Below are 72,089 nucleotides of genomic sequence, written 5' to 3' on the forward strand. Positions count from 1 at the left end.
GATAGTCATTGAGACTCCTTGAGTAACTTTTTAAAATGGTTCTAATTAAATATATACACATACATGTATGTATGTATGCCATGTATTTCCTTGTTGTGTTTATGCGTGCATGCATGTTCAAGTGCATGTATCACAGTACACATATGGAGATCAGAGGGACAGGTTGCCAGAGTTAGTTCATCCGTGATGAGGTTCCTGTGGAGTGGATTGAACTCAGGTCATCAGGTTTACTGGCAGGTGCCTTTATGGGTTCAGCCTTGGGAAACTTTAAAAATATATATTTACTTTTGATTTTTATTTATATATATGCATGCATATTTGCCTGCATGTATGTGCAGGTGTGTGTGTGTGTGTGTGTGTGTGTGTGTGTGTGTGTGTGTCCAGCTGGAGGAGGGGTGCAGAAAAGGGTGTTGGCTTCCCCTGGAGTAATAGGTGCAAAGCTGTAAGCACTATTATTATTTTGTTTGGTTTGGTTTTGTTTGATTTTGTTTTTTTGTTTTTCAAGACAGGGTTTCTCTGTGTAGGCCTGGCTGTCCTGGGGTCACTTTGTAGACCAGGCTGGCCTCAAACTCACAGAGATCTGCCTGCCTCTGCCTGGCTGCAGGAAGCACTTTAACCTACCGAGTCATCTCTCCTGTCCTGTGGCTCTTGGTACAATAGGTAAAATGAGAATCGTTCTTTTTAAAAGGCAGGTTTTGTTCTCTGCCCTTGTTAATAAGCCAGGGCCCATTTCTAATTTGTGTTGTAACCAGTTCTGGTGAGAATGTCAAAAAGCCAGAGGAGTAGTACTGTCAGCCTGGCCCTATGAGTTGTCCTATAAATGGCCTAGGGACAAGTTAGAACACTGAAAGTCTTTATCCAAAATTAGGGGCTATTCCCAGGGCTGTGGCTGACTTCTCCAGCTAACCTTGTAACATGTGGATAGCCACAGCAGTTACAGCAACTACAGCAATGCTGGCAGCTAAAAATACAGAACGGCCTCCGATACTAGTCTCAGAATAAAACACAAGCCCATCTCCTAGAGAAGCAAAAAAGGAAAAGAAATTGCGGAGGGGAAAAGAAAAACAAATGAAAGAAAAGGTGGGCAAGAAAGGCGGGAGCATATGAAAAGAAGCTAACAAAGGCAGGCACGGGGAGAGGAACCGCAAGTGGTCAGCCGTCTGGCGGAAGAGGCCACTGGTCATCTGGGTCACGTTGCTGGCGGAGCCATTTGAGCAGAGCGCCTAGGCGCGCGGCCGGCGCAGGGACTACTTGGCTGTGACGCATGCTACCCTCCGCTCCCCCTCCTAGCCCTCCCCCCCTCCTTTCGTGGCGCCAGAGACACAGGCTTGTATAACTTGTAAGATGGCGGCATCGGCACATTTGCGCACTTCCCGGGATAGCAAGGCAGCTAGAGGATGACTCTAATAAGGAGAGTGGAGAAACTGTCCATTTAATGACTGTGACCTGGTGAGTGTCGGGCCTAGCGCTACCTAGAGGGGTGGCCAAGGCAGCAGTCACCACACGGACCGCATGTTCTGCTGAGCGGGAGGAGTAGCCGGTTCGCATTCTCTATTTCTCCACTAATTCATAATACGTAATACGTGATAAGTGGTCAGTCCCCGCATCACCGGACCTCCACAGATGGACTTGCCAGGCCGAGGACGCTATTCCTGGGACAGATCCTGTTTTGGAGTTTCCTTTCGTTTTCCTTTGTCTAATTGGGGTTTTGTGGATAGTGTCTCCAAAATGGAGTGTTTACTTCAGCTCCCCAGGGGCCTCCAAGAAACAGCCTAACCTCTTGGACCTCAGCCGTTTCTCATCAAAACTTAGTAGTTTGATTTAAAAAACAAAACAAAACTAACTAACTAACGTGTTTGTAACGTATTTATTATGGTATATTAAGCTTTCCCCCCCCCCCTATGCCTTTCTTATGTTCCTCAAATGAAGACCTGAGTATATTACTGAGTATGTGGTCTGGAAGCACCTGTTACAATAGGGCTTAAAGGATGATCTGTGTTCTGTTGTTGGATACTTATTTGTGCAAAAGAAATTTCAGTATCTCACTTAGGCATTGCTGAATAAAGTAGGAATCGTTACTGCCATTTGGAAACATTAAAGTAGCAACATTTAGGAAAATACGAATACAAACATTACTTGACCCAGCATTTGGAATATCATGTTCCAATATCTGGAACTCGGTAGTGTGACCGTTAAGACTTCATCCATCCGAAAGAAAAGCATCAGTATATAAATAAGGATACCTAAAAGAGGATGCTGATGCAGCTTGCTTTCTGTGGCAAGTAACAAGAAATAACCTGTGAGCCGGGCGTGGTGGCGCACGCCTTTAATCCCAGCACTTGGGAGGCAGAGGCAGGCGGATCGCTGTGAGTTCGAGGTCAGCCTGGTCTACAAAGTGAGTCCAGGATGGCCAAGGCTACATAGAGAAACCCTGTCTCGAAAAACCAAAAAAAAAAAAAAAAAGAAAAGAAAAAAAAAAAAAAAGAAATAACCTGTGTGTCCACCAGTAGGCGAGTGCTAGAAAAAGTTTGTATGTTTTGACTCTTTGGTATAAAAGATACTATGATAGCTTGTTATGTTGAAAATAAGTGTCAGGCACAGTGGCACACACCTGTAATCCCAGCACTCAGGAGGCAGAGGCAGGCGGATCTCTGTGACTTCTAGGCTAGCCTGGTCTACAAAGTTAGTCCAGGACAGCCAGGGCTACGCAGAGAAACCCTGTCTTGGGGGGGGAAAAAAAAAAAGAAAGAAAGAAAAGAAGTTACAGAATACTATGATCTCATTTTTTTTTTTTTCTGTATATGTACAGGGGTGACAAGAATGCTAAAACTAACTTTAAAAATTATTTTGGCTGCTTTATGTGTTATGAGCTACTTAAGACAAATAGAAACATAGATAATAATATCAAACATTAACATAGTTTAAGTTTTGCCATATCTGCCCACAATTGCATAGCACTCTTTTGCCATGCTAGAGTAACTATTTTTAGTTTAGTGATTATGTTTATTTTTGCCTTTCCCCTTAATATTGGCTGTGGAACCCAAGACCCTGCGGTCCTGAACTATATCTAACCTCTTACTTTTAAGGTTGATTTTCAATTGTGTGTGTTTTCTGTGTAGGTGCGTGCGCGTGAGTACAGTTGTGGAAGCCAGAAGAAGCCGTAGGATCGTGTGGAGCTGCAGTTCCAGGTGTTTGTAAGGCCAGGGACCTTTGTTTTGAAGCAAAGTCTTAGGGAGCTGAAGTGTCCATGGCTGCCGTTACCAGCTGCCAAGTGCTGGGCTCACAGGCTTGCGTCACCATGCCCAGCTTGTGTCTCTTATTTTAAGATAGTCCTGTGTTAACCCAGGCTGGTCTTGAGTATGTAATCTTTCTGCCTCAGCCTCTCAAATAGATGGGATTACAAGCCCAGCTTTTCCATGTTGTGTGTGTGTGTGTGTGTGTGTGTGTGTGTGTGAGAGAGAGAGAGAGAGAGAGAGAGAGAGAGAGAGAGAGAGGGAGAGAGAGAGAGAGACATAGGAAGTTCTAACTTTCTGACCTCCTTGGGTACCAGGCACATGGTGCACAAACATACATGTAAGAAAAACATTCATAGACATGAAATCAAATAAAAAATTTTAAAAATTTAAACAACAAAAATAGAAACTTTTTTTTTTGTTTGTTTGTTTTTCTAGACAGGGTTACTGGGTTACAGGTGTGAGCCACCGTGCCCCACTAGAAACACATTTTTTACTTGCATAGGGTATTACAGAACAAGAATAATGAGTCCATGTCAGTGATTAATATTTATTAATTATGGATATGGCGCAATGGTTTCCACTACGTAGACAAAGGAGGCTTTGAACAGAGCATTACTAAGTTAAAAACATCCACAAGTCCTTTTAAATGGCTCTGCATTCAGGCAAAGGGAGGCACATTATTTCAGTCACGGGAATGCTATAATCCTCAGGCCTCAATTGAAACTGTGCTTTTGAAGAATTAATACAGTAATATCTTAAGAGAAGAGATACAAGCAGGGCATGGTGGTCAACGGATCTTTCTGCAGAGCAGCAGTGGTTCAGCACTTTGACTCAGTAACCGACAGTCAATCAGCCAGTCATGGCTTCAAAGAGATCCATGTGTGGTCCAACAAGAGAGCATCAGGACCCCAGGGATGAATCTGACCCTCTCTGACAGCACAGCTTACCATGATCTGTGGAGATTTGAAGGCCAGAAATCAGGCAGATTAGGCTCCAGCATTAGGCTGTACATGGGAGTCCCCCAGAATGATCTTTGTGAGGTTCAGGAGAAAAAAACCTTGCTGCTTCACTCTCTGGCAACATGGAGGGGTCTGAGACCTATCAACTTCTTCCTGGCGTTTTTGAGGCAGGGTCTTGCTGTGTGCATCAGGCTGGCCTGGAATTTCCAAACTTTCTGCCTCAGACCTGGTTCATAGAACTTACAGCTATTAACTGACTTTCAGCAGTTGAACTGGCACTGAAAAAGCAGACAAATATTTCAGTTTAATAATTCCAGCGTTCATTACATATTTAAGTCTCATGTGAATACATGCTGGTCTATTTAAACCGTGTCTTTTGCCTGTCTTGTGCTGTTCTAGTTCCCTTTCTATTGTTTTCAAATGACACGCTGGCCAAAAACAACATGCACTTCCAGATCTTAAAAATTAACTTTTCTGGTCTATAAATGGGGTATATTTTTCCATTTAGGCCTTCAGATTCTTTCATCACTGGGTGTAATGGTATATGCCTGTAATCTCAGATAATTCAGAGGCACTTGTGAGAATTGCCACAAGTTTGAGGCCAACTTGGTTCACATAGTAAGTTCCAGGCCAGCTAAGGATGTAAAGTAAGACCATGTCTCCAAAAATAAATCAACAAAATAAAAATCTTTCATTAGTATTTTATAATTTCTTTCTTTTCTCTTTTCTTTTTTCCTCCCCTTCCTCCTCCTCCTTTATTTTATTTGATTTTTTGAGACAGGTTTTTTAGACCAGGCTGGCTTTGAACTCAGAGATCCACCTGCCTCTACTTCCCGAGTGCCAGGATTAAAGGCGTGCGCCACCACTGCTTGACTTACAATTTTCGATATACATGTCTTTGGTTGATTTTATTTTCACTACTGTCAATGCAGTTGATTCCATGAAATCCTTCATAGATTATTTCTTGTCAGTGTGTAGATTTATTACCTATTATTGAAGATTGATTTTGTGTCCTGCAATTTTACTGTGTTTATTAGCTCTGACAGTTTCTGGTGGAGTCTTTAGAGTTTTCTGAAACATTATAAGATGATGTTATCTACAAACAAGGAAAATGTAACTTTTTCTTTCCAACTTAGCTAAGTTTATGTTTTGTTTCTTGTGTATTGGCTCTGGGCAGTACTTTCTTTGTTTTTGTTTTTGTTTTTTTTTTTTTTGAGACACGGTCTCTCTGTGTAGCCTTGGCTGTCCTAGACTTGCTTTGTAGACCAGGCTGGCCTCGAACTCACAGCGATCCACCTGCCTCTGCCTCCCGAGTGCTGGGAAGGCAGTACTTTCTATACTATGTTGAATGGAAGTGTTAAAACTGTTCTCCTTTATAGCACCCAGCTCTGTTTTCTTTTTCTTAAACACCCCCCTCCCCAGGATTAGGAATGGAACTCAGGTATCACTCTACCGCTGAGCCACATCCTCAGCCCTCAAACCTTTTTTCTTTTGAGGCTGGGCATCCTTGTAGAGATGTGCCACTGCACCCGAGTTTCCTTGGGATAGTCTACCTAGACAATTGATCAGTCTTCTGCTTTTCCCCCCCCCTTTTTTATTTTCAAACCTTATTGCATGGACTAGAAGCACCACTGCTCTGGACTGGTGGTAAACGACGTCTCTGTTTTATAATCTTAAGAGAAATGTTTCAGACTTTAAGCTCTGTAATTTTTATGTGCATACACTTTGTTGTGGTAGTGTTTCCTTCTATTCCTATTTAGCTGGGCGCATATATATATGTGTGTGTGTGTGTGTGTGTGTGTGTGTGTTGTAATTTTTATTTTATGTGCATTGGTGTTTTACCTTCATGTTTGTCTGTGTGAGAGTGTCAGATCCCCTGGAACTGGAGTTACAGATAGTTGTGAGCCACCATGTGGGTGCTAGGAATTGAACCCAGGACTTCTGGAAGAACAGCCAGTGCCCCTAACCACTGAGCCATCTCTCCAGCCCCTAGCTGAGAGTTTAAAAAAAAAAAATTATTACTTCTATGTGTGTTTGGATGAGCTTATGTGCACCACACGCATGTAGGTGCCTGTGGAGACCAGAGGGTATCAGACCATCTGTAACTGTAGTTAATGATACTTAGGAGATAGAAGCAGGAGGATCAGGAGTTCAAGACTAGACTCAGCTGCATGATGCGTTCGGGGCCAGCATGGATGGTATAAGATTCTGTCTCAAGTAAAAATCAATGAACTATTGTGCTAGCAACAAACTACTATAAATTGAATTTTTAAGAAATTTATAAATTGAAACAGGGTATCTCTGTGTAGCCCTGGCTGTCCTGGAACTCACTCTATAGACCAGGCTGGTCTCAAACTCAGAAGGCATGCACCACCATCCCTGTCTTTTGCTTAGATTTTCATTAAACTGATTTATGACACAGGGAGAAAGACTGGAAACTGTATATGCCTAGATACAGCTTCGCTTGCCCTTAGCCTTCATTCAGTATTCTAAAGAAAACTGCACAAGCAGTTGTCTGTCTAGATCAGTGGTTCTTAACCTTCCTAATATTGTGAACCTTGAACGCAGTTCATCATGTTGCAGTGACCCCCCCAACCATAAAATTATTTTCACTACTACTTCATAACTGTAACTTCACTACTGTTAAGGATCGCGATGTAAATGTTTTTGGAGGCAGAGGGGTGCCAAAGGGGTCGTGAGTACCACTGGTGTATAGGCTCAACAGAAAGTCCTAGCCCACTCTATGTTTCTCTTAAGTTGAGTGAATTCCCATAAAAAGCCATTTTCTAGACCCCCCCCCCTTAAACTATATATATCCCCCACTTTCCTGGTCCCCTATGGAAAATGAAGGTATAGGTAAGCTTCTGAATTCTGTTATGTTCATGGATAGTTATGTTGACTTTGCCAGCCCTTTTTCTGACTTCATCTGTCCCTTCCTTCTAGTGAACTTTCATACAGGGCAGGTTGAGTGATGAGGCAGCCTAATTTTCTCTGCTCAGCTAGCCTATGGTTCTTATTCTTTAGTTTGTTGCTTTCTGAGGAGTTAGGATTTCCTGTTGCTTTGCCACCAACATCTCTATTGTGATTGGGAGCACCCTTGGCCCCTCCCCCCATTGTGTTCTAAATCAGTTTTCTTGAGGATGCCCTTCTGGGCTCCTTCTTCCTTCATCCTGGGCTAAGTGTCTGGCCCACAGCTCTGAGGCTGACGTTAGGGCAAGTGGCTCACTTTTCTTAGAGTGATAGCCCAGGTTTATAGAGTGTTTGACAGGGAGTCATAGCCTCTGGTTCCCTAAATAACTGTTACCCTCAGGTGGTTTTGGTGCTGTCTCAGAGGTCTTTTCCACGTAACTGTTGTCATTCCTTTAGTTTTCCTTAACTTTTAGTGCTGTGTGTATGACTTTCTTTAGCCTGGTGACTGCCAGGGAGTGTGCTGCGTCTGCTAGTTTTATTATGTCTTAGTCTTAGAAATGATGTCCATGGTGGTTCCGTACTCATACTCCTGCGCCCTGCCCCCTCCCCTATTTTTGGACTCAGTATTTACTTCTACCTGAGAGTGTGTGTGTGTGTGTGTGGTTTGTTTGGTTTTGTTTTTGCAACTCTCCCCAAATTGTTCTGTTCTTGTTCTTGCGCCCAAAGTGTTGTTCAAGGGTAATTTCTCAGAACTCTCATTCTGTGTACTCTCAACCGGTAAATGGAGAAAATTCCCCAAGAGTGAGCAAAACTCCTCAATTTTTGTGCTTTTTAAAATTCTTGTGCTTGTACTGACTAGCCACTTCACTTGATGTCTTAGTGAGGAGGGGCTCAGATCCCCTGGAACTGGAATTACACACAGTTGTGACGGCTGTGTGGGTGCTGCGAATGAACCCAGGCCCTCTGCAAAAACAGCCAGTGCTCTTAACCACCAAGCCATCTCTTCAGCCCCTAATTATCAGCTTATTATTCACAATCTCTCCGCTTTCTTTCCCTTTGTGATAGGGTCTCATGTAGTCCAGAATGACCAGAACTCCAGATCTTCCTGCCGCACCTCCCAAATGCTTCCTGCCCTAAAAGACGGCAGTGCTGACTTTGTCTAGTTTTAGCCATTTCCATGAGGAGCCTGGGTACTTCCACTTGAAAAATGGATTTAGAAGGTAGAGTGTGAGTGTTGAGTGTCCTTTAACTGTGACATCGCTGCTTCTGGACTGTCTAAGCCCTGAGCTAGAAAATACATGTGCATAGTCATTCTGATGCCTGATGAATTTTCTTCTGTGTTATTTCTTTTCTTTTCTTTCTTTCTTTCTTCTTCTTTTTTTTTTTTTTTATTGTTTGAGACAAGAGTTTCTGTGTGGCCCTGGCTGCCCTGGGCTCACTATGTAGATCAGGCTGGCCTTGAACTCACATCAATCCACCTGCCTCTGCCTCCCAAGTGCTGGGATTAAAGGCATGTGCCACCACGCCCGACTAAAAGCCTTTACTTGATGGTTTTTTGTTTGTTTGTTTGGTTGGTTGGTTGGTTTTGGCTTTTCGAGACAGGGTTTCTCTGTGTAGCCTTGGCTGTCCTAGACTCATTCTGTAGACCAGGTTGGCCTTGAACTTACAAGGAATCCATCTACCTGCCTCTGCCTCCCGAGTGCTGGGATTAAAGGTGTGCACTACCACACCTGGCAATTATTATTTTGTTTGTTTGCTGTTGTTGTTCTTTTTTTGAGACAGGGTTTCTCTGTGTAGCCTTGGTTGTCTTGGACTCACTTTGTAAACCAGGCTGGCCTTGGAACTCACAGCAGTTCACCTGCCTCTGCCTCCTGAGTGCTAGGATTAAAGGTGTGCACCACCGTGTCCGACAGTATTTGTTTTTTTTTTTAACTTGCTTCTGACAATAGGAAAACTTGTCCTGAAATGTCTAATCCCTTCTGTGTTTGACTCCGTGTGTAAAGGGGTTTCCTGGCTGCAGATGTGTGGAGAAGTCCAGATTTACAAGTTAGCATTAGGAATGACTGCTTCTTCCAAGCTGTTTCTAAACAATGTAGAAGTTTTCCCTTTATCTTTCCTCATAGATGTCCTACACATTTTCTTTTGTACCTTTAATTCTAAGATTCTTTTGAATGAACATTTGTATAATGAATGAAATATTTGTCTATTTGTTTTAAATCTGGTCAATTGTTTCACCATCTTTTGTTAAAAGATCACCCTTCCCCGTTTGTATGATGACTGCATGTCTGTGAAAATCAATTCTCAAGCCGTGCTTGGTGATACTAGGCTGCAATTATAGCAGGAGGGAGAGGCATGAGGATCAGAAGGTCACAGCTCACCCACCTATAGAGTTCAAGGCCAGCTTGAGGTACATGATACCCTGGGTCAAGAGAGTGGCAGGGGGGAAGGAAGGAGGAAAGACAGAGAGAGAGAAGACAGACTTTTGTAGGGTGACTTCTTGGATGCTTTTTTTTTTTTAAGCTTGTGTGGTTCTCTACAGTGTGTGTGCATGACTGTGAGCTCACATGAGAATGGAGGCTTTTAGGATTCTGTCTCATCGCCCATCTTGTTTTGATGGAGGACCTCAAAGCAGCCGGCTCCTCCTATAGTATACCTAGTCCAGTTTGTGGAAAAGCAGACAGCTCATGCCTCCTAGTTCAGATCCCAGGGCCACGTCAGGGTAAAGACACTTGCTAGTCTGACAACTTGAGTTTGGTCCCTGGAACCAACAACAACAAAAAGCTGCATTCAGTGGCACACATCTGTAATTCCAGTGCTCCTGCCGTGAGATGGGAAGCAGTGATGGAAGAGACAGCCAGAAGCTTGCCGGCCAGCTAGCGGAAGAAAGCAGCACAGTGGCAGGCAGAACTGACTCCTGAATGTTGTAGTCTGACTCCCTCCTGCACTCCATGGCATCACACTTCAACACTCGAAGGGGGCACCCTTAGCTGTCTCCCTTTCAGCCTGAGAGGGTGATCTAAACCCCAAAACATCAGGAGCCTTTCAATCACTCCATTTCCTCTCCCTTAACCTTGCCATCTGTATGGTTTGAATGGGGCCGCTTCGTCAGTGGCACCCTGACCTGCGTCTCTTTATCAACTGGACTGGAACTTTCACCCTGATACACTTAATGCTCCCCAACATAAATGTTGCTCCAAATAGCCAAAGCTTCCCAGTTCTTTGGACTGCTTGCATGTGGGATAAAAGACACATAACTAATTCTAACCTTTTCCTTATAATCCTAGGGTTAATGGCAGATGTTGACACAGGAATAGGAGGCCTAATTATAGTCTTTGTGTGCTATCATTCCTTATCCCAAGACACAAGAGATCCTTGATGGATTTCTCAGTTTGTAACAAGAATCTAGGATGGGGCCTGGAGAGTTGGCTCAGATCTTAAGAGTCCTTGCTGTTTTTCCAGAGAATCTTGGTTCCCAGCATCTGCAACTGCCCACAACTCCAGTTCAAAAGTTCTAGAGGATCTGACACACTCTTTGGGCCTCTGCAGGCACCAGGCACTCAGGTGGTACGTGTGCATGCACGCAGGCAAAACACTCGTGTACATAAAATACATATTTAAGCCTTTAAGCACTTAGGAGACAGAGACAGATCTCTAAATGCGAGGCCAGTCTGTCTGTCTGTCTGTCTATATACATACATACACACATGTATATATTTATACATATATATGTATGTGTTCATGCACATATATTTATACATATGTTTATATGTATGATGTATTTCAAATATTTTAAAGGGGCTAGTACCAGGTACATTCCTTGGCAGGAGTCACTCTCCAAAAGAGAAGAGGCTTAATCTCTCAGCAAGAGAAAGGGGACTTCGCTTCTTTGGGGAAAAGCCTAGTGTTTTTTTATGTCACTCTGGCTGGGTCAGGTTGCAGCAACAAAGCTGGCCATATTTCAAAAACTGGAAGTAGTTGTCAGATTCTGGGACAAATCGTTTCAGAACTCATCCCGAATCAACCAGTTCATGCCAGCTGTCACCATCTTTTTTTTTTTTTTTTTTTTGGTTTTTTGAGACAGGGTTTCTCTGTGTAGCCTTGGCCATCCTGGACTCACGTTGTAGACCAGGCTGGCCTTGAACTCACAGAGATGCACCTGCCTCTGCTTCCTGAGTACTGTACCATTTCACATGACTACTGTACCATTTTGATTTTTGCTTCCTTTTTTTTTTTTTTTTTTTTTTTTTTTGGTTTTTCAAGACAGAGTCTCTCTGTGTAGCCCTGGCTGTCCCAGACTACTCGCTTTGTAGACCAGGCTGGCCTCAAACTCACAGCGATCTGCCTGCCTCTGACTCCCAAGTGCTGGGATTAAAGGCGTGTGCCACCACCACCTGGCTTGATTTTTACTTCCATAGGTCCTTTTCTGTTACATCTGCTATCCAGAGTTTTTTGAACCACCATCCAACACACAAGCACTGCCCCGCTGATGTGTAAATTCAGATACCAGCCTCTGATTCAAAGACTGTCACCTGATAGTGATGTCTCAATTCAGCAGGAAGTGGCCAGCATGATATCATTGCCACCTAACCCACTACCACCACCTTTCCTATAGAATTGTCCCTCTGTTCCTTTTACAGAAACAAAGAGGTTGAAAATCTTATGCCCCTCTCAGAATCCGGCCTTCCAGGTAACAAAGCCCTAAACAGAGAGAGCTGCTGGCAAGGACATCCATACTCAGCTTCCTTGGCACTCAGAGCCTAGAAGCTGCTGAGCAATGGCACGCCTCATAAACTATACTCACTAGGCTTGTTGTCTTGCAGAATTTTCCAGATGCTCCTTTATGCCATGGTGTGTTTGAGACTTTTTAAGCACCTGCTCCAGCCCAAACTAAGACTTTTGCAATCTCTTTTAACCCAAGTTGGTAATGTCAATCAACGTGGAGCTTGCTCGTGGCACACTTCTCCCTCACTACAGGACCTTAAAAGAACAGCCCTTGCTTCCTGTGGGTGGCTAAAGTGTCACCTCAGACTGTGCATACTGTGCCATTGGCTCCCACAGTGATGGGGTAGCTGAGCAGATTTGTTAAAATAAAGTATTACATTATTTTATATAACAACATAATAAATATATTGTTCTACTTCCCTATTCTTGAAGTCTGGACATTTTTAAAATTAGCAAACAAAGCAGTGGGTTTCCTTACAGCATTTGCATCCATATACCATTATGTTTATTTTGTTCTTCCTCCTCCTCCTTCTCTTCTTCTTCTTCTTCTTCTTCTTCTTCTTCTTCTTCTTCTTCTTCTTCTTCTTCTTCTTCTTCTTCTTCCTCCTCCTCCTCTTCCTTTTGACAGCATCTCTCTACATAGCCCTGGCTGTCCTGGAACTCTCTATGTAACGGTTAGGGGTAGGGGTAGGGTTCTTCAAGACAGGGTTTCTCTGTGTAACAGTGTAACAGCTCTGGCTGTTCTGGAGCAAAGACTTTTTTAAAACCCCATTTTGTTGTGGACTGTCCCATCATGACAATTGTTATTATTAATCATTAAAACAATATTATCTAAGTGTTCTAGATGTGCATGGAGTCATAAGACAGCCTTGTAGATTCAGTTCTCTCCTCCTGCTTTTATATGAGCTCAAGGATGGCATATGCCTTTACCTGCAGAACCATCTCTTCAGTCCTTCCATATTATTTTGATCATAACATCATAGGTCTTAGAATACACTGTTTTCATCTATTAAAAATTACAGAGAAAGGCCATGTGTAAAGAAATAGCATCAGTAGTCATTGTACTGATGGAAGAGCTCTGCCTTTCCATTATGGTGCTCATTACAGCAGTCTATGCATGTGATAACATGCAATGCTGATGTGGCTTGGGTATCGTGGTTTATTTATGGGAAATGTGATGCCCTGGGGAAATCTGGGTGGTGTGTGCAAGCTGGCTATATTGTCATTGTCTCATACTAATACTTTTCTAGCACAACATGTAAAATTGGAAATGATCAAGGTAGTATGGGGCTGGAGAGTTGGCTCAGCAGTTAAGAGCACTGGCTGCTTTTCCAGAGGTCCTGAGTTCAATTTCCAGCAACCACATGGTGGCTTGCTCACAAATGCCTGTAACTCCTGTTCCAAGGGGTCTGACACTCTCGTACAGACATATGCAGTCAAAACACCAGTGTACATGAACTAAAAATAAATAAATAATTTTTGAGAAAGAAACCAATCTCAATATAAGAGAATAACAGTTTGCAAATAATTCGGAGAAAAAAATGAAAACCTAACTGAACAACAACTAAAGGAGGATTAGTAGGGGTTGGGGATTTAGCTCAGCAGTAGAATGCTAGCTAGCAAGGCTAGCAAGATCCTCAGGTGGAGGTGGGGGTGGGAGGGTGGGGGAAGGGGGAAGGGGGAAAGGGGATGACAACAAAATAACAAGAAAACTAGTAAAGGAAACTGACTCCAAAATGGAACCAGAGCCTGAGCAGAACTTTTCATAAATGAAACAAATGCTGAACTGAATGGAAAAATTGTTCCAACAATTTATGTGAAAACAACAACTCTAGCTTCTCATAAATAAAATGCTAAAAACAAATTTGTCAGGCAGAAAGATGAAGATACAAAATAAGAAAATGAGAGTGGGTTGGTACACAGAAGTTAGTACACATTCAGATTTACAAGAGAATAAAATCATAGAGGTATGTATTAAAGTTTTCACATGAATATTTCAAAACAAAACTGTTTAATGAGTACAGTGATTTATGAAGGTGTACATAACAAAAAGATCCAAGTTGTTACTTTAAGAATTCAGTATCAGAAGAGGGATAATAATATGTAAAAGGGTTCCTGTCAAAAGTAAGCTTTTAGCATCTTAAAATAGAGTATTACAACCCCATTTTAAGGATGCTTCATGGAACCTACAAACAAAAACTAAAGCAGATAATAAAAAAACGAAAAGGAGAGACTAGCTTAATCCCAGCACTTGGGAGGCAGAGTCAGGGGATCTCTGTGAGCTACAAAGTGAGCCCAGGACAGCCAGGGCTACACAGAGGAAACCCTGTCTTCAAAATCAGAGAAATAACCAGGCATAATCGTGCCTTCCTATAATCCCATCACTAGGGAGGTAGACACAGGACTATCATGATAAACTCCTGGCTAGTCTGGAAGAGAGAATGAACTCAAGGACAGCCAGAGCTACATAGTGAGACCCTATCTCAAAGAAAAACAAAAAGGCAGGGGTGGGGGCGGGGCAGCTGGGTCCAGTAGGCACTCCTGCAATCCCAACACTCTGGAGGCAGAGGAGGGCGGCGGGTGGATCTCAGTGAGTTCCTGGTCTACAAAGCGAGTCCAGGACAGCCAAGGCTACACAGAGAAACCCTGTCTAGAAAAAGCCAAAAAAGAAGGGAGGAGGAAAGACTGAAGGAACAAAGCAAGAGGGGAGGGGAAGGAAAGAGAAGAGGAAAAGAGAGGAGAGTGGAGTATAATTCTTCCAAAATCATTCTATGCAGAGCATATGGATATGGAGACAAACATCTATTTACCACAAATAAGGCCCCAACAGCCCAGCAATAAATACATTAATTAATGAATTGATCAATGCTTCCCTTTGGGTCCAGCTTAGTGAACCATTGAGTTTACTAAGCTAATTTACAAGAGCATAGATGAGGAGTTATTTACAGGAGTGTGGCTGACTCCAAAACTTCTGCATCCCATCCCAGTATAGATGACAACTTCCTGAAAGCTGCATGGATAAAGTTCCCCATTCAGTCAACATTTTATATACTCTAGCACCTGGAGAGGAGTGAATATGGCTCCCCGTGACCATTCTGGCTGCAGCCTGGCCTGTAGGCACGCCAGGTGGATCCTGGCCCACTGCTGCTCAACACTTTCACCAGCAGCATCATGCTGGTGGCTGTCTGCACTCACACATTGGGGGCATCACCTCCAAACGTCCTTGACTTGATGATGATGCCTCAAAGAGGGCAGCTACTATTCTGATAGCTGCCAGAGCCTCAAGGACTCTGGAAAATAATGGCTGCCCCCCCCCCTTCCCCTTCTGCAGACTCATCAAGCTAGCCATCTGTTTCAGGCCCTCTTTCTCTGCCCTCTGTGGACCCCAAATGACTCTTTTACTGACAGTGACTGGAGGAGTCCTAGCCTGGTTGCTGCTGAGTTCCAGATCATCTCCCTGATAATCTTCACTTTGAAGGACAAAGAGACCTTCATCTTTCTTTCTTTTTTTCTTTTAAAATTTATTTGTTTATTGTATATGAGGGCTTTATCTGCAGAAGAGGGCATCAGATCACATTATAGATGGTTGTGAGCCACCATGTGGTTGTTGGGAACCAAACTCAGCAGCGCTCTTAACCACTGAGCCATCTCTCCAGCCCCCAAGACCTTCAGCTTTCATACCAACCTTGGTCACTTTTTTTTTCTAATTTCATTAAGAGATTATTAATGCTGTTAATGCACTGGGCAACACGGTAGGGGCTCTTCAGAAAGATAAGGCCCAGGTGGCAGAGTGAGAGTCTCTTGTTAACATTTTAGAGAAAGGGTGAGGTTCTACAGCGCTTGCTGTCTCATGCTGCCTGGCAGTGGGGAGGAAGGGAACCTGTTAGCCTGGGGCCAATAAGCTGAGTCAGCTCTGAGGGTGGGGAGAGGAAGAATCTAGAAAAACAAGTTATTGGAAGAACTTTGCAAAATAGCATGGCCTGGTTAACATTCCTGCCTTTCGTTTCTCTCAGATAGGCATTAGAAAACCATGAGGGTTGGTTTTTCTTTTCCTTTTGTTTTTGGGGGTTTTGTTTGTTTTTGTTTTTCAAGACAGGGTTTCTCTGTGTAACAGCCTTGGCTGTCCAAGACTCATCTTGTGGACCAGGCTGGCCTGGAACTCACTGAGATCCGCCTGCCTCTGTCTCCATACCCGGCTGAAGGTTCATTTACAAAGGTGCACTAAGCTTTAAGTCTAGCTACAAAGGAACAGAAAACACTAGTCCCCACGAATGTCTTCTAGTCTACCTGTTAGGATTCAGCTTCAGTCTGCCTACCTGTGATGTCATTGCCTACTTGCCATGGTGGTGGTGTCCTAGCCAAGATTATAAAAGGCCAAACCCTCCTCGTGGCTCTCTCTCTTACCTCTTTCTTCCTCTCTTCTTCTTCCTCTGTTTGTCTGTCTGTCTGTCTCTGTCTCTGGGGTACCCCTCCCCCCTTTCCTTCTCTCCCCATGCTCACTTAATAAACCTCATGTAATATAATATCGGTTGCTGGCATCTTATCATCTTATTTCTTATTTTAAACATAAAACTACCTATTTCTTACCCCAGCACCTCTCTTGAGCCCCATCCCTCACCCCACCTAGAAGTGTAGAGTTACATTATTCATAGCTAAACTCACCTGCATGCTCATGCAGCTGAGTAGCTTCCAAATAAACAGGATGTCAAATGTAGAGATTAACCCATGCATAGTTTTTTTGTTCAGAAAAGCAAAACAAAAAAACAAAAAAACAAAAACAAAAACAAAAACAAAAAAACGTGAAAATGTGACACAGGGAAAGATAATACCTAGTTGAAATAAAAATCTGGATTGTGCCCTCCAGATCATTAAAAAAAAAAAAGCATTGGAGGATGACAGAGAAAAAGGGGTTTAGAGTCTCCACTCTTGCTGGCTTCCAGGCATTGGAGGATGATCGGGGGAACCCAGATTGTTGCAGGACCATCTGAGTGTGGATCAACTGCAAGATAAGAGGAGATAAAATTTCAACAGAAGTTGAATTCACAAGATCCAGAGCTGAATAGCGTCACTACTAAGACTATAATAGATTCAACCTATTTCATTATGAAGATCCAGAGATATCATTCAGAAGCAGCCAAAGGATGGTAACTGAGACGATGGCTTTAGGTGGGCACCATGATCATCCTGTTTGGATGTGATCTTTCCTGCTGCTATCCCCTATGAAGATGATCTCCAGGGCAATGCCAAGCCCAAATACTTCTATATGTCTGCCTACTGTGGGAGGGAAACTCTGAGAGAAATCCTGCTGCCAAATAGATCCAGAGGAGGAAGCTGGTCTCTCAGATACATAAAACATGATTTGGTAGTGTTTGAATGATCAAAACTGGTCAAGTACAGGCCAGAGAGAAGGCTCTGTTTAAGAGAGCTTGTGTTCTTCCAGAGGGTTCACATTCAATTCCCAGCACCCATGTCAGGTGGCTCACAACTCCAGCTCCAGAGGACCCAACACCTTCCTCTGCTCTCTATGACTACACACACATGTACCATGTACACACACACACACACACACACACACACACACCCACACACACACAAATAAATGAATGAAGGCTGGAGAGATGGCTCCCAGCTAAGAGCACTGCTCTTCCAGAGGACCCAGGTTCAATTCCCAGCACCCACATGGCAGCTCATAACTATTGTAACTCCAATATCTGACACTGTCACACTGATAGGGATGCAGATAAAACACCAATGCACATAAAAATAATAATAAATTATTAAAAATAAATTAATGAATAAATAAATTTAAAGTACTGAAATAAAATGTAAAAATATGATTTTATATTCTATGTGTTTTATGACATTTAAGACTTGTTTTTGTTTGCTCACTTAATAGCATATTATTATTATATATAAAATCTATATTGCATTTTGTAAGAGAATATGAACTTGAGTTTTACTAAGGAAACAAAAGTATGTTTTTTAGAAAGTTTTGAGTTATTGAAAGGAAAAGAATGGTTTCCTAAATGTGTATCATTTGTGAGAATTTCTAGTTAGTATTCTGAACAATTGCCATTTTGCAAAACTCATGTTGACTTGCTATAACTTGTGGGAAAGTATTCCAACATGATTAAAGCAATTATCAGTAATAAGGCCTTTGTCTCTAGTGAAAGGCTAAGGTAAACTTTTCTTTTAGCTCTGTTTAGAGGGTGAGGATGTGGGAAGATGATCTTTTTAACACATCTGTGTATTTTGTGTCTCTATGGACTAAGTAGGAAGATAACTCACCCCAAACGATGCATGTGATGAAGCCATCTGGTAAAGTGTTAGGAGAGTCCTTACTGTAAACCATCCATTCTGCAAGGAAGCTCCTTAAGCTCCTTAAGCTCAGGAAGTAAACAACTCAATTATCCCCTCTCACTGGTAACTGGGGACAGGTAAAGCTGCAGAACTCCTGCTGACTTCCACCCCTTTAGAGGAGTCTGAAAATACAGACATACTTCATTTTCTTTTGATTTGATTTGTTATACTTTCCAAATACTTAACTGTTTAGTTGTCAGCATCATGCATCATGCAAGCCTTACCCATTGGCACTATTTTACCAGCATTGTGTTCACTTCTTTTCTTTGTATCATGTTCTTACATTTTCGTGGTATTTCAAACTTCCCCCTATCTGCTCAGTTATTTTTGAAACTACATTGTGATAGTTTTTCAGTACTATCAACGTAATAAATGAAATGTGTGGCTGATGGTAGTGTTAGTCAGCTCTCCACGTATCTGTCCATTTTTCAGGTCTACCCACTCCCTGATATACAGCAATATTAAATTAAGGTAATTTGTAACCCTCCAGTAGCCTCTAAGTTCAAGTGAAAGCATGAGATATGTATCTTTAAATTAAAAACAAGAAGTGACTAGGGTTAGTGAGGAAGGCATGACAAATCTGAGATAGGATTTCTCTGAGTTCCAGGGCAGCCAAGGCTACAAATAAAAACCCTGTATGGGGCACAGGGCTGGGGTGCTGAGGGGCTGGGGGTGGGGTCATGGATGGAGGGATGACTCAACTGGCAGATTGCTTGCCAGACAAGTTGAGAACTTGAGTTTAATCCCCAGAGCATAACACACACACACACACACACACACACACACACACACACACACACAGACACAGACACACACACACACACACACACACACACAGACACACACATGAAAATAGATAGATTAATGAACAGATGATAGATAGATAGACAGATTAAGTAGATAAAGTTTGGGGCCAGGAGTGGTAGCTTATACCTGCACTTAAAAATCGGACGCAGGCAGATTTCCATGAGTGTAAGGCCAGCTTGGACTACAATGGAAATTCCAGGCCAGCCTGGGCTGCAGAATTGAAACTCTGTCTCAAAGAAATAGCAAGAACAAAAAGGATTTTTGAACATATTTGCGCTTTGCAATGAGCACATTAATGATAACAAAGTGAAATGGTCACTTGTATTGCTGATATAATATGCAAAAACATGTATTGGTTGGAATACAAAATCAAACTAACCACAACACACCCTTCATATAAGATTAGGTGCCCTAGAAAAATCCAATATGAGCAGAGGTTAGAAAAAACAAAACAAAATAAAACAAAAGCAGCAACAACAAAAACAAACAAAACCTATCATCTCCAATGTCATGATTGATTTTTTTTTTTTTTTTCTGACTCTTTATTTTGATTCAGGATGTCACTAGACTGCCCAGGCTGGCCTTGAACTCTCTTTGCAGCCAGGCAGATCTTGAATTTACAATCCTCCTGCATCAGCATCCTAAGAAGCTGAGATTACAGGCCTGTGCCACCCACCGTCACTTTTCTTTTCCTATGTTGAGACAATGTCACAGTCATTTCAACTTTCCTCATCCTCTATGCTGCCCAGCCATCCAACCTGAGCCTGAAGCAAGGCCCTCTGACAACAGAAAGACTAGTTTAGGTGATCCTTGCCAATTTTTGGTAATGAAGGATGTCTTTATTATGATACACACACACACACACACACACACACACACACACACACACACACACACTTACTTCATCTGGATGCAACGTTTGGTGATCTGGAACTGAATTCTCAGTAAGCATGAGATTTGCTTATATTGAGTTTTAAGTGTTCTTTATAAGTTCTAGATTTAAGTCAGTGACCCAATGAATGTCTTCTCAAATATGCTCTTCCAGACTCTAACTTGTATTTTTTGTATGCAAAAGTTTCATGAAGTGCTTTGCATTGTGACATACATATAACATTAAATTACCATTTTAAGTCATTCAAATTGTTGTACTGCTATTACCACTAGTCTTGTCAAGAACTCTGTTAATATCTCAAGTTGCAACTCGCCATTAAACAGTCTTTGCCAAATGTCTCTACCCTAGACTCAGGTAACTACTGCTCTCTTTTCTGTCTCTGTTGATTTGACTATTCTAGGCCCAGAGCATGTGCTTGTACACTATCCATTCCTTTGTGTCTAGCATATTGCATTTAGAATCCTATTTGCAGTACTCATTTGTGCACCATGCGTCAAAATTTCCATGTCATGAGCCAGGCTGTGACAAGACCTTCCATTGCTTGTTTAAAAGTCTTCTTCAACCTAAGCTATCCAGAGCCTAGGCATTCCCCACCCCACCCCACCCCCATGTTGGATCACAGAGTTCCCTTCTTCTCTAGTAAAGATAAGACCTAAGCGGTGCCTTTTCTCACTTCCATCAATGTCTCCTTCTTCTCCTTTTCCTCACTTTTCAGTTCTTCCCATGGGTTCCAAGTGGACCCCGGAGGGGCTGGCTCTTCAGCACCCACCTAACTTGTACTTTCCTTCGAGCTCCACAACTAGACGAAATGGCAAACCAGCATCTCTAGTTCATCCTTTCTTTTATCAAATTTACCAGCCAAATCAGAGGCTAACATGGAGGATGCTAGCTGTGCCTGCCCTGCTTGTATTTTCTCCTTTACACAAACAAGCGCCTGCTTGCTGGGCTGCGCTCCCTGCCTCAGGAGCATTTGTAGTATATCGCAGCTGCCAGGCAACCTCCACAGATGGTATTCTCCATGCTTCTGTGCTACTCTCAAAGCCTACAATGTAAACCTTTCACGCTTCTCAGGGCATCTCCATACTCATGTGTTAAATTCCACTCCTCAGGCAGGTGGTACTAGAGAGGTGAAGACTGCCTTCCTGGCATTCCTCTCACAGACACTCTGACTCCCAGTGACTTAGCCTTAATTACACATCTGACCACTCCTAGCAGGATCCATGCAACCAGTGCTGTAGCAAAAAGGCACACTAGCATGCACCATATGGGTGGGGGTGGGGGTGGTTTGGGAGGCGAGGAAGTGGCTGCATGGAATTTCCAGGAGTGGAACTCATACTCATCTACTTAACCCAGAAAGAGCAACCACGGCAGACAAAAGCCACGATTGCACCAAAGTCCAACTTGATAACCAGTTATGAGCTTTTTGGTTTTGTTTTGTTTGTTTCTCTGTGTAGGCTTGGCTATCCCGGACTCCCCTTGTAGACTTACAGAAATTGCCTGCCTCTGCTTCCTGAGTACTGGGATTACAGCGGTGAGCTACCATTCCTGGCCAGTTAAGAGCTTTAACTGGGGTTACTAAGAGGTTATGACCCTTAATTGGGGTTACTAACAGGTTATGGGCTTTAATTGTGGTTACTAACAGGAGTACAGTTACAGGTCAGTTACAGGTACTTACTTAAAGGTGATGAATCACTCAGGAAAAGGTGGACTGAACTAGAGGAAAAATGGATTGAACTAGAAATGATCATAATGAGTGAGTTAACCCTGAAGCAGAAAGAGTCAAATGGTATATACTCACTTATACCTGCACACTAGCCCAAGGGGCATGCCCATGAAAGTCTTCACTTACCAAGAAACTGGGACAAAGGGAAGGACATCCTATTGGGACTCTAGATGAGAGAAGCATGGGAGAATGGGGAAATAGGAGAATCCAGAGGGTCCTAGAAACTTACAAGAAGAACATTATGACGGGTGGATCTGGGCCCAGTGGTCCTGCTCAAACTATGACACCAGCCAAAGACAGTACGGGAAGTAAACTTCGAACCCCTACCCAGATCTACCCAATGGACAGGACATTCTCCACCGTTGAGTGGAGAGTGGGGTCTGACTTTCACACGAATTCTGGTGCTCCATATTTGACCACGTCCCCTGGATGGGGAGGCCTGGTGGCACACAGAAGAAGGATAGCAGGCTACCAAGAAGATACTTGATACCCTATGAGCATATACAGGAGGAGGAAGTACCCCTCAGTCACAGTCATAGGGGAGGGGAGTAAGGGGAAAATGGGAGGGAGGGAGGAATGGGTGGATAGAAGGGATGGGATAACCACTGAGATGTAATATGAATAAATTAATAAAATATTTTTTAAAAAAGGAAAAGGTGCATCTCTGGAGCTCTCTGGAAAAACTTGGAGGTAACTCAACTAGCCTCTAGACAGTGGGGCGAGGCAGTTTCCTCCTGCCAGCGTGGTTTACTGCTTTCACATAAAGCTGGGGAGAGTCTTGCAAGTTTCTATTTGCAAGAGATGCCTGAAATCTCCCTCCTTGGGAGAAGTGTTTCAGTTCACAGGAACCTGCTACACAACATTGAAGCAGATGAGAGTGTCGTAGGAATGCTGCGTATGTGATTAGAAATAATCTGCGTGCCCTTCAGCCAGACCGTTCAGAGACAGACACAGAACAACACCCTTTTAAGATCTTATAACTTTTTAAGCTGGGCTCTCAAGCTTGCTGCTCTGCTCAGGTGGCCAGCCACATTTCTGAGATTTGCGGTGCCTGGGCTTGCCTTGTTATCATCCGGCATATTCTCTCTCTCTCTCTCTCTCTCTCTCTCTCTCTCTCTCTCTCTCTCTCTCTCTCTCTCTTTCATTCTGTGAATTTCTGGACTCAAACACAGTCTAGTTAGTTTTTGCTGATATTATATGGCAGGGCAAGGCAGTGCTGAGATTCCTCCATATTAGATTCTTGCTGACACCATTTCAAGTTTAGCTAGAATTTGTTCTTCTTGATGGAGAATCCTGTGGAAATTGCCCAACTCCATTCTATGAACCCAGGCAGCCGTCCTAGCTAACTTAGCTTAGCTTCAGTTAAATTGCTTGTTCGTGCAGCCCTCCCTCTGCAGCTGCCGCAAGTAAGACACCAGGATGGGTTTTGCTTTTAAAAGCTTCTTGCTCTAAATGCTCAGGGCTACACTTATGTCTTGAATACTTGAGTGCAGTCCCAGCTGCTGGAATAAACACTTTCAATTGGCTATAAACTGGGTCTGAGTGGTTACCTCATGTGAGGGGTGGGGGGTGGAGGGAGTGGGGTGGGGTGTGGTGTGCTTCCCAGTAACAGTCAACCTGTATTCCCCCAGGAGCATGTGTCTTAGGAAAGGGCGTTAACTCAGAAGAAATAGTATATATAAGTTAAGCCATTAACATATACGTGGAGATGCCTTTCTATAATCTAAATTACTACATGTCCTCACATTATAGCATGTAAGTATCCCTAGCCATCCCTCCTGTCACCTATCATTTGTGTTGGCTTCGCTTCATTATTTCATGTCTACTCAAAAAAAGTCCTAAAGAAACAACCTCAAGGAGGCTTTTTTCATACTTTATGGCACTATGTACTGGATGCAATCCTACCTATTTAAAAACAAGGACAAAACCCCCAACAAGGGGTATATCTGTGTAGCCTTAGGAATTCAAGGCTAGCCTCAGCTACATAATGAGTTTGAGGCCAGCCCTGGCTACAAGACACCCACTCAGGAAAAAAACACAAAACGGCTGGGTTGTGGTGGTGCACACCTTTAATACTAGCACTTGGGGAGGCAGATGCAGACAGACCAAGGGCAGCCTGGTCAATAGAGCGAGTTCCAGGATAGCCAGGACTACCCAGAGAAACTTGTCCCAAACAGCCAAAGGGGCAGGGGGAGGAAAAAGACAGAAGAAAAAAAAAATAAAAGAAAGAACAGTTCAACCGGGCTTAGTTGGTGGTCTTTAATGCACTAGGGAGGCAAAGGCAGGCAGCTCTCTCTCCCTCATTGGTCCTGTCCACCTTCAGTCAGCAACTGTGTCAGATCCAACATCCTTGGGGAAAGAGAGCAAGGAACAGCTCCTCTTTAAGGAGCAAGTCTAGTTTTCCTTATTGGCCCAACTTACCCTGACCCTTCTTCGCCTAGTTCCCCCTATTAAAAAAGAAGAAGAAGGAGGAGGAGGAGGAGGAGGAGGAGGAGGAGGAGGAGGAGGCAGGCTTGCACACCCAGCACTGGAGAAGTTGGGGATAAGCAGCCAGCCAGCCAAACCAACTAACCAGTGAGCCCTAGTACAATGAGAGACCCTTAGCTCACAAGACACGGTGGAAGATGATGAGCCTGGAGTCAGGGCCTGGCTGAGGCATCAGTTGTCGGTTCAGTGGGTGAAGTTTAGAGTTGTAGGGCTTGCGTCACGAGATGGAAGGCATGCGAGCCTCAGCTTTGGCCAGATCTGATTTAAATAGAGGGTTCTTTGGTTGGTTTGGTTCTCCAAATTGAATCCAGTGACAGCATCCAAACCAACTTTGAATCCCAGTACGTAACTTCTTGAAAGTTTAACTCTCTTTTATGAGTGCACAGTCTATCATGTGCTGGGACTGACATGCCCTGTGCCTGTAGTGATTTAACCTTCCCTAGTGATTGATCTGCCCTGGTGGCTTCCTGATAGAACGGCAAGGAATCTGGAGGAGCAGACATCCTGCACCCTACACGCGGTGTTTCCTCAGTAACTGCAGTTTGAATTTCTTCTCCTCTGCCTTTGGAAATGAGGCCATAACAGCAGCAGTATTTTTTCCCTCCGCTATTATTTCTTTTCAGTTCATGGGGCACCAGAAGTTCTCTGTGTGTCTCCCATCCTCCACTTGTGACTTTTAGCCTGCAAGCTGCAGATGTTCCTTGATCTTCCTGGTTCCTAAGAGGAAAAGCAGGAGAAGAAAGGACCAGGTGTCCACAAGCAGGAGCCTCCCTGTGACCCTTCCCCTTGAATGACAGGACTTTTTTAAACACTAGTATTTCCTTCACCCATCCTTTTAAGGCAAAATCTTGAGCAGTTCCTATATCTGAGCAGCTGAAAAGAGTACTTCCTGTCTTGTGATATTCATCTCACAACTTCTTAGGGTTTCCATGGTCTCAACCAGTGGGTAATGGCTTCCATTTGTGGATCACATGATGTCCAATGCTAGGCAGGCACTATCTTCTCCAGGGGGCACCCAGGGGATCACACTTAGTTCAGATCAAGCCATTCCTAAAGCACAAAGAGAAGGATCCTTGTTGTATAAGGTCCCTAGACTTCCTGAGCCCTCTGCAGGGCACAGGGACACTGGACAGACTTCTTGAACACCCTGTGGAGTACAGAACTCTGGACTGGCTTTTTCCATTCTGTAATTTCAGGCTTGCTGGTCAGGGGTGAGGGTGAGATACTTCTGCCTCTTAGTTGGAAGCAGTAAGCCTTCTGTCATTTTGCTCTAGGAGCCACAGGGGGACAGGTCAGGACTTGAGGAGACACAGGGGCTGGGGAAGGCAATGCTACTGTGGCCAGCGAGGATCTTTATCTCTAGCGAATGGGACATTCCTATTTTGCCAGGTTGAAAATTCCAGGCTCATCTACGGCCTCACCAAGTTAATGGGGGCTCAGAATGGGAGTCCCTCTCTTTCAGTCTGCAAGTCCTCAGGCCAGCCCAGTATCTGCGCCTGACAGCTCCTTGCCTGGGGCGTGCCCTTTCCCCTCTGCCTCTCTGGAAGAAGCCATTACAGGACATATGGAACCCTGAGAACGGACTCAGTTTAACTCCATGATCAGCTTTGCCGCACAATGTCCAGCAGTACGTGTGGTCACCCCCATGGGGACAGGATCACTGGGAGGGCATCAGACCTTTTCAGACCCATCCACTTTAGCTGGGGGCTAGGTGAGATTTCACCAGGACAGCACAACAGGCAGCAGTGGACAGTAACACAGACACATCAGCGAACCTCAGACCCTTCCCACATGATCTTAGCCAGGTGAGAGGGCCAGGTAGTAAGCCAAAATGAAGGTGAGCATGTCTTGCTATGCTTCTCGGGTCAGGGCAGTACACACCCATGGTACGCCAACTTGAGCTGTCTCCCTTGAGCTCTATTGGTTTGTTTGGTTGTTTAGCTGGTTGGTTTTTTCAAGACAGGGTCTCTGTGTATGGCCTTGCCTTTGGTGGAACTCACTTTGTACACCAGGCTGGCCTCGAGGACACATCGATCCGCCTGTCTCTTTCTCCCTGAGTACTGGATCATAGGCGTGCACCACTGTGCCCAGATTGGAGCCTTGTCTTGATGTTGCTGTAGAGTTTGTGGCTGTGGAAGACACTCTTTATGGCTCTGTTTGTTTGTTTGTTTGATTTTGACACAGGGTTTCTCTGTGTGGCCTTGGCTATCCTTGAACTCACTTTGTAAACCCGGCTGGGGTGTATGTGTGTGTGCGTGTGTAACAGCATTTGCTGGGAGTAGCAGGATTGAAAGCAGCATCGAAGAGGCACATAAACCACAGACAAGGCCACTCCATGGTTAAAGGGATAATTTTATTGTAGAAAAGAGCCAAAGGTATCTGGAGGAATCTGCCATGGCCACCGCTCAGGGATGGGGAGGAACAGAGAGAAAAGGCAGGGGTGAGGCAGCCTCACAATTGCCAGAGAAGACAGCAAAGGGGAGACTCCTGCCTGTTAGAAGGCTTATACTGCAGCACAAGGAAGGCAGGTCAGCTGCAACTAGTGTGGAGCTTTGCGGTGTGGGAGGCTTGTTCGAGCTCATCCAGAGCTGGGCGCTCTTTCTGGAGGCTGGGGGACTGTAGGAGCAGATAAGAGGGTGATGTCTTTTCCTGGCTCACAGAAGGCCAGTTTGCAGGGTTTCTGGGGACTGCCAAGTTTCTGCCTGTTTACTGACTGGGTCAGAGTCCAGCTTGAGTTGAGCCCAGGCTGCTGCTATCTTGGGGAGTTGGGGCCTGACCTAATCCACTGTAGATGCCGAAAGCACAAGTCAGTGACAACCTGTTTGTCATTTTGTTGTAAGCCAGTGGAGTCTGATGGGGGCCAACGAAATAACTTCGTTCCCTGCAAAACTCTGGTAAAAATCAGTCAATCAATCCCCGCGTTTCATGTGTTGTTTGATAATGAAGGGCACAGCTCTTTGGGAGACAGATGAGAGGCAGAGAGGGGGTAGGGCAGATAGATGGAGCTCACTCTTAGGTGGCCCCAAGGGGCAGGTTCAGCACTCCCAGGTGTGGAGGAGCTGTGGGTCACAGCTGGCCTCTTTCTTTTATCTGCTGGCCTGGCGGTGGCCGGCCTCTAGTCAACAGGGCAGCTGTTTGACCATCCATCCAAGCTCCTTCCAGGGTCTGCACAAAGTTGCTGAGGAGTGGGGTGCATCTCAGTCACAGCTTCAGGCTCAACAGACCTGGTACACATCTGGAGAGCCAAGCTCCAGGAGCCTGCAGGGGAGGGCCTTTGCCATGCGCCTCTGCTGTGGGACACTGAGGACAGGCCTTCCCTTCTGTGCCACTTCACGTCTGTGAGCTGTCTGGGCAAGCCCTGTAGTCCAGGGGAGCTCCAAGTGCTGCTTCTACGAACGCTTTGGAAGGGCCCCGGTGGGTGTGCACATTGGTGTGTCGGGGGCTGCCTGTGCCTGGGCTCCTGTTCCACATCCTGCCTCTCCCTTCCCCCTTCCCTCTTCCCCCTTCCCCCTTCCCCTGAGGCAGTGCCTGTGAGGAGCTGCTGTAATCTGAGCCTCTCCTCTGTGGGGAGGAGTGGCCCTCAAGGGAGGCAGGAAAGCTGCTGGGCTGAGTGGGGGCAGCCAGCAGGGCAGGCCAGCTGCTGCTCCTGCTCGGCATTGTCTCAGAGGGGCCCCCTCAGGCTTGCCCCTCCTGCAAGCAGGGGGAAGTGATAAAAGCCTCAGTGCACAGGCTGAAGATCGGCCCATCCCCCAACACAGCCCACCTTCTTGCCCCCCACCCCCACCTCCCCCCAACCCCGACCTCAGTGCAGGGATTTGACAAAAAACGCTTCATCATGCCTGCTGCTGGCTCTGCCAGGCCACAGTGCCAAGCCTCGTCCAGAAGGTTTTTGGGTTTTGGTTTTCTTAGGCACTGCAAACATACCTCACTTTGGAAAAAGCCCATCTTGCGGTTCTCCAAAGCGCATACTGATAGAAGCAGAGGTATGGATCACTGCAGTGCTATGAAGTCAGGAAGCTCGGGCTAGCATGTCTGCCCAGCAGAAATGCTGCATCTCATTGGGGGAGGGGGGGCGGCGCTGGGGGCAGGAAGCCCAGAAACCCAGATGTGGAGGATGGACAGTCAGGAGATAGGGGACACTCACCTCTGGCTTGTCTGTGTATTCATTTGTCTGTCTTTCCTCCACAGCTTCCCACAAATTAGGACAGTACTTGAGGCCTCTGTAAGGATGTGGCAGCCAGTTATGGAGGCTTTTGAGGGGAAATAAATCACTTGGGGACGGCTTGGAGGTTTTATAGTTTGGCCCCATTTCCTGTTTCTTTTGCTTTCTAATGTTTTGGTCTCGGATTACTGGCCTACAGAACTGTGAAAAGAAATGCTCTTTGGCAGTATGCTTGGTGGTCTTGCAGAGCCTTCTCTAGCTTCAGTCGTGTTAGGGGTAAAAAAGGGTGGAACACTGGGCCAGTGGTTGGGGATTCCTTCGATCCCAGCCCTCAGGAAGCAGTGACAGATCTGAAAGCTCAAGGCTAGCCTGGTTTACAGAGTGAGTTCTAGGATAGCCAGGGCTACACAGAGAAATGCTGTATTGAAAAACAATCACCAGCCGGGCGTGGTGGAGCAGGCCTTTAATCCCAGCACTCGGGAGGCAGAGGCAGGTGGATCGCTGTGAGTTCGAGGCCAGCCTGGTCTACAAAGCGAGTCCAGGACAGCCAGGGCTACACAGAGAAACCCTGTCTCAAAAAACCAAAAAGAAAGAAAGCCAATCACAGGGCATGTTGACAAACACCTTAACTCCCAGCACTCAGGGAGGCAGAGGCAGGCAGATCTCTGTGAGTTCAGGCCAAGCTGGTCTACAAAGAAATCCAGGACGGCCAAGGCTACAAGAGAAACCCTGTCCCCCAAAAGACAAAAAATCAGAGAGCCGGTGGATATCCTGTGAGATCGAGGCCAGCCTGGAATACAGAGCGAGTTCCAGGACAGCCAGTGCTGTTACACAGAGAAAGCCTGTCCACCCCTCCCCCCCAAAAAAAAGCAAGGAAAGAAAGAAAAACAATAAGGATGACGACTTTTATTTGACGCCAGAGAAACTCTTTACGGGAACACAGAAATCCTAAAACTTAGTGACTACACGATGCCAACCAAGTTGAGTTAGTATTGTAGCTCTAAAATAAATCCTTGGTGCCTTTACATGTCAACCAGGAGCTTGGCAGCAAATGTTAGGGTCTGAGAGCGGTCCTCCGAAGGAGTCTACAGAGGGCAGGTGGAGGATGATTGGCAAAGGTGGTGGGTGGTAAGTTGCTATGTCAGCTTAAAGATACGGAAGCCGAAGAGACCCATCTTAACCTCAAAAGTAGGGACTGCTTATTTCAAACATCGAGGGGCCAGGCAGTGGGAAAGGGGTGTCTTTGAAAGGAGAAAGCATACTTAGAGTTTATATAGGAGGTTTGGGCAGTGCAACTGCTGGGCCTTACAGCACTTGCAAGCCTGCAGTCTCCCTTCTGGAGCTGTTTGTCTAGACAAGGCCATTTTATGTTTTGAAACTGCCGTGGCCCTATCATGATGGGGGTCCTAATGGACCGCCGAGTTTGTCAATGGCAGTGATGTGGAAGGACCAGAGTTTCAATATAGGGCCTTGGTCAGGAACTAGCAAAGCTTTTTCAAGGTTTATTCTAACAGCGAGTCTCAAGGTAGGAAGGAGTCCCCTGGGGAAAGCAAGTCTCTGGCACAAACGATGGAATCCCTAAAGGAAGAGTTGATTGGGGCAGGAGCTGAGGCTTTCAGAGCAGGAGCAGTGCAAATGCAAGGCAGTGGCCTGCAGCACCTCTCCAGCGGGCCTCAGGAACTCCCAGCAGCTGATTGAGTCTGGATCTAAAGTCTTCAGAAAAGCATCTAGGCCTCTGGCACTGGCAAAAGCCAGTTGGCTAAGAGCTACCCATTGAGGCCTGTTGCAGCTGGGCTGATGAAAAAGCTGCTTGTATAAGGTCAGGCTGGCTTGTTGGCGTGTGTGTGTGTGTGTGTGTGTGTGAGTTTGTGTGTGTGTGTCCTGTCAGCCCAAGAAATGAAAACACAAGGTGGGCTTTCCATCTACGTCATTGTATGTTTCCTCTCTCCTCTGTGTTGCAACAGAGGGAAGTAGGGCAGGGGGGACAGAAGGAGAGGGGAGGTGAAAGCTGAGCTTTCCCATCTTTCCCTGGTTTGGAACAGATTTGCAGAAGCCAGTTGTTGGGGAGAGATGAGCTCTTTCATCTCTGGCTGCCAACTAGAAGCTGCAGTCTGTGCTGAGGGCCAGTCTTCTGCTGGCTCTGATCAGCTCAGTTGTCAACATAGTCTGTTGAAGGCTCTTTGCCAGAGGAGGCTCCAAATTGCACCAACAACAACCTTCAGACTTGACTGGGCACCCCTCTTATATTTACCATTGACATCAGGACTTCTGCCAGAGCCTCTTCCTCCAGCCGGGGCAGGAAAATAGACGCCGCAAGTCCTCCCTACACCTGCAATTAAATAGAAATAGTGATAATGCTGTTCAGGACTGGGCATGTTGCTCAGTTGGTAGAGGGCTAGCACACACAAAACCCTGAGTTCCATCCCTAGCAACGCATGAACTGGCTTTGGTGATTGTGTGCCTGTGATCCCAGCACTGAGAAGGTGGGAGCAGGAGGATCAGCAGTTCGTATTCATTTTTAGCTGCATACATAGTCAGTTCAAGGACAGCCTGGGATAGCAGCCGTGGAAAACAAGTGAAAGAGAACAAGCGAGAGACAGAGAGAATGAATGTGTGCAAAATAAACGACAATAAAAGACAAAAACCACGTGCTCTGTGATTTGTTTTGGTGGCCCTGGCCAACAAACATGATGGACAGTAAGGATTTAACATGTTTGGGAAACTGACAAGGAAGGGAAAGTGGCAGGCCTTTATCCTGGCTTCCTAAAGACCCTACAGCTCAGGTTGAAGAAAATGTACAGTTCATTTAGAACACATCCACATGCACACTTAGTGGGAGAGGAGGGATAGAGCCCCACTAAAACTCAAAGTTCTAAAATATGTCGACCTTACAAGTTGTGACTTCCTGGGGAGATATGAGCTCACATCTGTTCACGTTGAAACAACAGACGAAAGAAGCACTTCATCCAAGTCTAGCTTGGTATTACAGGGAGTTTCCCGGGGCTTCTTTGAGTGAAGGGCTGTGGACAGGAACACAGGTGGCAGCGCCTGGAAGCTGAGTCTCTGGACTCCCTGTACAACTCACAGCAACGTGAGGAGAAATCTGAGGCTCTCAAAAAGAGGAGAGCAGTGGTTGTTTTCTGCTTTTACAATTTTGGAGATGGGTCTTACGAGGCTTCTAATTTCTGAGCTTCCTGTGTTTGGTGAACCACCCTCTTCCCTCTTGGACTGAATGTTTCAGTTTAGGGGAACGTGGTGTGGTGTAATGTATTTAATATACCAAATAAACCCCACTGGAAGACATCCTTAATCTAATGTCATACTTCACTGGGTTGCTGAAGAAAGGCAGATGTCATCAAAATCTTATATGCAAATGCTCGGAAGATGCCTCAGTCAAGTATCTGGCAAGCGTTGTGAGAATCTGGCTTTGAATCCATAGCACACAGCTAAAGGATGCTGTGACAGCAGCATAGCACGTGGCTGTGGAGCCAGAAACAATCCTGGAGCTCATCAGCGAATTCCACATTCAGAAAGAGAACCTAACTCACATAGGGAGGCAAATTGAAGAAGACACCCACACAAACATGTACGGATCTTAGGAACTAAGCACAGCAGGTACGTTCAGGGGCACACTTGCCAGTTAACTCACCTTCAAAATACCCTTCATTTTCAGCGGCAACCCTACGGTGTGAGGTGGCCATGCCCATAGGCATTGCTGCTCATCCCTGGAATCTTTGGTACATGCTCTCCGAGATTTGAGCTAAACAGCAAAAATCTATCTACTCTCCTCTCCTTTGAAAATTGTAATCAAGCCGGGTGTGGTGGCGCACGCCTTTAATCCCAGCACTCAGAGAGGCAGAGGCAGGCAGATTTCTGTGAGTTTGAGGCCAGCCTGGTCTACAAAGCGAGTCCAGGACAGCCAAGGCCACACAGAGAACCGCTGTTGAAAAACCAAAAAATAAAAAATGAAATGAAAAAAATAGAAAATTGCAATCAAACTGAGCAAGGTCTGGCATGTATTCCTAGACTGAGCATGCTGAGGAACTGGCCCACTTCTGGATGACTATGTGGAGCCCTTCTGAGCTGAATCTGCATGCTTCTCCTGTCCATGGACAGCATCCTTCCTTTGCGTCTTGGCTGTGCTTACTTAGGCTTTGCATTCATCAAAATGTGAACCTTTTGTGTTTGATCACACACACACACTCACACACACATGTAACGAAATGGCTTCTACAAACTGACGCATTCCACCTTGGAGGGAAGCTCATTAAAACTCAAGAAGTTCTAAAGGGAAGCTCAGTAGACTCAGAAAATCCCTGCAAACTGACTTGCCGCACCAGGCCCCTCTCCCGCCCCCTAAGCTTATTTATATAATCAATAGAGACTGCTGAGGAGCATTTTCAGAGCATTCAAGCTGCCTGGAAGAGGCCGAGAACAGGTAATCTTCTCTAATCTCTGACCTGTCCAGCAGCTTGCACGTGGTACAGTTAGCCCTAGCATCCACGCTTTCATCTGTGCTGGAGTGGGCTTTGGTCATGCCTGCTCCTGTAAGTAACCCCTCATCCATACTCCTGTTAAGTAACCCCACTAAAACCTTTTGCTTCAGCAAATAGGACTTAGTAGGACTTTAGTGGTATCTGTACTTTGTCCTGGATAATTATCCGGGGTGAATAAATGTTCATTCATGTTTTCTCAGAATAGTGTCACACAACACACATAAAAGTCTTACATATATGTTATGCTGTTTCAGCTTACAAAATGGCTAGATAAAATTGGTATGTTATGTCCTTTTGGACATGGAAGTAACATGAAAGGCTGTTGAAATGAGCACATACACACAAAATGATTGGGCACATCTGCGAAAGTTATTGATTATATGTGAGTGGAATTGGTAGTTTAACAGTATTGGCTGCTTTACGATCTTAAGGCTGTGGGCACATCTATCAAGGCCACTCTTCTCAACAGCCAATACATAGCTTTAAGGTTATAATAGAGATGTCCTTTATTTTACATATGTAGGGAAATGGATGGGTGGACTTTGGGTTGAAGAATAGATACACAGGTCTTTCAAATTGGAAGCAGTGAGACAATCACCCCTTTATCACTTAAGTTTCTTTTTTTTTTTTCTTTTTTTATTAATTTATTCTTGTTACATCTCAATGTTTATCCCATCCCTTGTATCCTCCCATTCCTCCCCCCCCCCCATTTTCCCATTATTCCCCTCACTTAAGTTTCTTGAAATAACTTTAATCCTTACAAATCCTACTTTAATTGCAGGAAGGCATTTATTGTTTGTTTGCTTGCTTGCTGTTTTTTTTCCTTCCTTCCTTCCTTTTTTTTTTTTTAGACATTTTCTTACTGTGTAGCACTGACTGGCCTGGAACTTGCTGTGTAGACCAGGCTGATCTTAGGTTTACAGAGATCTAATTCAGCTTCCCAAATGTTGGAATTAAAGGCATGAGCCACATACCTGGCCTGGATTGTCATTTTATCAAGCCATTCTGTAAGTGCCAAAAATTAGTGCCATCTTTCATTATTCACGTGAGAACATTTATGTGCCATGTAAGCATTTTACTACATTAATGTTATAAATGGAAATTTAGTCAAAGAGCTAAAGGTCAACATTTCAAGCACAAGCACATCTCTCTCTCTATATATATATATATACACACACACACACACACACACACACACACACACACGTGTGTTTTACCACTTAAAGACGGGAGGGATCAGCTGGCTATATTGGCACACACCTCTAATCCCAGCACTCAGGAAGACAGAGACAGGCAGATCGCTGTGAGTTTGAGGCTAGCTTGGTCTACAGAGTGAGTCCAGGACAGCCAAGGCTCACAGAGAAACCCTGTGTCGAATAAACAAAAACAAAACATAAAATGAGAGGGATCAAAATAGCTATGTATTTCAAGAGTATCCCAGGACAAGTTTAATTTGAGCTATGATGTGATGATGTGGTTCATTCTGTGACTTGTCAATTGGAGCAGTTTCACATTTGTTATTTACATTATAATATGCATAGTGTAAAGACACAAAATGCAGCGAGGACTGCGAATGAAGCTAGGTGACCTCTGGTTTTTATTTAATAGTTTGTTAAATTAGTAACTAACCTAGGGCTCCTGTTGTGTTTGCTAGACCTAATGTTTGCTCAGTACTTAAAGTTCAAAGTTCTCTTTCTAACTGGTGGACAGTAACTGCTTTCTGTTGCACTTACTTTTTTAATTCTTTCCTTGTATAAGCTTTGAAGTTTTCTTTTCTGGACCAGAACCGTCAGAAGTAGCTCCCCCAAAGCAGAATAATGGGCCACGCTGCCTTTTTGACTTGTTTCTCTGTATTTTTTTTTTTTTTTTTTCTCCTCTCCTTTTGGATGTTTGCCTATCACATTCCTGGGATTCCAAGTGACCCCATTTATGACTGGTGGCCTTTCTCTTTGGTTCCAGCGAGCCACCTTCACAGCCATCCCCCTCCGTAAAGTGCCCTAAGAGCTTGCACCCTTTTTTGAAGCTGACTCACTAGCACAAGGAGGCCAGCATTGTTTGCAAGTTCTCCAGAGGGGCACTGGACAGGCATCCTGAGCTCTCTGCAGAGTACAGGGGCACTGGACAGGTATCCTGAGCACTCCACAGAGTACAAGGGTACTCATGAGCACTCAGAGTACAAGGGCACTGGACAGACATCCTGAGCCCTCTGCTGAGCACAGGGGCACTGGACAGACATCCTAAGCCCTCTGCAGAGTATAAGGGCACTGGACAGACATCCTGAGCCCTCTGCTGAGCACAGGGGCACTGGACAGACATCCTGAACCCTCTGCAGAGTACAAGGGCACTGGACAGACATCCTGAGCCCTCTGCTGAGCACAGGGGCACTGGACAGACATCCTGAACCCTCTGCAGAGTACAAGGGCACTGGACAGACATCCTGAGCCCTCTGCAGAGCACAGGGGCACTGGACAAACATTTTCTATTTTTGTAGCTACCCATCCTCTCCAGTTGTCTCCAGGACACTCTTTCTATATACTTGGCGAAGAGAATCTCTTTGAAAGAAGATGAATCTATAAAATGGTAAACACGCCTTTAATCCCAGCATTCAGGAGGCAGGGGCAGGTGGATCACTGTGAGTTCACGACCAGCCTAGTCTACAAAGTGAGTACAGGACAGCCAAGGCTACACAGAGAAACCTTGTCTCAAAAAAACAAGAGAAAAAAAGAAAATAGTAAACACCATCAAGAGGCAGGAATGGTAGCCCATGCTCATAATCCTAATACTCAGGAGGCAAAAACTGAAGGATTATGGTGATTCAAGGCTACATAGTGCTTTTCGGGTCAGTGGGGGCTCCATAGAAAGGCTTTAATTTTTTTTTAAAACGTGTGTATATACGGAGAGGGAGGCCACTTAAGGCTGTTGACCATACATTATGGATGGCCTAAAGAAAATGTGCTTTGTCCCTTCAAAGGCATAGCAAGCTGCAACTGGAAAGCTGTACAAGAGGCACCCACCTATTCTTAAAGAATAGGGAGTCTATTCCTTAAGATTCAAGACGACAGATGGATTAACTATATGGTGACCCCAGTGTGGGGAACCTCATGAATGTTTGTCCAGGTACAATTTAGCAAATGTTATCATTTATCTATATTCCATGTATGTTGCACATTCAGAAAACCAGTTACCTCTTTTTTTTCCCCCGACAGGGTTTCTCTGTGTAGCCTTGGCTGTCCTGGACTCACGCTGTAGACCAGGCTGGCCTCAAACTCACAGTGATCCATCTGCCTCCACCTCCCCAAGTGCTGGGATTAAAGGTCTATGTTACTACTGCCTGGCTCAGTTGTTATCTCTTTTCTTTTCCATTTTTGTTTTGGGGGGCAGTTTCAATAGTTTTTCTGTATACAGAGCAGAGTTGTCTGCTCTGTAGACAAGACTGACCTTGAACTCACAGAGATCTGCCTGCCTCTGCCTCCTGAGTGCTGGCATCAAAACAAAAAAAGGAAAAGAAAGAAAGAAAACTGTGCCAACACCTTTTTCAAAAAAAATTTTGGGGGGGGGGGGTTCGAGACAGGGTTTTTCTGTGCAGCCTTGGCTGTCCTCGATCAGCTTTGTAGACCAGGCTTGGCCTCGAACTCATAGTGATCCACCTGCCTCTGCCTCCCGAGTGCTGGGATTATAGCGATTATAGGCACGAGCCACCACGCCAAGCTACCTTTTTTCAAAATCTTGAAGCTTCAGAAATTCTTTATAATTTAGTGTGCAAAATATGAATTTCTAGTTGCACACAATTATGTAATTAATAATTAGGTTACATGTTGAGGAAGGAGTTAGCTCATGATAAGTAGTAAGAAAAAGAGCCTAAGGTGAAAACTACAAGTTATTCTGTATGCTACAGTGGGACTGGATATTAAGGCTAAAAAGGCAATGTAAGGGTTAAAACTATTCCAGAAGCAGCACAAAGAGTCATTTATAGCTGGGTATGAGATAGCCAAGTAGGTCTGAAAAGAGACTAAAGGGCTTTAAGAGGGCCTGTGGCAAAGGCAAGGTACCTTTTGGAACCCTTTCCCCTTTGAGAAACACATGCTAGGCACTGTTGCGCTGTCATATTACAGCCTTTAAGATTATCACTTCTAATGTAGCTAATTATAATAGACTAAGATGGCATCTAACGATCCCTCCCGCTTTCAGGAAAGAGACCCCAGACCATCCTGTAGTAGACAAAGAGAATACTGCAGCTGCTTTCTGGCCACTGTGAGAACAAAAGAATGCTTAATGTAATTAACAGCACGTGGGACACCTGCAAGGGCAAAGGTAGCAACACCAGCAAGTAAAAAATAGTCAGCAGACAGTCAAGAACAGCAACTAAGATAGCCAGAGAGAGGACTTTGAAGCATTAACAGCAAGACACCTGCAGAGTCACAAGGTAGTGATGCTAGCCAAGTGAGGAATGGCTAGCAAATAGTTAAGATCAAGATAAGTTACAGAAGGTTCTGGTAGGGGATGGGGGAGTAGGGGGCCTTCAACCAACCCTGACTGGGTGAGCAGCACACAGAAGGTGAGTGATCATATGTCCAATTGGACCAGGAGGATATGCCTACTTTAGATTGCCCTGGCCTCTGGGCTTGCTTTTTCTTTTTTCTTTCTTTATTTCTTCTTTTGTTTTTTTGGGACGGGGTTTCTCTGTGTAACCTTGGCTGTCCTGGACTCACTTTGCAGACCAGGCTGGCCTCGAACTCAGAGATCTGCCTGCCTCTGCCTCCCAAGTGCTGGGATTAGAGGTATGCACCACCACGTTCGGTTTTTTTTTTCTTTTATTTCTTTTTGAGCCAGGATTCTTCACAGAAGGTGGTCATGTGCACCTCTTAGGATGGGAATCTGGGTCTGAGGTCTCAAGAAGATGCCAGACCGGGCTGGAGAGATGGCTCATCAGTTAAGTGCACTGACTGTTCTTCAGAAGAGACAGGATCAAATCCCAGCACCCACATGACAGCTCACTACTGTTTGTAACTCCAGTTCCAGAGAATCGAACACCCTCACACAGACAAACATGCAGGCAAAACAACAATGCACATAAAATAAAATTAATTAATTAAAAAGCAATAAAATGACTGAGTACTCTATCAAGTTATTTAGGTTGGGCCAGGCGTGGTGGTGCATGTCTTTAGTCCCAGCACTCAGGAGGCAGAGGCAGGTGGATCGCTGTGAGTTTGAGGCCAGCCTGGTCTACAGAGTGAGTCCAGGACCACCAAGATATCATAGAGAGAACCTGTCTCGGAAAAAAAAGTGATTTAGGTTAAACAAGAAGCTTTACTTCTGCAGAAAGGTGCATAGCTGTGCCAAGTCAAGCAGGCAAAAATACAGGAGTGGGGCGGTCCCCCACTAGGTATTCATTCCTGACGGAAAGGTCCTCTGCCTTACATTCTTACATGATTTGCAGATTCTAAGAAGAAAGGAAACCCAAGAACATGTTTTGACTTCAGGTGCTGACCCTGGGTGAATCTGAATTTCTGCCAAGCAGTGCTCCTCCTCTTCTTCTGAGACAGGGTTTCTGTGTAGCCTTGGCTGTCCTGGACTTGCTTTGTAGACCAGGCTGGCCTCAAACTCACAGTGATCCATTTGCCTCTGCCTCCAGAGTGCTGGGATTATAGGCATGCGCCACTATGCCCATGCCTGGTGCCAAGCAGCTTCTTTACAGAAAAAATGTAATGGGATTTTGTCTCACGTAACTCTTTTCTAGACTAGAAAAGACAGTACATTTCCTACAGCCTCACACCTGTGTTAAAAGAAAGAGAACAGATGTATTCGGAAGGCTAAAGAGGAAAGAGGGTCCCAGTATACTGGTGGAAATGTAGTGCAGTATAGCCATTGTACAACAGAATATAGGAAGTACTGGAAAAATTATAGATGAACTCACCACACAACTCAGTACTCCTTTTGGATTTGCATTCAAAGGAAGTGAAACCAGAACCCCAAAGAGACACCAGCAGTTCTTGTTCAGAGTATCTCTACGTATAGAAGCCAGATGAATGGATAAAGAAGACTAGGATAAGCCTGGCATGGTAGCTCACATCGTTAATGCCAGCACTCAGAAACTGAGGCAGGAAAATTACCATGCGCTCAAGGCCAATCACAGCTATGCAGTGAGTTTCTGGTCAGCCTGAGCTATACTGTGAGACGCAGTCTCACAAATCGATTTTGGGCTAGGAATACAACTCAGCTGGTAGTGTTTGCCTAGCATGCAGGAAGCCCCAGATTCAATGCCCTCACCTTATAAAGCCCAATGTGATGGGTGGCAGTGGCGCACACCTGTAACCCAGCACTCAGGGAGGCAGAGGCAGGCTGATCTGAGTTCGAGGCCAGCCTAATCTACAAAGGGAGTCCAGGACAGCCAGGGCTGTTACACAGAGAATCCTTGTCTTGAAAACAATGACAAATCTTTAATATGTCTAAAACTGTGTTTATAGTCATGCTACATATAAATGTACTTTATTTATACATACAAGATAGAGGGAGAGGCCACTTTCTATCTTCTGTTCTATAGTTTTTTGTATATTTTGTGAAAGTTAAGCCTAAACCAAGTAAAACAAAATAAATTTGAAAAAAAAAAAAAGCTTAAAGTTTGCTAATATAAAATAGTATTTTAAAATCAGGAGTATTTTAACTAAAACACCTAGAAAATTAAGTTCTGGGTACGCAGAATTGAACACTTAAATCAAGCACTTAAAAAAAACACGATTGATTGGTATACTTGTATGGCAGGGTATCTCTAGGCTCAAGCTGTTTTCTTTAACAAGCTGTGGTTGATCCATTAGGTGACACCTGTAGTTTAGTGTTGGAATGAGTGTCCGTTGTTCAGTCTGCTATATGAATGCTAAGCTATACTTGTAACAGCTGTCCAGGCTGGAGAGATGGATCAGACGAAGAGCACTGGCTGCTCTTCCAGAGGACCTTAGTTCAATTTCTAGCACCCACAGTGGCTCACAACTGTCTTAACTCCCATTTCTGGGGACCCGATTTCTTCTGACTTCAAGAGGCCCAGCACGAATGTGGCGGACAGGTATATATACAACAAAACACCCATACACCTAAACTGTATTGAACATAAAAAATAAAACAACTGACCACACATAGCAAGAATGTTACAGAAGAGCCGGGCGTGGTGGCGCACGCCTTTAATTCCTGCACTCGGGAGGCAGAGGCAGGCGGATCGCTGTGAGTTTGAGGCCAGCCTGGTCGACAAAGTGAGTCCAGGATGGCCAAGGCCACACAGAGAAACCCTGTCTCGAAAAACCAAAAAAAAAAAAAAAAAAAAGTTACAGAAGACTCGAGTGTGGCTTTGTTGGGAAAAGAACTTACTTTTCTGGCTATAACTTTGAGGCTTTATATCCCTCTAACTTGAACAAAGAAAACAAGTTTTTGTCATCAACAACTGGATTAACATGGAAATCTTTGGCTCTGTATGAGTTTTCTTTTCAACCTTCTCTGGTTTACAGACTATTCCTTCACTTCAAGCTCACTGACTCTTGTGCTGGAATGAAGTTTTTCTCCTAACTGGATGGATAGCTATATGATAAATTGATCAATATATGATCGATAAATATGATACGGAGATATATGATACACACATACAAGATAAATAGATAGGTACATACATACAACATACATATAAGATAGATAGGCAAATAGTTACTCAAGTCCAAGTAAACAAGAGGCTTTCTTACTCTGTGGAAATGTAAAGAACTTTCTTGGATGGACAAATATGTGTTCCAAGTTTTTCTTCCATAGATCTCCATATCATGATTATGGTGACATATTATATGACATTCTGTGCTTTGAAGATAAGGTCCCACTGATGGACCCCAAGCCTCATGGCACACACCTTACAAAATGACAAACCAAAATCTGAATAGTTCTGGGAAACTGCAAGGACTTTTCATGTAACCCAGTCCTCCATTAAAAAACATTTATTTTATTATTTTATTTTTTTAAAGCAAAGCCTCAGACCTGGAAGCATTCATCATGGGAATATATAGCCTATGTGTATGTGAGTTTCATTTTGGAAATAGAGACCCTGGGGCCATTTTCCTAAACCTGATATTCCTAAGGATGACTCAAAAAAGTACAAGTACTAAGACAGATACTAGGGGTTGAAACTGCTTGTGGGAAGATGAATCATTTAATAGGCCCTATTGTTGTTACTTATGTGCAGCAGGGAGGTCAGAAGCTCAAGAGGTCTCATTCTTGCTTAGGTGAACGTCATAAACCTTAGGGATGGGATGCAGGGTCTTCTTCCAAGATTAGATGGCCTTGATAAAAGCAATTACACCTATGTCTCCTAAGAGACATAGAGAAGAGCTGGACTTCTTTGGAAATATGTCTGGATGTGCTACCCTCTATGCCTTGAGGAGATGTGATTTATAATCATCCAATTGGAGCAGGACCTACGCTTTGGTCCTATTAGCTATTCCTTTGGCTACCACATATCGTCAACATAACAAGGCCAACCTCAACGGGAACATCGTTGGCCCTCATGTTTCTATAGACTCCGCTGAAGTTCAAAAGGAGCCCCTAATAAGTTTAATACTAGAAACCAAATAGCAACAGGACTTGGGTCAGTGTTATGCTAGCAATCTACCATAAATAAAAATGTAGACAGGATGCTGGGTGTGGTGGTGCACACCTTTAATCCCAGCACTTAGGAGGCAGAAGCAGGCAGATCGCTGTGAGTTCGAGGCCAGCCTGGTCTCCACAGCGAGTCTAGGACAGCCAGGGCTACAAAGAAACTGTCTCAAAAAAAAAAAAAAAAAAAAGTTGACAAGATAAAAGATGTATTCTGAACTCAATAGATTTTAAATTACAGGAGTTAGTCTGTTAAGGACATAGCAAGTCAACTGGAGGTCACCAGCGAAATGGCATGTAAAAGTAGACTAGCCCTCAACATGATGCTGGCACACAAAGGGGAATCTGTGTGATAGCAGGTAGTTAAGTTGTACTTCATTCCTGGAAAGAAAGCTGCCCATAGCATCATGCAAAGGCTCTTCAGGGACTAACTCCTATACTCAGTAGGTTCACTGAAATTATGACAGGGCAAAGTGTTCCTCCATCTTGTCTTAGTTGGAGCCATCTTTGGTTTAACCAGTAACTGACCTCCCCACTCTTCTACCCATACCATGAAAAGTCATATGGGAAAGCACCCAAACGTGTTTTAGAAACACGGGGTCAAAATGCCAGCTAAATGCATGTTTTTGACTTCTGCAAAACTGCTTGCTTGGTTTACTTCCCCTGCAACTGCCAACCAGGATGTAGTTTTACCTCCTTGCAACTAAAGAGTGGCCCTACGCAGGATTATAAAAGTACAAACCCACCTTGTTGCTCTCTTGTTCTCTTTTTTGCTGTCTCTCGTTCCCCATCTCTCCCTGGGGCTCCCCAACCTTCTTTCTCCCACCCACCCCCAGGCTTATGTAACAAACCGCTCCATACCATATCTTGTGTGGCACATAATCTCATATTCCATTAGTATTTAAACCTGCAACATTCCAGACTCTCCACAGGACTGAGATCCCAGTTCTTCCGTTGCTCTGCAGACACAGAAACTCCTTCCACAAATATTCTGTTCGTAGCAAGACAAAGTTTTTCCTGGGGAAATTTTGCTCACAAATCATATGAACACAGGCATGTGAACACCAACTAAATAATGGTGATGTCATGAGTTGTTGCACATGCTAAACAATGTCATGCTTGAAAATGATAGGTTACCTCCTCTCTGCTTACTAACATTAGCCTCCAAAAGCAGGCTTGCACTCAGCAAGTGCTTTCTGTGGCACTTACATTTAATGGCAAATATCACAGGACAGAAATCTTTTATGTATTTGACATTAGAAAAGGAGCCACTGGCATCCGGACAGGAAAGGAAGGAAGTTGGGTCATTCAGTCAAACATGCACTGGAGCTGCACTAGGCCAGGGATTGCAAGCTGAGGTGTGCCAAGGGCTGCAGCATGCACAGCGTGAGGCTCTGCAGACAAAGGCTGCCTGTTGCTGCACAGAAGTCAGTGCCTGCCCCTCAGCACAGGAGCAGCACTACTTCAGTAGGGCAGCCACAAGGGAAGGAAGGCAGGCAGGCAGGCCGGCCGCCTGACAGCTTCTCCCCTGGCTGAGCGTGTGAGAGGGAGAGAGCTGACGAACCTGTGCCAAGACAGTATTTCTTTTCCTTCTAAAACGCCATTTCCACACATCCTTGCGTGAGCCAGCTAGTGCAAGAAAACAGCTCTTTCTTCACAGGGCTGTCTCCTTGCGGAAAACAGGGTGTGGTATTGCTCAGGCTGGCCTCTAGTAGGCCCATTGTCCCCTATCTCCTGACTGTCCATCCTCCACATGTGGGTTTCTGGGCTTCCTGCCCCCAGCGCCGCCCCCCCTCCCCCAATGAGATGCAGCATTTCTGCTGGGCAGACATGCTAGCCCGAGCTTCCTGACTTCATAGCACTGCAGTGATCCATACCTCTGCTTCTATCAGTATGCGCTTTGGCGAACCGCAAGACGGGCTTTTTCCAAAGTGAGGTATGTTTGCAGTGCCTAAGAAAACCAAAACCCAAAAACCTTCTGGACGAGGCTTGGCACTGTGGCCTGGCAGAGCCAGCAGCAGGCATGATGAAGCGTTTTTTGTCAAATCCCTGCACTGAGGTCGGGGTTGGGGGGAGGTGGGGGTGGGGGGCAAGAAGGTGGGCTGTGTTGGGGGATGGGCCGATCTTCAGCCTGTGCACTGAGGCTTTTATCACTTCCCCCTGCTTGCAGGAGGGGCAAGCCTGAGGGGGGCCCTCTGAGACAATGCCGAGCAGGAGCAGCAGCTGGCCTGCCCTGCTGGCTGCCCCCACTCAGCCCAGCAGCTTTCCTGCCTCCCTTGAGGGCCACTCCTCCCCACAGAGGAGAGGCTCAGATTACAGCAGCTCCTCACAGGCGCTGCCTCGGGGGAAGGGGGAAGGGGGAAGGGGGAAGAGGGAAGGGGGAAGGGAGAGGCAGGATGTGGAACAGGAGCCCAGGCACAGGCAGCCCCCGACACACCAATGTGCACACCCACCGGGGCCCTTCCAAAGCGTTCGTAGAAGCAGCACTTGGAGCTCCCCTGGACTACAGGGCTTGCCCAGACAGCTCACAGACGTGAAGTGGCACAGAAGGGAAGGCCTGTCCTCAGTGTCCCACAGCAGAGGCGCATGGCAAAGGCCCTCCCCTGCAGGCTCCTGGAGCTTGGCTCTCCAGATGTGTGCCAGGTCTGTTGAGCCTGAAGCTGTGACTGAGATGCACCCCACTCCTCAGCAACTTTGTGCAGACCCTGGAAGGAGCTTGGATGGATGGTCAAACAGCTGCCCTGTTGACTAGAGGCCGGCCACCGCCAGGCCAGCAGATAAAAGAAAGAGGCCAGCTGTGACCCCCAGCTCCTCCACACCTGGGAGTGCTGAACCTGCCCCTTGGGGCCACCTAAGAGTGAGCTCCATCTATCTGCCCTACCCCCTCTCTGCCTCTCATCTGTCTCCCAAAGAGCTGTGCCCTTTATTATCAAACAACACATGAAACCCGGGGAGAGTTGAGGAATCTTTGTCTAGCTAGCATTTTCTTACTCATGGATTGACTGACTGATTTTTACCAGAGTTTTGCAGGGAACGAAGTTACTTCGTTGGCCCCCATCAGACTCCACTGGCTTACAACAAAATGACAAACAGGTTGTCACTGACTTGTGCTTTCGGCATCTACAGTGGATTAGGTCAGGCCCCAAGCCCCCAAGATAGCAGCAGCCTGGGCTCAACTCAAGCTGGACTCTGACCCAGTCAGTAAACAGGCAGAAACTTGGCAGTCCCCAGAAACCCTGCAAACAGGCCTTCTGTGAGCCAGGAAAAGACATCACCCTCTTATCTGTTCCTACAGTCCCCCAGCCTCCAGAAAGAGCGCCCAGCTCTGGATGAGCTCGAACAAGCCTCCCACACCGCAAAGCTCCACACTAGTTGCAGCTGACCCGCCTTCCTTGTGCTGCAGTATAAGCCTTCTAACAGGCAGGAGTCTCCCCTTTGCTGTCTTCTCTGGCAATTGTGAGGCTGCCTCACCCCTGCCTTTTCTCTCTGTTCCTCCCCATCCCTGAGCGGTGGCCATGGCAGATTCCTCCAGATGCCTTTGGCTCTTCTCTACAATAAAATTATCCCTTTAACCATGGAGTGGCCTTGTCTGTGGTTTATGTGCCTCTTCGATGCTGCTTTCAATCCTGCTACTCCCAGCAAATGTTGTTACACACGCACACACACATACACTCCAGCCGGGTTTACAAAGTGAGCTCAAGGATAGCCAAGGCCACACAGAGAAACCCTGTGTCAAAAATCAAACAAACAAACAAACAGAGCCATAAAGAGTGTCTTCCACAGCCACAAACTCTACAGCAACATCAAGACAAGGCTCCAATCTGGGCACAGTGGTGCACGCCTATGATCCAGTACTCAGGGAGAAAGAGACAGGCGGATCGATGTGTTCTCGAGGCCAGCCTGGTGTACAAAGTGAGTTCCACCATAGGCAAGGCCATACACAGAGACCCTGTCTTGAAAAAACCAACCAGCTAAACAACCAAACAAACCAATAGAGCTCAAGGGAGACAGCTCAAGTTGGCGTACCATGGGTGTGTACTGCCCTGACCCGAGAAGCATAGCAAGACATGCTCACCTTCATTTTGGCTTACTACCTGGCCCTCTCACCTGGCTAAGATCATGTGGGAAGGGTCTGAGGTTCGCTGATGTGTCTGTGTTACTGTCCACTGCTGCCTGTTGTGCTGTCCTGGTGAAATCTCACCCAGCCCCCAGCTAAAGTGGATGGGTCTGAAAAGGTCTGATGCCCTCCCAGTGTTCCTGTCCCCATGGGGGGTGACCACACGTACTGCTGGACATTGTGCGGCAAAGCTGATCATGGAGTTAAACTGAGTCCGTTCTCAGGGTTCCATCTGTACTGTAATGGCTTCTTCCAGAGAGGCAGAGGGGAAAGGGCACGCCCCAGGCAAGGAGCTGTCAGGCGCAGATACTGGGCTGGCCTGAGGACTTGCAGACTGAAAGAGAGGGACTCCCATTCTGAGCCCCCATTAACTTGGTGAGGCCGTAGATGAGCCTGGAATTTTCACCCTTGCAAAATAGGAAAGTCCCATTCGCTAGAGATAAAGATCCTCGCTGGCCACAGTAGCATTGCCTTCCCCAGCCCCTGTGTCTCCTCAAGTCCTGACCTGTCCCCCTGTGGCTCCTAGAGCAAAATGACAGAAGGCTTACTACTTGCAACTATCTCGTCCTCACGCCTGACCAGCGAGCCCGAAGTTACAGAATGGAAAAAGCAAGTCCAGAGTTCTGTGCTCTGCAGTGTGTTCAGGATGTCTGTCCAGTGCCCCTGTGCTCTGCAGGGTGTTCAGGATGTCAGTCCAGTGCCCCTGTGCCCTGCAGAGGGCTCAGGAAGTCTGTCCAGTGCCCCGTGCCCCGCAGAGAGCTCAGGACATCTAGGGGCCTTATACAAAGATCCTTCCCTCTGTGCTTTAGGGATGGATTGATCCACTAGAAGGTAGTGCCTGCCTAGCAGTGGACATCATGTGATGCACAAATGGAAGCCATCACCCACTGGTTGAGACCATGGAAACCCTAGGAAGTTGTGAGATGAATGTCTCAAGACAGGAAGTACTCTTTTCAGCTGCCTAGATGTAGGAACTGCTCAAGATTTTGCCTTAAAAGGATGGGTGAAGGAGATACTGGTGTTTAAAAAAGTCCTGTCATTCAAGGGGAAGGGTCACAGGGAGGCTCCTGCTTGTGGACACCAGGTCCCTTCCTCTCCTGCTTTCCCTCTTAGGAACCAGGAAGATCAAGGAACATCTGCAGTTTGGAGGCTAAAAGTCACAAGTGGGGGATGGGAGACACACAGAGAACTTCTGGTGCCCAGTGAACCTAAAAGAAATAATAGCAGAGGAAAAAAAAATACTGCTGCTATTATGGCCTCATTTTCAAAGGCAGAGGAGAAGAAATTCAAACTGCAGTTACTGAGGAAACACCGCGTGTAGGGCGCAGAATGCCTGCTCCTCCAGATTCCTTGCCATTCTATCAGGAAGCCACCAGGGCAGATCAATCACTAGGCAAGGTTAAATCACTACAGGCACAGGGCATGTCAGTCCCAGCACATGATCGACTGTGCACTCATAAAAGAGAGTTAAACTTTCAAGAAGTTACGTACTGGGATTCAAAGTTGGTTTGGATGCTGTCGCTGGATTCAATTTGGAGAACCAAACCAACCAAAGAACCCTCTATTTAAATCAGATCTGGCCAAAGCTGAGGCTCGCATGCCTTCCATCTCGTGACGCAAGCCCTACAACTCTAAACTTCACCCACTGAACTGACAACTGATGCCTCAGCCACATAACAGCCAGTTCCAGGCCCTGACTCCAGGCTCATCATCTTCCACCGTGTCTTGTGAGCTAAGGGTCTCTCATTGTACTAGGGCTCACTGGTTAGTTGGTTTGGCTGGCTGGCTGCTTATCCCCAACTTCTCCAGTGCTGGGTGTGCAAGCCTGCCTCCTCCTCCTCCTCCTCCTTCTTCTTCTTTTTTAATAGGGGGAACTAGGCGAAGAAGGGTCAGGGTAAGTTGGGCCAATAAGGAAAACAAAGACTGGCTCCTTAAAGAGGAGCTGTTCCTTGCTCTCTTTCCCCAAGGATGTTGGATCTGACACAGTTGCTGACTGAAGGTGGACAGGACCAATGAGGGAGAGAGAGCTGCTCTATTTCTTGAGGAGGCTGCCCTTGATCTGTCTGCATCTGCACACCTTTAATCCCAGGACTCGAGGGGCAGAGGCAAGGGGATCTCTGAGTTCCAGGCTAGCCTGGTCTACAAAGGGAATTGCAGGACAGCCAAGGCTACACAGAGAAACCTTGTCTTGTGTGGGGGGTACATGACCCAAAGCCACACATATATACATATAAAACCCCAGTCTTTTCAGTCTCTTTCAAACTTCCAAGCCTCTGGAAAATAATCACTCTCTCTAAAATTCCAAAGCCTCCCAATTGTGGGCCCCTGTGAATTAAAAGGGAAGAACGGGGCACAGCTACAATCAAACCACACAAAAGTTTCAACACTTTGTAAAAAACGCAATGATTGATGTGTAGAACCCACTGTTGGGATTCAGCTTCAGTCAGCCTATCTGTGATGTCAATGCCTATCTACCATAGGGATGTGGTCCTGCCCAGGGCTATCTATATAAAAGGACAGTCCTATCTAGCCTCTCCCCCTCCCTCTCTCTTCTTCTTCCCCTCTTTTCCTGTCTCGTCTCTGGGGTACCCCTCCCCTTTCCTTCTCCTTCCATGCTCATTTAATAACCCTCATATAATATAATATCTGCACTCTGGTACACTATTACGTTACCTTATTATCTTATCATTTTATTTATTTATTTTTTTCTTAAAGATAAAACCCACCAAAATCCTCTGGGCACCACAGAAGCTGATGGTCAATTCCAGTTCACGGGTACTCAACTTTTACACTGTCACGGGTAGGATGAAATGTATATGGCAACAAATGATGCACTGTTTTGTTGGTCTGACCTATGTTAGGTTAGGTTAAGACCTATGTGAAACATTACAGTCTGAGTTAGATTCCTGGACCCACAGAGTAGACAAAGAGAGCTGACCCCTACAAGCCGCTCTCCACACTGATGTATGGCCTGCAACGCTGCAATAAGAATAAAGGACAGGAAGAAAGGAAGGACCCATTTGTATAAAAATTAAAAAGAAATCAGTAGGAAGGTGAAAGAAAGAAGGAAGGAAGGAAAGAAAATGCTAAAAACTATCCAAGGCAATCTTGATAAAGAACTAAATTGCTGGCATCAGGTGGCTCACAAATGCCTGGACCCCCAGTTTCAGGGGAGCTGATATCCTTTTCTAGCCTCCTTGGGAACCTGCACAGACACACGCACACACACAAGCACACATGCACGCACACACCACAGAAAAAATGAAAGTGAAAAGTAAGAGACTGGAATATCAACTAACTGGGACAACCACAGAAGACATACATGTATAATGAGAATACTAGGAAAAGAAGACAGAGAAATATATTAAAATCATTTTGAAACAAAAAGGACTGAGAAAAGCCGGGCGTGGTGGTGCGCGCCTTTAATCCCAGCACTCGGGAGGCAAAGGTAGGTGGATTGCTGTGAGTTTGAGGCCAGCCTGGTATACTGAGTGAGTCCAAGACAGCCAAGGCTACACAGGGACCCTGTCTGGAAAAACCAGAAAACAAAAAACAAAAAACAAAACAGGAAAAAAAAAAACAAAAACCCACCCAACAAACAAAACAAAAGGATTGATTTTTCCTGTGTCAAATTGCACCCCTGTGAGGGAGTTGATGGTGGGGGGAAAGCGAAACTGCTCTTGTAGTCCACATCAGAAAGCCAATCACAGATCCAGGAGCCTCATAGATGCCTGCCTAGTTTACAACAGATTGAAAATATAAAATGAAACAGTAACAAAAACAATACTTACCATATTCAAGTTACAGAAGGCAAAAGGAAAATCTAGAAAGAATCTTGGCTGAGGGTTTGAGGACAGCTACAGAGTGAATTGATTATTACATTAAATTTGTCCTCAGAAACCAGTACAGCAAAGACAGAACAGAAACATTTTAAGTACTACGAGACAAAAACAACCACCAATGTAGACTTCTCTACCCTGTCATATTATCTTTAAAAAGTGAGGACCAGCAGCAAGGTGGCAGATGCAATATGCAGGCAGCCTTTATCCCTCCCTAGAGAACACCACTGTAACAACCACGTATTGTACAATCAATCTGTAATTCTTTAGGAGTGTAAGACTGAGGTCCTCTCCATATATTTTCTTAGGTTTGGGGACAGAGTTTCTTTGTGTATCCGTTGCTTTCCTGAATACCACTGTGCAGACCAGATTAACCTCCTGCATCTGGCTGTCTCAGCTGTCAAGAGTAAAAGGTGTGGACCACCTTCTAATAAATGGCTTTGGACCATTAATATGAACCAGAAAATCAGTTTCACTTTCCCCACACCATCAACTTCCTCACAGGGGTGCAATTTGACACAGGAAAATTGATGGGCTTGTTCTGTGTTCTTGGAGAAAGGAAGAATCAAAGTATTCAGTCCTCCCCATGCTTTTGAACTTTCCCAGAGATCACGATGACAGAAAAGAGCCAAAGGGTTGGAATGAAGTAGGTTGTGCCCTACTCAGCTAGTATTATGGTACTTTTAGCTGACAGCGGAGGCAGGCAGATAGTATGCCTGCAGCTCATGCGGATTTCAGGAGTCCACACTGATCTCAGTGGACAACCTGGCTTCTCACAGCTGGCACAGTTTGCTGCAGCTGGCACATGTACCAGCAGCTGACACAGTCTCCCAGGAGACCATGAAGATCTAAGTATTAGGGGAGAGCTCAGCAAAAAGTGCAATTCTCAGCACAAAGCTTGGCAGTTGGCCAGGTTTTTAGTGAATGGCATGGGTGTCAGTGTAACTCTCGACAGATGGCATGAAACTTCACAGGAGGCGACTTTCTTAGCAGCATGATTAAGGCAGAAGGGAGCTCCTCCACTGGAAGGAAGAGACTGAGAGAAAGAAACCTGAGCATCTCAGTGCACTGACCTGGCACAAAAGGGCAAGCAGCTCTCAGTACTTAGAGTGGTTATGTGGGATTGGTGAAAGACACATGGTTCCAGGAATTTTCCCCCAAATGGAAATGCGTGAAGCATATATATAGGAAAAGTTTGACACACTTCCAGTAACTTTTTTTTGGTTGGTCCTTAATATCAGAGTGACAAAGTAAATCCCCAGTAACTAACCCTTAAGAAATGTAGGGTTGGGGTTGAAGAGATGGCTCAGTGGTTAAGAGCACTGGCTGCTCTTCCAGAGGACCCAGGTTCAATTCCCTGCCCCCATATGGCAGCTCACAACTGTCTATAACTCTAAGATCTGACACCCTCACACAGACACACATATAAGAAAAAATACCAACTTACCAAAAAGAAAGAAAAAAAAAAAAAAAAAAAAAAAGGAAAATGAAAAAGAAAAGACATGTCGGGTTAATCTATTACCTGGTGAAGAGTTCAAAATAGCCATCTTAAAGATACTCAGTCAGCTGCAAGAGACAGAAAAATGAAATCAAGAAACCAATACTTGAATCTGTTATGGGGACCCCACCAGCCATGATGACTCAGACACAGTTCATAGCTAGTTAAAAGTCTTTCTTTATTCCAGCCAGTTGGAACCACATTCAGGTCCTAAGCTTCTACAAGTGTTGAGAGCATAGGATGTTTGAAGGCAGTTCCATACAAACAGGCAGTTTTACAGAAGCTAAGTCAGTTGGGGCATCTTTTCTTTTTTTTTTAAAGACAGGGTTTCTCTGTAACTCTGCCTGTCCTGGACTCACTCTGTAGAACAGGTAGGCATCGAATGCACAACAGTCTACTTGCCTCTGCCTCCCAAGTGCTGGGATTAAAGGTGTGTACTACCATGCTCTGCTCAGTTGGAGTATTTTGACTTCAGGTTCCTAGAATAGATTTTGGTAAGTTTCCATGGGATTCTCCATCAAGGAGATCAAATTCAAATTAAACATGAAATGACTACAAAATGGAGGAACCTCATGTCCTCTTTCAAATGGAAAGTTCAAAATCAGAACAGAAAATAAGTTACTGCATTACTTTACCTGAATAATTCAATGAAAAGCGTCAAAAGTAGGCTTGACCATGTGATGTGACATTTAGTCAAAATCATATAGAGAAGCAAAAAAAAAAAAAAAAAGCAAAAAGCGAAGCTAGGCCTGAGTGAAGTCCCAAGTCAATGTACAGTGTTGCCACTGGCTGTTGTCACCAGACCAGCAGCACATGGATGACCCCTAGCCTCATTCTCTCCCTCTCTGCCTGCTGCCTCACAGGTCAGGATCTAACCTTTTAGCTACTGCAACAGTGTCATTCCTGTCATGCTTTCTGCCATTATGATCAGGGACTAGTAACCCCAATGGAATCCTTTCTTTTATAAGTTGCCTTGGTCGCTGAGCATAAATGCCCTTCATCCCAGCACTGCGGAATCAGAGGCAGGCAGATCTCTGGGTTCAAGGTCAGCCTTGAACAGCCAAGGCTAACACAGACAGACCCTGTCTTGGAAAAAAAACAAAAACAAAACAAAAACAAAAAAAAAAAAAAAAAAAAAAAAAAAAAACCACAAAATAAAAGTTGCCTTGGTCGCGGTGTCTCTTCACAGACATAGCACAGTAGTAGCTCCATCCGCCTTGGCAACACATTCAGCACTGTCCATTACCCTGACCATGGCCCAGATGCACAACCAAAACAACTGATGTGCTTTGCCAAAGCAAATGCTACAAAGTTCCCTTGCAGTTCAACTGAAAGTCCTTCTGCGTTTCCTGGACTGCGCCTGCTGACATAGTGCATCTTTGAGCTTCAGTGACAACAGTTCTGTGTGGCCAGAGCCTGCTCTTACTTACCAGCTAATAAAGGAGCCTAATTTGCTCTAATTTTGTGGTGGCCTATAACTTCATTACCTGGACTATGACATAACAAACAGGAGTTTCCAGGATGCTCCGATTTCTCCATTGAGAGCCTGGAATCTGAACCAAGCTTTCTGTGTATCTGTCATTTCTTCATTCTCTTGCTGCCCCAACCACGTTCAAGTCCCTGCACCCATTCCAAGAACTTGGCAGTCAAGTGCAGAACACTTGGTTCTCAGGACACTGCAAAACAAAATGACAAGCCCCCCAAATCCAAAATCCACCTACCCTGATTTCAGAAAGCAGCCATACAACCACAACTCCATGTTTCTGAGGCTGAACGGAATAAGATGAACACAAAGAAAACCCCCAAAGCCCTTAATACTATAACTGAAAAACTGTCATTAAAGAAATATGTCATCATGGCAACTGAGAAGGTAGTAGCATATCTGTGGCCTACGGAAGGCCTGTTATTGGCATTGCTGGTTCTCAGGAAGCCACAGGTTAAGGTATGTTCACTGTGTCCCAGTGCATTCTTTTAGGTAGCTGTATGTTTATGGTATTAAAGAAAGGTGCTGGGTGTGGTGGTGTAGGCCTTTAATACCAGCACTCAGGAGACAGAGGCGGGCAGATCTGTACATTAGAGGCCAGCCTGTGCTACAGAGCAAGTTCAGAACATTGTGGGATACACAGAGAAGAATCCTGGCACACTTTCTCCTTTTTACTGCAACCCAGGCCCTCCACATATACAGAGTGCAGCTTCCGCTCCTCAGTTAAACCAGTCGGATGAAATCAGCCTCAACGACAGACCCTGTAATCCCAGCATTCAGTAGGCAGCGGCAGGTGGATCTCTGTAAATTCAAGGACAGTCAAGGCTACACAGAGAAACTCTATCTCAAAAAACAAACAAATTACAGACTCTGAGGTTTATCTGCGAGGTGACTTGAAGTATATAGTAAAGCTGACAATCAAGACTGACCATCCCAGCCGGGCAGAGGTGGTGCACACCCTTAATCCCAGCACTTGGGAGGCAAAGGCAGGTAGGTTGCTGTGAGTTTGAGGCCAGCCTGGTCTACAAAGCAAGTCCAGGACAGCCAAGGCAACACAGAGAGACCCTGTCTCTAAAAACAAACAAGAACAATAATAAGCTGAGTATCTCGCTAGCATGTCTGAACTGTCACAACACAGCAAGAAGTAGCTGAAGTTATAGAGAGGTAGTACCTCCTAATGATTGATCCAAACATGAATTAGGATAAATCATGCAAAAGATACAGGCTTGTCCAAGGAATGTAGTAATACCCTGTCTCAACAGTAACAATTTTGTGTGTGTGTGTGTGTGTGTGTTTCGAGACAGGGTCTTTCTGTGTTACCGTTGGCTGTCCTGGACTCACTTTGTAGACCAGGCTGGCCTCGAGCTCACAGGGATCCACCTGCCTCTGCCTTCCGAGTGCTGGGACTAAAGAGGTGCACCACTGAGCCTGGCTTTTTACCAATAACATTTAATAACTGATCTAGGGATATAGGTTAGTGGTAGACATGTGTATCTAGGGCCAACCTGTAATAGATCAAAGAAGGTGGAAGAAGAAGTGAAGCAGGAAGAAGTGCTAGCTGTGGCAGCAGCAATAGCAATAACATTATTACTATTATTTTATTTTATCTTATTTTTTTAGATCTTTCAAGAGACAGGGCTTCTCTTTGTAAGAGTCCTGGCTGGCTTGAACTCTCTTTTGTAGACCAGGCTGGCCTTGAACTCACACAGATCCACCTACCTCTACCTCCTGGGATTATAGGCATGCGCCACCACGCCTGGCCACAGTAACATTCAGGTTAAAGAAAGACATATTCAACGAGACAAAGTAGAAAAATAATGTGAATAAGTGGTATTTAGACAGGGGGAAAGTACGTTATAATGAGCGAAAGGTTAAAATGAGAAAAATGTCAATTGAAATTACAACAGAGCATGGTGTCACACATCTGTCATCCCAGGACTTAGGGGGCCTCTGAGGCAGGAGGAGTGGAAGTGGAAGCTAGCCTGGGCTCAAGAGCCAGTTCCAGGCCTTGGTTATGATGTGAGACCCTATATGAAAATAAGCAAAGCAAAGAAAGATAAATGGAGCGGAGGACAGAGAGAGAAGTGTGGTAGGGGAGAACAGAGAGACAGACAGAGGTGTGAAGCTGTCTGGGGGAACAAATGATAGGGGAAGGACACAGAAACGGAAAGCAGGTTGTTGGTATGAGGGAGACTATGTTTAATACACAAAAAATACATTGGTAAAACATTAAAAAACAATGATAATAAAAAACTTTCTAGCCAGCCATGGTGGTGCACGCTTTTAATCCCAGAACTTGAGCGGCAAAGGCAGGCAGATCTCTGTGAGTTAGAAGCTAGCCTGGTTTACAAAGTGAGTCCAGGACAGTCAAGGCTACACTGAGAGACCCTGTGTGTGTGGAGTTGAAACAAACTTTCTACGTAAAAGTCAGGGAATTTGTCACATCTATATGAAAATTTAGACAGGGTTTCTCTATCTAGTAATGGCTATCCTATTATTCATCTTGTAGACCAGGCTGGCCTCGAACTCACAGATATCTGCATAGTTCTGCCACCTGAGTGCTGGAATTAAAGGTGTGCATTACCCTGGTCTACAAAGTGAGTCCAGGACAGCCAAGGCTAGATAGTGAAACCCTGTGTGTATGTGGGCAGGGGGAAGGAGGCAGAAAGAAGGTGTGCACTACCAAGCCTGGCTCCTTAAATAAAATTATTTCAGTGATAATCAGCAAGATTCTTTTTTCACCTGTGAATATGCTGGAATTAAAGGCCTGTGTCACCACAGCCCAAATAAGTTATACAGTATAAAAGATAAAATTGCAGGCGGGCATGGTGGTGCACGCCTTTAACCCAGAACTTGGGAGGCAGATCTTTGTGAGTTCAAGGCCAGCCTGGTCTACAGATTAAATCTAGGATAGCCAAGGCTATACAGAGAAACCATGTCTTGAAAAACAAACAAGAAAAAAATTGTTCTTTTGTTTTTTTGAGACAGGTTTTCTCAGTGTAACATCTCCACTGTCCTTGAACTCACAGAGATCCAACTGTCTCTGCTAGATTAAAGGTGTGGGTCATGCCACAAAGCCCTCAAAAGATAAAATTGTTACTCAATAATACACAGTAGTTAGGTATGGTTAAAATGAAGCTCATGGGCTCATGGCAGGGTGTGGTGGCACACACCCTTAATCCCAGTACTCGGGAAGCAGAGGCAGGTGGATCACTGAGTTTGAGCCCAGCCTGGTCTACAGAGCAAGTTCTAGGACAGCCAAGGCTACACAGGGAAACTCTGTCTGGAAAATCTAAACTAAAACAAAATCAACAACAACAAAAAAGTAATTAAGCAAATACTAGCAATTAATCAGGAGATATAGTTTGTTTAATATGAGACCCAGGGTAATGACAAAAATACCTGTGGAAGGAGGAAAGGCTGGAATCAAAGAATAGCACTATTAAAGAATTTATACAGCTAGGCATGGTGGTTCACATCTTTAATAACAGCACCTGGGAGGTTAAGATAGGTGAACTAAGCTACATAGTAAGCCAGGCAGGGTGGTGCAGGCCTTTAATCCCAGCACTCAGGAAGCAGAGGCGGGCGGGTTGGTAGGAGTTCAAGTCAGCCTGGTCCTCAGTGAGTCCAGGACAGCCAAGGCTACACAGAAACCCTGTCTCAAAAAACAGGCAAACAATTAAAAAAAAAAAAAAAAAGTGCTACATAGTGTGCTTCAGGACAGCCTGGGCTACAGGGTGAGGTTCTGTTTCTTTCTTTTATGGTTTATTTATTATTTATACAGTGTTCAGCATGTATGTCAGAAGAGGGTGATAGATCTCATTATAGATAGTTGTGAGCCACCATGTGGTTGCTGGGATCTGAACTCAGGACTTTTGGAGGAACAGCCAGCTCTCTTAACCACTGAGTCATCTCCCCAGCCTCCTTCTCCTTCTTCTTCTTTTTTTTTTTAGTTTTTTCATGACAGGGTTTCTCTGTGTAGTCTTGGCTGTCCTGGACTGGCTTTGTAGACCAGGCTGGCCTCAAACTCAGTGATATGCTGTGCTGGGATTAAAGATGTGTCACACCACAGCTGGCTGAGGCTGTTTCAAAAAACCAGTAACAAAATCTAACATGAAGGGATACTATCAATAAAGGGCACATAGAGGTGAACGAGTAGCCAGCAATGCAAAGAACAGTAGATGTCACCTTTAACAGGATAGGGCATAGGCAAAACATTTGCAATACTGACAAGACATCAGTAGTACAAACGACCTGAAAGTATCTGGGGCATTCCATCAGTAAAAGCACACACCCTTTATCAAGGACATACAGAACATGCTGTCGATGATATGCGAGCCACCCTCAGTCTCAACAAATTAAGGAGAAGACTTCTTACACCTCTGACATTAAAGTGATGAAATGAAAAATCAACAGGAAGAATTTTGGAAAAATTACAAATACAAGGAAATGCCACAACATACTCAGTGGGTCACAGAAGAAATCAAAAGGGAAGCTAAGACTATCTGGAGACAAATGAAAATGTAAACATAACAAACTAACAAATTATAGACTTTGAAATAGAGGAAAAGCAATTCTAAAAGGGAAGCTTACGGCAGTCACATCAAAAAGAGAGCTGAAATAATCCATGTACCTCAGGGAATTAGACAAAGGAAGAAAGTAAAGGCAAGTTTAGTAGAAGGTGGGAAATAATAAGATTGAGAGCATAAAGAAATTATTTCCCTGATGACCAGCAAGATTGTTTTCCTCTCTCTCTCTCTCTCTCTCTCTCTCTCTCTCTCTCTCTCTCTCTCTCTCACACACACACACACACACACACACACACACACACACACACACAGTGTTTGAGAAAGGATGTCATCTATTCAAGGCTTGAACTGGCTGTAAACATGAGAATGGTGCTGTACTGCTATTTCTTCTACCTCTACCCTCTGAATGCTGGGAGTGTGTGCAATATTGTCTAGTTTATATGGTTCTAAGGATACAGGAGAGAGCTTTCTGCATGGTAGAAAACTAAGCTCTGCCCTAGCCCAGGGTATGTCTTTCGTATTTTCACCTCATTTGTAGAGACATAACACGCAGGGAAAACAATAGACTAAAAGTAATTAAATATGTTCGAGACAGGACTTCCACTAGCCAGTCTTTTTTTCCTTTAAAAGATTGGGTTTAATCCAGGAGGTGGGGCTGCATGCTTCTACTTCCAGGACAGCCAGGGCGACACAGAGAAACTCTGTCTCCAAAAACCCCAAAACCCAAACAAAACAAACCCCAAAACAAAAAAGGCAGGGCTCAATATATCTTTGTGACTCACACCTTTAATCCTAGTGCTTGGGATTAAAACAAAACAAAACTCAGGCCAGCCAAGCTAACAAACAAAATACATCTTTGTGGCAGCTTACTCTGCTTTTTAGGTTAAAAGTGAACAGCAAACCCTATATTCAACTTATGCTCTGTAACACAGGAAACACTACAAGACCAACCTACAAAAAACAAAACCCCTGAAAGCCATGAAAAAAATTGTAAAAAAAAAGTTGAAAAAGTTAGTTCTTTGGAGCATGAAACACTGAATGGAAAAAAAAAAAAAAGAAAAACAACTCAAAGTGAGGACTTCTTCCACGCTAGGGAATTACTCTATCAAATGGTGCACATCTCCAATGCCGGTGTTTATACAGTAACTCAATGTACTATTTCAAACATCATAAAATGAGCCAGGCATGGTGGCACACGTCTCTAATTCCAGCGCTCGTGTGGCAGAGGCAGGTGGAGCAGTGAGTTTGAGGCCAGCCTGGTCTATAAAGTGACTCCAGGACAGCTAAGGCTAACACAGAGACCCTGATCTCAAAAAAACAAAACAAAACAAAACAAACACACACACACAAAAATCAATGCAGTTCTTTGACAACATAAACTGGAAATGGCCAGGTTGTGGTGGCTCAGGACCTTAATCTAAGCACTCACACAGCAGAAGGTGGATCTCCTTGAGTTCAAGGCCAGCCTGGTCTACAAAGCATAACCATGTCTTTTAGAGAAAGCCAAGTTGTGTAAACAAACTTTGTATTGTCTTTTTGGTTTTTCATTCATCTGATCTTTCTTCCATAGGGCAAATTAAGTTTTTTAAGGTGTGGGGGGGGCAGGGATTTCAAGACAGGGTTTCTCTGTATGGCCTTGGCTGTCCCAGACTCATTTGTAGGGCAGGCTGGCCTCAAACTCAGAGAGCCATCTGCCTCTTCCTCCCTGGGTGCTGCATTAACAGGCGTCGATTACTGCACTTGGCTGTTAAAACATAATCACTCCTGGATTGTAACTGTCCTTCTGAAAGGTATGTGTTTTACTTACTTACGTACGAGCACTATTAGACCACCAAATTACAACAGAAGCCTCAGATTCTTATATATGTTTGTAGCATTGTTTCCCTGAATAGGTTTTTAAAAAAAAAACTATTTGATTACCTCAAAATAGCTATGTAACTAAAGATGACTTTGAACATTCGACCCTCCTCTGAAGCAGGCCAAGTATGGGTTACATATAAGGTGCTGGAGAGAGCTAATCAGTGCCAGCACTTCTGGCCCCTGGACTTTTTGTTTTCTTACTGCAAAGATCTCTTTCCTTTTCTACTTGTTTGTTGTGGCAGTTATTGTTTACAAGATAATTTTATGGATAAAAAAAACTTATGAGAGCCCTCTGTGAGTTCCAGGACAGCTTGGCCTATAAATCAAGTCCAGGACAGCCAGGGTTACGCATAGACACCGTTTCAAAAAACTAAACCAAACAAGCAAAAAGAAAATTATATCAACAAGCAACGTGCACCAGGAGCTCAAATGGCAGTAAGGAGTTTTGTTTTAATCTTCTTTATGACATAGGAGAGAACTACCTGGCTATGGCTTTCCTGGAAGTTTGAAGTGAATTTTTTTTTTTTTAAACTTTTTTGAGACAGGGTCTCTCTGTGTAGCCTTGGCTGTCCTGGACTCCCTTTGTAGACCAGGCTGGCCTCACACTCAGAGATCCCCTGCCTCTGCCTCCTGAGTGCTGAGATTAAAGGCGTGCACGCCATCACACCTGGCTTGAAGTGATTTTTAAGGGCCAGTGTAAAATCTGGGTGTGTGCCCATCTCCTTAACTGTGCTCTATTCCTTACCATTTTGCGGTAACACTTCAGTATTAGGAAGCAAACACAAGGTGAGTACATGCTTGGGAAGCATTCAGCCAAATCCCTGTTCATCTTTTTTGTGATATTTTTGCCTTTACTCAGTTTTCTTTTTTAAAAAAATTTTTTTAAAGCTTTTTGAGGAGACAGGGTTTCTCTGTGTAGCCTTGGCTGTCCTACATTCCCTTTGTAGACCAGGCTGGCTTTGAACTCACAGAGATCCGCCTCCCTCTGCCTCCATCATACTCAGCCTTTTCTTTTTCCTTTTTTTTTTTTTTTTTTTTAAGTTTTCCGAGACACGGTTTCTCTGTGTAGCCTTGGCTGTCCTAGAACTCTCGATGTAGACCAGGCTGGCCTCGAACTCACAGAGATCCACCTGCCTCTGCCTCCTGAATGCTGGGATTATTGCCATGCGCCACCATGCCCGGCCTCACACTCAGCTTTCAATCATGTTTTTCCATGCATATCCCTACTGGTTAGTCTTAACTTATCTGAGTGACACTTAGTATTGAGTCCTTAAAGGAAAAGAAGGTAGGTACATCACTCAGAACTTCAACAAAACAAAACTAAATGGTTAAAATTCCAGATAGAGAACTCAAGTCACCATAGTTTTAAAAATCGTCATTTACTTGGGATAGCTCACGCTTTTAATCCCCGCATTTGGAAGGTAGAGGCAGGTGGATCTGAGTTCAAGGCCAATTATGGATAGCCTGGGTACAGAGAATCCTTGTCTCAAAAAAAACTAAACTAAACTAAACTAAACCAAACAAAAGCAATGTAGGTATTGGATGGGTTACTGTTCCCTGGGCAAGCCTATTTCTCTTGCTCTCTGAATTTGATAGCTGCCTGAAGTTTTCTGCCTAGGGTGAAGCCTTCTGGCCTTTCCCCTGTGTTGTGAGCCTTCTTCAATTCATGCTGAGGTACTCACGTTGGTCAGACATGATGGATGTAGCTTCTGGTCCTCTGGCTCTTACATTCCTTCCACAGTGTTCTTGAGGTTACATTCCTTCCACAGTGTTCTTGAGGCTTAGGTATAAGAGTTGTGTTTAACAGAAAAAATAAAGTGTATCAGTTGGGACTAGGCTTCACAATTCTGTATTTTGATATATGATTTTTTTTAAAAAAAGGCCATGAATTTGAAAGAAGGAGGAATAAAGAAGTTTGGAGGGAGAATAATGAAGCGGAAATTAGATCATATATTAGATTCAATCTAAAATTAGATAATATTAGATAATATAATCTAAAAAAAAAAAAAAAGTTAAATAAAAAGGAAAGACAGGTCACAGACCCTAGTGGATATGCTATTATTCTGTTAAAGGACTATAGCAATGACACATTGCTACACCTATATAGTGCCTCACTGAAGAAGCTTCTTCCTTCAGAGGACAAGAACTAACACGGAGACCCATAAGTGGACAATACACAGAAATAGAATTGAGTACCTAGTCTCAACGAGATATCTTCATCAAAGCCCTCCACACAAAGCTCATAGTTCTATGTGCAAAAGAGGCAGAAAACCTACAAGACAAGAGGCAGAGGTGGTGGAAAATCAAAAGTAACCATGCCTTCCATACAGCACACAATTGACAGGTAGACATGAGTTCACGGAGACTGTGACAGCACAAATATTATTAGCACAGTGATGTGGAAGAGAACCCCATGTTTCACATGTAGCCAAGAAGCTATCTGCAACTGACACCTTCTGGGAAAGGGGAATCCCTTTTTTTATAATGCAGCCATGCTCCACGGTGGGTACCTTCTTCAGGAGAAGGTAGCTAAAAGAAAATGGATTCCACTTTGTGTGTATGTGCTTTGTGCTGATGTTTTTGTCTTAATGACTTTTGTTTTTCCTTTTCTGAAAGAACTTTAGATGGGTAGGTAGGAAGGTGAAGAGAATCTGGGAAGTGCTGGGAGGCGAAAAAGAATATGATGAAAATATATTGCATGGGGCCGGGTGGTGCACACCTTTAATCCCAGCACACAGATCCGTATGAGTTCAAGGCCAGCCTGGTCTACAAAGTGAATCTAGGCCAGCCAAGGCTACACAGGGAAATTCTGTCTTGAAAACCAAAAAAGAAAAAATATTGCATGGATCAAAAATTTTTAAAAAAATGACCACTAGCGGGACAGTGGATCGCGGTGTGTTCGAAGGCAGCCTGGATTACAAAGTGAGTCCAGGACAGTCAAAGCTACACAGAGAAACCTTGTCTCGAAAAATAAAAAACAAAACAAAACAAAACAAGAAAAAAGATCACTACCCAGAACCACCCACCCAAAACAAAACAAAGATCTCAAACTTATGTAGTTAAGGCTAACCCCAACTCCTAAACCTTTTTTTCTGAGACCTTAATTTCATTAGTTCATATTAATCCACAAATATAAAAACATGCTATCATTTATATTATTCTAGTAGCCATTATATCAATTGCTGTGATTTTTGTTATTTCATATGATCTACTTAGTTATTACCATGGATTCTTTTTTCTGAGACAGGGTTACTCATGCTGTCCTGGACTCGCATTGTAGACCAGGCTGGCCATAAACTCACAGAGAACCACTTGTGTGTGCTTCCCAGAATATTGGTATTAAAGGTGGGTACCATCACACCCAACTCTCAGGAAAGTTCTTGACAAAACTATGTGAAGGAAAAAATACAAAGCAATAAAGAGATTAAATTAATTGCCATAGACAACTACAATGGTCACTTCAACCCCCACTACCGGCTCAATAGTGATGGAACTATTGATCCATCAGTGACCCCAAGCCTTGGACCCTTCACAAGATAGTTTTCTTGTGATATTTGACCGTTACCACTTTCCACATCTCTATCCTATCCCCAAGGGGGAGTTAACCCAGGTGGTCACTATTGACTTATAAAACGTCATTACTTGCCCCCATACAAACTCTGGTATCTGACAACAAAGGGCAAAAATTGGCGTTACTGAGGCATGGTAGTGAACTGTGGGGCTGGGCAAACAGAGCTCTTTTTCTTGGACACATCTTTTACACTTGCCAACATGACATCAGGTAGGTAGTATCAGATCATGAACATGCGCACTGTGCACTGTACCACTTACAATGATAAACAGAGTCTGCACTTACTTTCAAATCCCCTGGCCACAATATTACAAAGCTGGTACTTGGTGCTTAAACAACAACACTTAAGCATACTGTCTTCAGATATTGGGGGCTGAGGGATTGACTACTGAAGGTTTAAAAGTTTAAGAGGTCTACTTTAAGGCTTCATGAGGCTGCGGCCAGGCCTGCGGTTGCTTTCCTTTTTTTCTTCCCTTTTCTACCGTAACTCGAGGATAAATATAAAGCAGGCAGGCCTTCTACGCGGCTAGTTAGAACAAGGAGTACTGAATCTCTGTTGGGATACTGACACTACTGAAGAATGTAAGAAAAGCCATGGATCCTGTCTCCAGCAAGGACTAGTGGAAAGTAACATGTGAGCCAGGATGGCAGTGCACAGCTGTCCTCTGAGCACTGCAGCCTGAGGCAGGAGCATAGCAGAATGAGGACAAACTGGGTTAAACAGCCGGCTCTGTCCAACGGGGGAGGAGGAGGAAGGCTTGCTTGCAGCGTTGGTTCAGAAGACTTTCTTCCGTGTTTTACCTTTGAAAAACTCACTGCCATCTTTCTGCCTTTCCCAAGATCAAAGGAAAAAATTTTCATTCTGACCTGAGAATGGCTTTTATGGGTGGTGTTGGTAAATGTTGCTAACTTTTACTGGCCTATACTTGATCTTAAAATGTGAATTACAGAAAAACTTGTTCTGACTTGATAATCATATGAACTTTTTTGTTTTCCTGAGACAGGGTTTCTCTGTGTAATAGCCCTGGCTGTCCTGGAGTTCATTCTGTAGACCAGGGTGGCCTCCAACTCACAGCGATCTGCCTGCCTCTGCCTCCTGAGTGCTGGGATTCCAGGCATGCGCCACCACGCCCGGCTAACATATGCCACCACTCTCCATATTGCAGACTGAGTCTGACATGTTTCCAGGCAAATGCTCTATCACTGACCTACGTCCCAGGCACTTAACATTTTATTTAGTCCAAGGTTGAAGCCTGCTAAATCTATGTAGGGAAATTCCTGACAGCCAGGACACCTAGGAAATTTGTCCCACAACAAAAACAAAAACACAAATCTTATTCATACTAGTGCTTCCTAGCCGGTGTCTACTCCTGATCTCGAAACCTCCCTACAGTACTCCAAGTTGTGTTCTTTGTGGTTCTGCCTGCACCAGGGAGGGGAAAGCTCCTCTCATCTGAAGCTGTGATCTAATACAATGTGGCAGTTTGAAGGAGCACCTTCCCTGTAGGCTTATGTTAAGTACTTGAACAGTCAGTCTCCACCTGATGGGACCATTTGAGAATGTTATGGGACATTTCAGAGGTAGACCGTGCTAGATGTATGCCACTAGGGGCAAGACTGAGGTTTCAACCCTGGCCAGCTTTCCTGTTCTTGCTCAGTTTGTCGCGCCTGATGCTATGCCCTCCCTGACTTTTTGGGTGTATTCCCTGCCATGCCAATATCCTTCAAGAGTTATTAAAGATAAAAAGATATAGCACTCGGGAGGCAGATCTCTGAGTTCAAGGCCAGCGTGGTCTACAAAGTGAGTCCAAAACAGCCAAGGCTACACAGAGTTACCCTGTCTTGAAAAACCAACCAACCAACCACCACCAAGCAAGCAAGCAAGCTTATAAATGCAGGCACGGGGAAAGCTGGGCAAAGGAAAAACTGAATACCAACCATAACAGCACAACCCAGACTTTGAGGATGAAGCTCATACTCGGTGAACAATTGGTGGGAATTATAGCAACAACAGAGCCCCTGCAACACGTGCACACAGGCAATTCTAAAACACAGGCATATAAATGGGACATTTCATAAAAAGCACAGTATCCAATATGACATTTTAGGCACTTGGACTCCTATTTTCCCTTTCACACTCTTGACACTGAGAGATTGGTACTGGCTTTGGAACACAATCAAGGCACACATAATCAATCAATTGGGAATGGCCCATAGGTTAAAATATACCCACTTATTATTACGCTCCACAGAACAGTCTGAGAAGACAGGAATAAGCTGCAGAAGTAAGCACGTTGAAGAGCGCTTGGATGCTGTAGGCACTGGCAGGAACAAGCTGAACCCATGGAGACCACAGAGCAGGCGCCCAATTAATGTCTGTTGATGACTCATTTTTTCATTCAACAAACATTTAATGAGGCCTACAATGTGCACCGGATTAGGCACCGTCCTTGCCCTTAAGGATTTAGTCTGATAGATGAGAACCATAGCCACGGATGATGATAATACAACCTGCTAAGTGCTAGAACACTTAGCAGGTTGTATTATATCCATCCGAGTAGGATTTCTTCAGGAGCTCCACTCTAGTTTGCTGCTGGATCCATGAAGTCCTGTTGTTGTTTCCTTCTCTCATGCGTTGGCTGTCCCATAGAACAATTAATGCTGTAATTTATAGAGGGGTGATGAAATGCCTTACAAGTATCTTCATACAAACCCTGAAAACGAAAACATGGGATGAAATCAAGATTCGTCGTGTTATGTTAATAGGCAGTAAATTATAATATAGCTCGTTAGCAGGTAGAATTAGGTTTCAGCTGTGACCATTTCTAAAACAGCCTTTTCTGGGTCTACACAAAACCTTTATTCAGCTATAACAGCTTTCAACAGCTTTTAACTCATAACAAAGGTCAAAGAGAACACATTGCTAAACAGAGCATGGATGCAAATGTCATGTAGTGTATCTCCCCTCTAGCACCACTGACCATTCAATGGAGAAAGTAGTGGTTAACTCTCCTTTTAATCCTTGTCACTGTCAACACCATTATTAAGAACAACCATAGCAGATGTAGAATTTAGTGTACTCCTGCCCTCTTCTAAAGCCTTTGCATAATAATTTTAGTAAATACTTATATTGTAACTAATCCCAGCTATTAGAAAAATGACACGAGACAATGTGGAAGCTGTCTGCGAACAGGCTGGGGAATTTCAAGGGCCAAACTCTAAAATCAGCCCATTTTCCTGCACAGCACAGGGCTTCTATTCCCAAATCTTCCCTTTAAATCCTCCACAGGACAGGTTTGTTTGTTTGTTTCTTCGAGACAGGGTCCCTCTGTGTAGCCTTGGCTGTCCTGGACTCATTTTGTAGACCACGCTGTCCACGAACTCATAGCAATCTGCCTGTCTCTGCCTCCCTGAGTGCTGGGATTAAAGGTGTGTCCCACCAGGCACAGCTGTTAGCCACATTTATAGCCTAATTTCATAAGCTACTTATATTTTCTGTAATTAAAGAGTCTATGGAAAGGAAATGGTAAAATCCTTTCCTCTTGGGTGCCTATAAAACTCTTTGGTAATACATCTCGGTATCTATCTATGTATCCCATATTAAACCTGTCAGTGACTAATTAGTCAGCCTTTAAGGCCTAATGCAGAGATAGACATCAGTTACCTGGACTTCTGACATCTTTAGAGTTAGTAAAACATTTTTTCCTCTGAAAGATAAAGTGTTTTGTACATATCTTCCCTCAAGAGTATAAAGATAAAATTCTATAATTATCTATGCAAATGCTGACCTATGACTAATTCAATAGCCTGACTGCTCAGAGAACTGAAGATTCAGGAAAGAATTCAGCAAGAAAAATTCAAGAGAGAAGGAAGGGCTTCGTGGAACACGCCTTTAATCTCAGCACCAAGCAAGGCAGAGGCAGGTGGATCTCTGTGAGTTTGAGGACAGCCTGCAGTCTATAGAGTGAATTCCATGACAGCCAGAGCTACACAGAGAAACCCTGTCTCGAGGTTAAACAAAGAAACAAACAAAACTAATAAATGAGTTGAAGCTGTAGAAAATATATTTAGCTTAACACTGCAAAGAGAGCTTACACAAAGACAGCCTCAAATGAAGTAACTTAAAAATTAAAAGCCATCTGTGGTCAGGATTGTTAATGAATTTGTGCAGCCTTCTTCTCTCTGAGCCTACAGAACAGATCGCACAGTTGTAATGTCTGAAGCTTGCTTCTCATCCATACTGAGCTAAACAGTAACTTGCAATATAGGCCATTTTTAGTAGTCCTCTTGTGAACCAACTTTTAGACAAGGAGGGAAAAAAAGACTTTTAAACGCATTCAAGACCACTAAGGATGCCAGGGTACAAATTTCTTCCACAATCTGCTACTTAAAACTTTAACTCTCCTCTTAACCCTTTAGAACCACTGATTAATGTTTGCAAAAAGATGAAACTTTCTGTAGCAAAGTGTTAATCATTCTTTTTCCCTTCTCTTTTGCTTGCTTGTTTTGTTTTGCTTTGAGACAGGGTTTCTCTGTGTAGCCCTCGCTGCTTTCCAACTCACTCTGTAGACCAGACCAGACTGGACTTGCTTTGTACACCAGGCTGGCCTCGAACTAACAGAGATCCACCTGCCTCTGCCTCCTGAGTGCTAGGACTAAAGGTGTGCACCACCACACCCAGCTAGAGTCTAGTCTTTTCCCCCAAATTCTTATAATTTAAAAAAAAAAAACAAAAAACAAAAAACAAAACTCTGAAGTCTAACCAGGTGTGCTACTACAACCCTTGAATCCAGTAGTACGGAGGCAGAGGCAGGCGAATCCCTGTGAGTCCGAGGCCAGCCTGGTCTACAAAGTGAGTCCAGGACAGCCAAGGCTACACAGAGAGACCCTGTCTCAAAAAAAAACCAAACCAAGCCAAACAAAAATAAAAAATAAAAAACTCTGAAGTCTAGCCAGGTGTGGTGGTGCACAACTATAATCCCAGGCCTCAGGAGGCAGAGGCAGGCGAATCATTATGAGTTTGAGGCCAGCTTGGTCTACAAAGTGAGTCCAGGACAGGCAGGACTATCATACAGGGAAACCCTATCTCGAAAAACCAAACACCAAACCTGAAGTCTATGAGGAGAGAGGTCAAACTCTGCTTATCTATTAGTTAGTTACCTATGAAGCCTCTCTGGGATGCCTCAGCAACCTATGGTGGTGGTCATCAAATGGGAGCATGTCAAATAGGGACACACTAAAGTTTCATTTGCAAAGTAGATTTTCAAGATCAGGGTATTCAAGTATAGGAAAGGGCATCGCACTTGTATTCACAGTGCATTAAGTTCAAATGGAAAAGCTTTAACATTCATTATCACAATAGATGTTGGTGAAAAGGGAAGAATGAGTTATAATCAAACATACATACTAAGCAAGACTACTGATAAGAATCAAGCATTGAGGCCGGGCGTGGTGGCGCATGCCTTTAATCCCAGCACTCGGGAGGCAGAGGCAGGTGGATTGCTGTGAGTTCGAGGCCAGCCTGGTCTACAAAGTGAGTTTAGGACGGCCAAGGCTACACAGAGAAACCCTGTCTCAAAAATTAAAAAAAAAAAAAAAAAAAAAAAAAAAAAAAAAAAGAATCAAGCATTGTATGCATCAGAAGGTGTCTCAGAAGTACCAGTCAGTAAACTTAACAAATATGACTGATGTCACAAAATGGGAGTAAATCAGGGGAAAAACACATGGATAATGGTCAAATCTCACTTTGACTGAAAAAAAGAAAAGAAAAATCATGAGGCATAGTAGTACACACCTTTAACACCAGCACTTAGGATGGACAGAGAGAGAGAGACAGAGACAGAGACAGTGACAGAAACAGACAGACAGACAGAGAGAGAACAGGAGGCAGAGGCAGCCGTATCACCGTGAGTTCGAGGCCAGCCTAGTCTACAAAGTGAGTCCAGGACAGCCAAGACTACACAGAGAAACCCTGTCTTGAAAAAACAAAACAAAACAAAAACAAAACAAAACTCCAGCGAAGCTAGAAACAGTGGTACATTTCTGCATTCATTATCCTACTTCATCTCTCCCTAAAGAGATGTTGGCTGTGTGTGACAGAGCATGATGTTACCATGAACAAGAAAAGCAGTTCCCTGCCGGGTGGTGGTGGCAAAGGCCTTTAACCTCAGTACTCGGGAGGCAGAGGCAGGTGGACCACTGTGAGTTTGAGGCCAGCCTGGTCTACAGAGTGAATCCAAGACAGCCAACACCAGGCTGGTCTACAAAGTTAGTTCAGGACAGCCAAGGCTACAAGGCTACATAGAGAAACCCTGTCTTAAAAAACCAAAAAACAATAACAAAACAAAACAAAAAGTTTGCCAAAGACCAGAAAATGGTTTTGGTAGTAACATCCCTTAAAGCAGTCAATTTATTGTAATGCCATTAATGAGAAACTAACAGGGCCAGGCCATGGTGGTGCACACGCCTTTAATCCCAGCACTGGGGAGGCAGAGGCAGACAGATCACTTTGAGTTTCGAGGCCAGCCTGGTTACAAAGCGAGTCTAGGACAGTCAAGGCTAACACAGAGAAACCCTGACTCAACTCGCTCCCCTGCCCCCAAGAAAAGAAAAACTAAGAAAGCTTAACTATACTAGCAACATTGGAACTCAGCCTATTTAAGCATATAGCTTGATAGTATTTCAGTCAATATATCAGATTACCTTACACAATAAATTACTTGGCAAGAAATAGCCCAGCTTATATGCCTACAGAGATTGTAGACCAGGACTGCCTGGAATGCAGAGACCCTCCTGCCTCTACCTCTAGAATCCTGGGATTAAAGGCGTGCCATAAGGGGAAGGGTTAAACAACAGCAGACTATTCCCTGTTGATTGAAGCGAAGGGTGCCGTTTTAAACAATTATTAATGTCTACTTCTAAGAGATAAAAAGGCCTGGAGGTTTCATTTGACTGAAGGGCAGGGCCAATTCCTAACAGACTTTCCTAAGTAAAGATAAGCAGCACTGCTAAGAATCCCAAAACTTTAAGGACTGCAAGGACTGTTTTGCATTCTGTGATAACATGATTAACTCCCCACCCCCACCCCAGACATGATTTCTCTGTGTTAACAGCCCTGGCTGGCCTTGAACTCACAGAGATCCACCTGCCTCCGGAGTGCTGGGATTAAAGGTGTGCGCCACCACGCCCACCACATGACTAACGTCTGCTGGCTACTTGACCTTAGTTTGTTTTCACATGTTACTAGATAATTCTGATCCCTTATTAGTTGTAATTGTAGGAATGTCACTGGAAAATTAGGGTTAGGACCTAGACTTAAAAGAGAACATAAAACACTATGTTTTTAAAAATTTAGTTCAACGTAAAGAACAATCTAAATATATTCAATGTTAAATATGGGGCCCTTTAACATTACTGAGGCAGACAAAGTTGTGAAGTAAATATAGGAAGCACACTCAGAGGTATTTATTCTCTGGAACCCCTCTGTGAAGTGTGCTCCCCTCTACTCGGGCTTTCTTTTCAAGATACTGAAACAGTCTGTTAGCCTGAAGGTGCTTGCTGGTGCCAGAATAATTATGTGCAAGTGCTGTTTCCCAATTCCCTTCCTACCAGTTTAATGGGAGTCAGATAACCTGGCTCAAAGTTCTTGCTGCCTCCATCTCCAAAAACAAATGAAAGAATCTCCCTACATGGGCTGGAAAGATGGCTCAGCGGTTAAGAGCACTATCTGAGTTCAATTCCTGGCAACCACACGGTGGCTCACAACCATCTACAGTGGTATTTGATGACAGGCATTCATATACACAAAATACATCTAAAAAAAAAACCCAAAACGTATCTCCGCTGGGCGTGGTGGCGCACGCCATTAATCCCAGCACCCAGGAGGCAGAGGCAGGTGGATCGCTGTGAGTTTGAGGCCAGCCTGGTCAGTCTACAGAGCGAGTCCAAGACAGCCAAAGCTACACAGAGAAAACCTGTCTTGAAAAGAAAACCAAAAATCTCCCTAGCATGCTCTGATTCTCCTCAGAGACTCTATGTCTATCTCTGGTGTTGGGACCTAAATGCTTCTCTGAACCCCTGGGGGGAGCCCTTCAACCGGCTGTTATCCTAATGTCTGTCTTTTCATGGCATCAATAACTTATCTAATAAACTCCCTAATTCCTAGTGATCTCTTATACCATCTGCCTCTTCCAATACCTAACACTTTTTTTGGTCCCCTGTGTATAAACCCAATGCTTTTCAGTGCAACATTTCATGTACTAGAAACGAAATGGCATTTAAAAAAAAAAAAATCGGCAGAGCTAAGCATCCCATGTCAAGGGTCGTAACTGAATAGCCGGGGAGGCCACTTTAGATGACAGCGCTGAAGATTTACCTTTCTTGGCATGACCACAAACTTCATTTGAGCACATGGAAGACAAGCAAAGGACAGGGTTACATTCAGGGTCCTTCCTCCTCCTGATGAGAGGCATTCTTTATTGTCTTCTTACAAAGCTTTCAGTAACATTCTTCACATGAATGCCCACAAGATCCTTTCTGGCAACAAATCATCACATTGTCACATGATCTTGTCTCCAGATAAAGCTCTAAGTTTTTCTTACCCACCTATTTTTTACCTAGGTTGAAACCCTGTAATTCAGAATACGTATTATTAGTTTAAAAGGCAGAATACATATAGCAAGTCTCCAAGGGAGAGATCAAAGCATCTATATGGACAACCACAGGTTCTTACCTCAGATAGGCTGAAGAGAACCACAGTGAAGCCAGACAGACCGTCTATAGTGTCTTCACAAGGGAAGCCTGGAATTTCACTAGGATACACAGGTTACTAATGGGTTTCCTTACATAGCACTTTATTCGCCAAGGAACAAATAAGGTGAGGTTTTAGAAGTAGTCGAATCTTTTCTGAAGAAAACTGGATCCCCTTATCAGGGGAGTATAGATGAAAACCCTTCATGCAGGAAGTTTTGAATATGATATCTTTAAGTTTAAAGAGAAAATAAGTGCTTAAAGTCATGTTACTTGCCTATGACTGATATCTTACAACTAGAATCCCAACTCCTGGGAGGTCAGCCTGTGCTACAAGAGTTCTAGAACATGCTGACTTCATAATAAGGTGGATGCCTTAAAGATGCAGAGCCTCAGGAAGGGTACATATGAAAGTAGCATTGCTTGCTATCTCTGTCATAGGAAGGAAATGTAAGGATTTGGAAACCAATAGTGAATGGAAACTTTTTTTCCTTCCCCGAGACAGGGTTTCTCTGTATAACAGATGAAATGCGTGTATCACCGCACAGTGCAAAAGGAAACTTTTAACAGAGTACTTCAACCACAAGGCAAGAAAACTGTCTTCCTCTGAGAACTGGAAGAAGGGATGTCGTCTGCCTCATGAACCATAGATCTCCTCAGAGCCCTGGCCACGTTGTCTTTCTGTGGTATTAAAAACTCTAAGAAAATCATCTTACCCCAAAGGACAAGCTGTGTCCCTCTTGGACCCCCAAACCTGAGAAGCTTCAGAGCAATGGCTCAGTTGGTAAAGTATGCCTGCTTGCGTCTATGGTCACCACTGTATACAGTAGCTTCTAATATACTGATCCTATTCAATGAAATACCATACCTTGTTTATAACAAGTACTTAGAACATCTTTTCCTAAAAGGCATGACTCTTCACCTCACCTTGGTCCACAAGGTCACTAAAACCAAGACAAAAGTCTGCAATCTCTGCCTCTACCTTTGCTTCCTTCTTTTGGGTCAGGTGCCTGATTTTAATTATTCAAGGTCTATCTATCTAAAACCTGTAGATGCCTAACCTACCTTATC

The sequence above is a fragment of the Acomys russatus genome, chromosome X, assembly GCF_903995435.1.
Source record: "Acomys russatus chromosome X, mAcoRus1.1, whole genome shotgun sequence".
In the NCBI taxonomy this organism is placed as follows: domain Eukaryota; kingdom Metazoa; phylum Chordata; class Mammalia; order Rodentia; family Muridae; genus Acomys; species Acomys russatus.